The 72,089-nt window shown below is 39.9% G+C and overlaps 2 protein-coding genes across 2 annotated transcripts; both read right to left on the reverse strand.

Annotated features, from left to right (window-relative positions):
* Nucleotides 1–6,970: 6,970 nt before the first annotated feature.
* fgf4 (fibroblast growth factor 4) lies at nucleotides 6,971–19,664 on the reverse strand. Its single transcript, XM_042489961.2, has 3 exons — nucleotides 19,183–19,664; nucleotides 15,944–16,047; nucleotides 6,971–12,619 (listed from the first exon to the last, which is right to left on the reverse strand). The coding sequence occupies exons 1-3, from the start codon at nucleotides 19,577–19,579 to the stop codon at nucleotides 12,443–12,445; spliced, it is 678 nt and encodes a 225-aa protein (XP_042345895.1). The 5' UTR covers nucleotides 19,580–19,664; the 3' UTR covers nucleotides 6,971–12,442.
* A 10,063-nt stretch (nucleotides 19,665–29,727) lies between these two features.
* On the reverse strand, nucleotides 29,728–34,608 carry fgf3 (fibroblast growth factor 3). Its single transcript, XM_042483790.2, has 3 exons — nucleotides 34,074–34,608; nucleotides 33,126–33,229; nucleotides 29,728–32,171 (listed from the first exon to the last, which is right to left on the reverse strand). Exons 1-3 carry the CDS (start codon nucleotides 34,315–34,317, stop codon nucleotides 31,788–31,790), a joined length of 732 nt encoding a protein of 243 aa, XP_042339724.2. The 5' UTR covers nucleotides 34,318–34,608; the 3' UTR covers nucleotides 29,728–31,787.
* Between the last annotated feature and the right edge of the window lie 37,481 nt (nucleotides 34,609–72,089).

Genomic DNA, 72,089 nt, shown 5'->3' on the forward strand with positions numbered 1-72,089 from the left:
TAAAATCCTGGAAATGTAATTTTATGTAAAAAGTGGCAGTGAAGGATCCCTCACACCCACCAACAGAGGTCACAGCTATGACATTAATGTCCTAAAATCCAAGAAATATCTCAAAAATCCCACAAACCTGCTAAAATAATTGTGCTAAAATCCTATGAATTTCCTACAATCCTTGAAGCATCCTAAAATCCTTTAGTTTTTTTTTTTAAAGCTAGGGGAAAAAGATTATGAAGATTATATATTATTCTTATATATTACACTTATATATATTAGACTTATATTTTATTGTAATTACATATTTAAAATTAAGTTATGGAATTATTTTAATTTTTAAGCATTTTTTCAAGTCTTGTTATACTTTTTCATTAATTAATACATTTTTTAGAATTAATTTTCATGTATTTTTTGTACTTTTTACTAATTCCCTACTCATTTTGTGAGTCTTTTTTTCTTTCTTTTCTTTGCTCATTGCCCTCTTACCCAAAAAATCAAGCTAGTTTGCTCAGGTTTCAAAGGGTTAATAGGTGATTACGGCCCTGAACTTCATCTTATCCTCTGTCATAACAATCAGCGCCCTGGCAGACGGGCTTTTGGCTGCACACTGATATCTTCTTGAGCATGTGAGAGAGCGGGAGCGCGGCGGACTCTGTGAAATGTTGGCGAGCTGTTTGTGAAGATGTGTTTACTTGGTTACAGAGCAGGCGGCTGCAGCGGGGCCCGGCCGCGGGCCCGGCCGGGGGCCCGGCCCGCTGACATTTGAGAAGCACGGCTGGCCCGCTGTAATGTTGATGATGCTGTTTCGGTCGGAGCCGGCTGACATGTTTGTTGGCTGAAAGAAACTTTAGGACTTAGCAAGATGATGTCAGGCCACCGAACGTCTGAGTGCAGCGGCGAGCGACCGGAGCATCAGTGAAGGTCAGCACACGTGATAATAAAGCGCCAAACTGTCTCACCTCCCGCACAGGCGTGAATAAAAATACAGCAATAAAAAACATCAATTACAGAAACGCAGCTTTGAATTAAACTGTAATACAACAAAACCACCATAACCAACATTACAGAGACTTCTACTTAACCCTTAAACAGTCACGATAAGAAATACTTATACTGCAAAAAAGTATACATTATAGAGTGTAGAATATGTTAACATATTGCATCATGCATCAATTTATTTAGAAAAAACATTTATGCCCCCCCACTTTCACCACACTAGTGTTTTAATCTCTCCCCCCTTTTTCTTTTCTCATTTTTCTCTTTTATTGTATTGTAGTACTTAATTTTATTAGTTAAATTTTCATATAAATTGTTACATTCAGATTTATTTTACTGTGTGTTCATTTATTTTTCAAATATTTGTATTGTAAGTGGATGTTTTTGTACTGTCAATTTGTGACTGACCAAAATGAAATATTTGAAAGCAAAAAAACATTTTCTCTTGTAATGCTTTGTAAAAAGTACAAAATAGTACAATGTAATATAATAAAAATCTGAAAATAAAAGTAACTTCATAAAATAAACAAAATGAATTCAAAAAATATAAAAATAAAAATAAATACAAATAATAATGAATCTAGTAACAAAATCTGTTTAAAATGTTAAAAAATAAAATAAAATTGAACATAATTACAGTAAAATTAAAATACTAAAATGTTTCTGTGTAAAATAAAAATTGGGTTTTGCCAAGTTTTTAGAAAAGCAATTTTATTGCAAAAAACAAATGTCAAGCACGGAGCCACAATGGCTGTTAAAGGGCTAAACTTAAACTGATATTTTGTGATGTGTTATGGTCAGTGTAATCTGCTCAAAATAATCTCTGACTGCAGATGAGTAAATCTCCAGTTCGGTAGAAGCACTTTGTTCAACAGAGGGCGGCGATGACGCTGGACAGACGATGATGCACCGCACAGAGACGGGACTGAAACTGTGCTGCTGGGGTTTCCAAAAAACTTCCTTCATAAAATGAATTAAGGAAACACAAATCGACGATGAAAAATAGAAAAAGTTTGCTTTTTTGTGTTGTTAGGACCTCTGGTGGTCGATAAAAGTGACTGCTTATGTTTGTTGTAATTGACCTTTTGTTAATGGTGCGTTCATGTGAAGTCGAAAGGTCGTAGTTTCCGAGTTGGGAAGTCGTTCAGACTTTGTTGTGTTCATGAGTTTCGAGGTCCTAAAAAACAAATGTGGAAGCTACAAAGAAGATGGGCTGCATTTTAATGCTAAGAGCATTTAAATAAGAGGTTGACAGCTGTTTCTAGTTAAAAAATAAAATAATATGATGATATGATTTTTATTTACTATTTTATTTTATTTTCTATATTATATATTCCTTTATATATTATTTATTTATTTTTAAAAATATATATTTAATCTAGGTGACTTTACATGACAGCAGTTAACATTAATACCATTTTACACTTCAAAAACTGATATTTACTACATGAATTAATAAAAAAGCTTCCAACTATTGACCAAACATTGACTTTTGACCAACATATTTATGCATCTATGACGTCAAGTCTGCAGCTCCTGTTATAAAATAACGCTGTTATCAATGTTATTATCCTCGCTTGGCATGCTTTATTGTTAAAAGTTTGCTTGCTGCAGCTAATAGATGCAGATACTAAAATGTGAAACTATCAAAAGTAAATAACTGCGAGGAACAAAATAACAAAATATTAATGCAAATGTGTCACTCTGCACACAAACTGTGCTTATTAAAATAAAGCTTAAATAAATATTATAAATTAATATTATTTTCTACTTTTATTGTGTTAATTTTTTAACCAACATCAGTCCTAATCATAAATATCAAATATTCATTAAGTTTCAGAATTTTAACCCTTTAAATGCCAGATTTTTGTCATGACACCACTAAACACTAAAAACAAAACAAAACAGAAAATGAATAATTTTCAGTATACTACGTGCTAATTAGATTTTTTTTTTATGATTATCCCAGTCTGGGATATGTCAGTGTGTGAGTGTAGCTGCTGACAGTCTGGGATATGTCAGTGTGTGAGTGTAGCTGCTGACAGTCTGGGATATGTCAGTGTGTGAGTGTAGCTGCTGACAGTCTGGGATATGTCAGTGTGTGAGTGTAGCTGCTGACAGTCTGGGATATGTCAGTGTGTGAGTGTAGCTGCTGACAGTCTGGGATATGTCAGTGTGTGAGTGTAGCTGCTGACAGTCTGGGATATGTCAGTGTGTGAGTGTAGCTGCTGACAGTCTGGGATATGTCAGTGTGTGAGTGTAGCTGCTGACAGTCTGGGATATGTCAGTGATCAGCAGCTACATTGACTGTGACAGGTCACCTAGTGGAAATAGCATGTATTTCCTCCATATGCCAAATATGGTCAAAATGACCTCATCAGGTGGAAAATAGTCAAAATGACAAATTCAGAGTCAAAAGCCCAGAATGACACCCAGAAATAATACCAGTCCTGTTTTTCTGCTCTGATGGCTGTGGGATCAAAAATGTCAGTTTGAATGGGTTTCAATGGAGCATTTTTGGACCTGAACAGTCTGAATGTAACTATTTAGTTTCCACAGTGTATTTTAGACTTAATGTAGGAGCTGAGCTGCAAATTCACTGATTACACTCAAATACACAATCTGGACTACATTTAGGACACATGCATCAACACAGACAAAAAGCGCGTAAAACGCACCTCACTGCCCTAAATGTCCTTTTATAACGTGCTTCTTTTGCACTTTGTCTCGATGCCTTTGATGTTTTGTGTTAAACATGCTGAACTGCCTTTTTGCCGAAATGTGCCGTATAACTAAACTCGCCTAATAAACAGTGACCGTGAGCCGGCTGAAGAAAAGAGTCCACGTCATTTCCTAAAGTCACACATATACACGACAGGCGAGCACACAGGAAATAAAAGTGAGAAACGGCCGGGGGGGTCGGGGGTCTTTAGAAGTACCTCCACTTTACAGCTGCACATCTGGAGCATCTCAGACTGATGACAAATACCCTGAACACACACACACACACACACACACACACACACACACACACACACACACACACACACACACACACACACACACACACAGAGTTCTCTCTGGGAGAAAAGAAATGTCCACTGAGACGTTTTGGGACATTGTCCACATGAGTTGATTTGGCTGAGTCAGCTGTTTTAAGGAATTTAAGAGATTAAGTCATCAGAAAAATGACCATTTATATTTCAACAACTTGATTTTCTGAAGAAAACTTTGCTTTTGTCGCATGACTCGATGATGATTGTGAACTTTTTTGATTAATTAAAGTGAGTGGTGACCATGTTTAACCCTTAGAGCCCACTCTAACATTATTTAATATTACACACACTTGTATTGCGCTCTCCAAAATCAAGCTTTAAAAAAAATTAAACGTTAATACTATTTTATTTTCATTTAATTCTTTTTAAACAACATCAGTGTTAATCAAAAATATAAAATATTCATTAATTTTCAGAATTTTAACCCATTGAATGCTAGGTTTTTGTCATGATGTCACAATGTTTTTAGATGAAAAACAAAGAATTATTTTCTAAACATTATATTTTAAGTAGATGATAGATGATTTTTTATTATAACATCCTAGGAAATATCAGTGATTGCAGCAACACTGACTTTTTTAATACATTATTAAACTTTTTTCAGGTCATATCCTTTTTGTGTTGTTTTTATTCTTTGAATACTTCTTTGTTTTTTGTTTGTTTGTTTCTTTGGGTTGTTTTTTGTGTTGTTGTTCTGTGTGTGTGTGTGTGTGTGTGTGTGTGTGTGTGTGTGGTGTGTGTGTGTGTGTGTGTGTGTATGTGTTGTTTTTTTGTTGCTAATTTTCCACTCATTTTCCTGCACATATTTCTTTTTTTTTCATTTCTGGGTTTTTCTTTTTAAATTGTTCATTGCCTTCTTCCCATGTTTTTGGCAGAAATGAAACTAATTTGCAGAGATTTCAAAGGGTTAACAACAAGCATAAACTAAACACAATTTATTAATGTTGACTGTGCACTATTAAGGCAGTTTACAGATGAAAATAACTAACGATAATGTAATGTTGTGAACGAAGCAGAGAAAGAGGCAGAATAATAGACGCTGAGCCAAACGAGACGACGTCAGCTAATTTACCTTTTAAAAACAGAGACAGGACGACACACAGGACCAGGACCAGCGTCACGGCCTGTTTCTGTGTGTGTGTGTGTGTGTGTGTGTGTGTGTGTGTGTGTGTATGTGTGATTGACAGCTGTGCAGCAGCAGGTGTGTGTCCCACAGATGGTGAGGACATTTGAATGCTCCCATTAAGCACCTGATTTGCCTCTGGAACATCAACAAAAAAAACTGCTCTTTCAACACCAGTTTGACCTTGTTTGCTTTTCTGATTGATGAATTAATAATGCCGTCAGCCGGCAGACGAGATGCGACTGGAGCTCGTTGTTAAAAAAATAACAAAATAAAATGCAGAATTTTACAGCTTTAAGTCCAGATCCACAAATCTGTCGGCTGAGAGGAGAATTCAAACAATTTGAAAGATTTTAAATGAAATCAAATGGGCCAGACGCACGCACGCACGCACGCATGCATGCACGCACGCAGTAAAAAAGACTGCACACTTATTTGTTCGAGTGCTAATAAAACCACATTTTTCTTCGTTTGTGATTTATACACTGTAATATCCTAAAATCCTTCAAATACCCTCAAATCTATTGTGTCCAAAAATCCTAGAAACGTCCTACAATCCTACAAATGGCCTTAAATCCTAAAGCATCCTAAAATCCTCGATACAATCTTACATTTCCAGAAACATGAATGGGGCTGCTGCGACTGGCCCCTGGCCTGCTGGCATTTTACAGAAGTGGCCCCCAAGCAGCAGGTTGAGTGTCCCTGCTGTGGGAGCTGACAAGTGTGTGTTTATGTTCTTGTGTGTGTTTATGTATGTTTATGTGTGTGTGTGTGTGTGTGTGTGTGTGTGTGGGGGGGGGGTGGTGTTTGACCTGAAGTCTCCTCACCTCTGTGTGTGTGTGTGTGCTCAGACATCAGTAAGTAGCTGTCGAATCACTTCTCTCTGTTACTCAGACGCTGTTAACGTTCACACACGCTCAACTTAAAAGGTGTTTCTTCCCACAGGTGTGTGTTTGCTGCACAGTGTGTGTGTGTGTGTGTGTGCGTGTGTGTGTGTGTGCAGACAATAGGAGAGAGGAAGCAGCAGGCCGGCTCTATCTATAGTGCGGTTTACGGTCTCTAACCGGGCCGGCCTTGGTTTGGGCGAGCAGAAAGCTGTCATTCTGTCATTCTTTGAGGCTGTGACGAGGCCGGTTTTAGCCCGGCCTGCAGCTGAATGGAGGTACAGAAATACATGTGGAGAAGCTATGTGGACACCTGTCCTGCTCTGAGCAAGGACACACTGCAACGGATACACCATCAAAGAGCCACGCAGACACAGACACCGCAGGGAAACATGGGAAAGCAAAGCGTTTGTGCAAACATAAAAAACTGAGCTGTGATTATTATCATGATTTTGAATCTGTTTTGTTTCTGATTTGATTTTGTACGACCTAAACCAAGTGACAACACAACGGGTTATCACACAGAATATCATTTTTAATATCTGATTTATTAAAAGTGGTCTTGAGACCGCTTTTAGAGGGTCTTGGTTTTGACTTGGTCTTGTCTCAGTCTTGGACTCTGGATTTTTAATCCAGACCACAATGGATTTATTTGTCAACATAATTACCGTGATTGGATATTAAACTTTCTTCTTCAAATCCAGCCAATCACATAAGTCATTTATAGTTTGCCTTTTTTGTCACCGATAATGGCTGCAACCCTTCATAGAAATCAGAGGAAAATTGTTGTTTACACACACACACACACACACACACACACACACACATGTGCATGTATTTATATATATTATGTTTCTGTGTTATTTGGAATTCCCAAAACAGGCAACAATTTGCATAAATCATGAAAACACTCAGCGTCACTTATACATAGTTTTTAATTGTAAAAGTACTGCATGATAAAAGACAATCTTATTACAAAAATACAGATAACAACACATTTACAGGATCATAATTTTATTGTCAACTTAAGTTAGACTTCAGCCATGTGCACAGCACATACAGTGTGACATTTTTATCAGGCCCTGCATAAAACTACACGGCTGCTGATAAAAGAAGTTGATACAAAATAGTCGTAAGGCCACAGGACTCAGAATCATCAAACAGTTTCATGTCATCACATCATGTAAGAAAATCAAAATAACAAAATAAAAAAAGACATTTTAATAACTTCACAGCAACATCTAGAGACAGCACTGGATAATCTTCACAACGTCCAGTTAATGTTCAGAGGGACTATTTTCTTCGGGGAAGGTAGTTCCAGTCAAAGCAGATTTTTCTGTGGATTATCCAGAGCAACAGAGACGCTGTTTATTACTGTTTCAAGAAGGAGGTGTGGGCATGTAAAAACAAAACTATCTGTGTGACTAGATACATCCAGATACGGGAGAAATGAATGGGGTTTTTTGTAATTTGAGTGAACTGACCCTAATTTGAGGTGCTATGTTATAAAATAAAACTGATCAGTGAACAGCAGGCTCTCTGTGAGTCCACATGGTCAGCAGTCACTATCAACCTGCACGTCAATATAAACCGTTTGGACTGTCCGAGTACAAAGTTTGCCACACCGGACGCAGACTGCTGACTTTAGAAAATTCAACCGAATCACCGGAAAAAGTGTTGAAAACATCATACATTTCTGCAAACCAACAACACCCTCGCATGAAAAACACTGACTGGTTGCTACAAACCAGCCACATTTGGAGCCTGAAAAGGTGGTAAAACAAAGGTGGGTTGCTAGCAATAACCTGTGCTCGAAACTTTAAAGTTGTTAGAAAAACACAGACAGGTTGCTACAAAACACCTATGTTTGGGGACTAAAAGGCAAATGGAAATACAGTGACAGGTTGCTACAAAATATCCACATTGGAGCCTAAAAAGCCACTGGAAACAAACAGATGTGTTGCTACAATCACCCATGATTAGAGCTTGAAAAAAACACAGAAAACACAGACAGGTTGCTACAAAACACAAGCAGTTAGAAAAGCACTGATGTATTACTGCGAAGCACCATTTGTAAGCCTGAAAAGCCGATTGAAAAACACAGACAGATTGCTACAAATATGTTTGTTTGGGGCTTACAAAGCTGTTGAAAAAGCACTGGCAGATCTCTACAAAACACTCCCGTTTGGAGCCTAAAAAGCTACTGGAGACACAGTGACAAAACCAAATATGCTACAAAACTGGAGCCTAGAAATCTGCTAGAAACACAGAAAGGTTGCAACAACACCCCTGTTTGAAACCTAAAAAGCAGCTGTAAACACATTGATGGGTTGCTACAAAACACCCATGTTTGGAGCCTGCAAAACAGAGAAACAGTAATAGGAGGATGTTAAAAAACACCAATGTTGGAACCTTAAAAGTGATGCGAACACAGCAACAGGATGCTACAAAACACCCAAATTTGGAGCCTAAAAAGTCACTTGAAAACCACTGACACGTTGCTACAGAACATCCATGTTTGGAGCCTAAAAACAGATGGAAACACAGCTATAGAGTGCTTAAAAAAACCCCACCCAAGTCTGGAACCTAAAAAGTCACTAGAAAAACACTGACATTGATATGATACATAAAAAAGGTGCAAATGTACTGTATTTATGGTTTGCAGAAACATATAATTGTCACCATTTTCTTGGGATGACCGGGCTGAGGAACTACACTGAACTCTGCCTGAATAACCAAATGAGCAGTCGGGGTAGAGGACTGGCCCCGGGTCAGTGACGGAGGGTAGAAAGGTGTTCTCCTGTAAACAAAGTGCCCGCCATGCAAAACAGTGATACTGGAGAGCACAGCTGTGAGCACAGGACCAGTCACACCAGTACACCTGCATGCATCACTGCTGAAATGTTGCAGAGGAGATCTAAACAGCCAAACTGTAACTAGAGATTACAGGACAAGCAGGCATGATTTTTACACTTATTCTGATAATGCGTCTCCCAGCAGTGAGCCTGCTTAGCTCGGATCATCCTCCACACCCGCGCCGGTTCACAAGAATCACAGCCTAAAGCCTCGACAGCGACAGTTTGCATGATATTTGCTTGAGCTATTTGCAACTTAATACCTATAGCGTGTGCGTTCAGTGTGGCCGGCCTCTGAGCTAATGCGTCACCGCTTCTACTGACGGCACTCGACAGAAAAAAGACAAAAAAACCAGTACAAACCCAAACAGGGCTGGTTACGATATGTGCTCGTGGAATGTAGAAACTGAGATTTCAAACCTCTTTCTTTAAAAGACTGAAGAGCGTAGCAAAGAAAGAAAACAGATTAAAGGTCAACAGTTCATTCGTCTGATATTAATTGTTGATTATTGGTGGATTTATTCATCAATCTCACCACGGCGAGCCAATCAAACACACCTCACGCCTTCAGGAAGCAACTTTCTGAAGGCCCAGCTCTGTTGGTTTAAAACTGTCCTCCCCCCCGAAAGGAATACCAGCACCTTCAGTTACTTAGAGGTTATATTTACAAAATATATAAAGAAAAATATAGGGTTACTGGCCCTAGCATATAGTACAGTCCAACAGCTGTCTGTAAATATTTCTCCCATGATTATCCTTTCTAAAAGTAAATCACGGGGTAAAGATAGCCGGAACGTGACAAGGCGCAACTAGGACAACATGGCCACCAGAGCTGGGCTGCAGTAACTGAGAGACTCACAGAGAGAGAGACAGAGAGACAGGGAGGACACCAGCACAAGACACAGGGAGTCTGGGAAATATGTCCAATAAACCGAGCTGGTGCATGCGGGGGAATAAAATGTAAAGCTGAAAATGGTTTTGGTTTGTGTACACAAAAGAAAACTGGAAACTGCCGGAACTGCGCTAAAGTTTGTCCCCAACAAAATGTGTTTGCGAGCTTATTTTATCCTGAGTGTGTTGTTGTTGTTCTCTGCACGAGGAAATGACCGAAGGGGAAATGCACTTAGTGAATGACACTGACGAATCGCCTGAGAGAAACTGTCGGAAGATTGTGCTTCATTTTGAGAAATATGCTTATTTACTTTCTTGATTTTTACTTCCTGAAAAACTCAACGAAACAAAGACGACAACAGGACGAGACTCGCTTTAGTCTTTTGTCCAGATTAAACAAATGAGATAAAACATATATACGTGATATAGAGAAGATAACTATGAGAATAAGAAAGAAAATTAGATTTATATATATTGAAGAAATTGATTTTTATATATGTAATAAATATGTATTATATATATTATATATATATAATATCTGTCAGCTGCTGACTCAAAATAATGTCCAATGTGGATAAGCAACATTAAGTTATCCTGTGACATTGAATTACTCATCGACCTATGAATTTTTAATGATTTGTGAACTTGGAATAATATATGAACTCTCCTGAATGGTTTATTATTATGCATATTTATTTATTTTTATTTTTTTCTTTGTATATATGTGTGTGTGTGTGTGTGTGTGTGTGTGTGTGTAGTCTTTGTTAAACATTTTCTGTATTTTATTGGTTTGAATATATTTGTTTATCTAAATTTAAATATTAAAAAAAGAAGAGCAAAATAACATATAAACAACTCCATAGGCCGTTTAAACAAGCAGCCTTTTGCGACTAATATTTACGTTTATCATTAGACGACAGCCTCTAGTGGGCGTAGTAATTATGCAATGTATAGTCACACAACAGTTTGTATATTTTATGATTTGCAAAAACTATTAATATCTGATCTGGAGAGCTGTTAGTTTGTTTCCAGGTTACGGAGAATAAATCATTAGGTTTACTACTTTTTTTAAAAATTTTATTTTAAAAGTACTGTATTCAACTTTATTATATGACAGCAGCTGCTTTATTTAACTTTACTGTTAATACAGTTAATTCACTAATATTGTATTTTGGTAGTTGACATTAATTTAAAGGAAATTTTAACAATACTGAAATATATATTGTGTATCACGATATGGCCTTAAAGTATCGTGATAATACTTTAAAGTCGTATCGCCTATTTACTGTACAGACCTAAATGTAACAAACTGTTCGCAAGAAAGTCAATGTTCATATTCTCCAAACAGCTCGTTTTTTTAAAAAGTTTTTGAAGTTTGAAGTTTTTCTGTGTAACTTTAGTGCAACAAACAGCAGCAAAAAGGAAATAATAGCAGAAAAGTTAAAAATGTATTGGACTGATTTAGGAGTGTTTCATTGCTAATTACTTAAACTGTGAGACTGTGTTTTATCTTCATTCACAGAATCACTATTATTATTTAATATTACTTATTATGATTATTATTAGAATTTATCATAATAATTAATAATACTTTGAATTTACACTTGTTGAAGTTGCCAGAGATGATATTCTTGTTGTTTGTAGTATAAAAATTTCTTTTAAATAATTGTAAGTCTATTTTATATGTTAAATCAACAGCTGAAAAATAAAGTTATATAATAAAAAAGATTATGAGGGGAATTACATCTTCTAGGGGGACAAATTTTGGCACAACAATGGCAAATTTCTGTTCTATTGACCCAAAGCTCATCTGTCCCGAGTGATGCTGTCAAAGAATCTGTGCTGTCCCGACTTATGTCCTCCCGTCCAGCAGCTACCCGACAATCAGCCGAAACTCGACATGAAGAATCGTTGCGCTCCTCGGCCGAGGCTACAGTTTCCCCGCTGCACTTCAGCACTTTGACCTTGCCTTTAAACCCCCAAATTCTCCACTTATATAATGTCAAAGAGGATGCCGCTCTCTATCTGCGGTCTTATAGGTCTCACTGAGATTGACAGCAGAAAAGTTCAGAGTTCACCCCCCATGGCAGGGCTATAAACAGACCAGCGGAGGTTGTGGGGGTTCTTGGACTCCTCCTCTCCTCCTCCCCACCTCCCTCCCTCTCTCTCTCTGCAGCGGAAAGATGATACTGTTTCAATTAGGCTCCAGTGCCACACAAAGGAGCCGGAGCATTTTGGCAATCAGTGACACTGCGCCTCATTTCTCTTTTTTTTTTTAAAGCTAAGACTCAAAAACGTCCCGCTTTGCTGAAATAAAAAAATAAACGTCTCCTGTGCACGGGTGCGTTTGGCACATCGGCGCAAAGAAAACCAACAACATCCGAAGACAATTTCATTCAGTAGCAGCAAATACGAGATAAATTAGAAAATGAAAACATAAATAACGTGTTCAGCATCTTTAACCCCCACAGTGAAAAGACAACCCTCCTAAAAAAATACAAAATTAAACATAAATAAAAAAATGAATATATACAAAGATCAAATGTGATACACTTGCATAAAGCTTGGAGTAAAAGTGCATCATGGGTAAGAGCCCCCCCCCCGTCTGTCTCCATATTGAGGTGAAGTCTATTTATGAGGCCACTAGATTCTTGGCAAGAAATGTGTCACCGTCATGGCGGGTGACACTCGGTTTCCTCTTTTTGTTTTGCCGTTCTTACTCAGGCCGATGTACATCCTCGGGTACGCCACCGACTCGTAGGCGTTGTAGTTGTTGGCGAGGAGCTTCTCTCTGAACTTACACTCGTTGTTGTAGTGTAACTGAAAGAGAAAAGATGGAGACGTGAGGGTCATTTTAGATATGACAGTAATTTTAAAATGCTGTTTCAATGGTGCCATTAGGCCTATATACAAACATACATAAATACATATATAAATAAATGAAAAATTAAATAACAACAAAATAAAAATTGAATTAAAAATATATATACATAATAAAAAAAATAGATAATTTATTAATTATTAATTAATTTATGTATTAGAGGAGGGGAGTGGCTGGATTTTTGACCCTCCCAAAAGCTACTTTTTTTTTCTTTAACCTGCTGAGGACTCTCTCGCGTTCGGCCCACATGTTGTTTTAAAGGGCTTTGGGAAATCTGAAAAGATCATTTCTATTTTTACAGTTTCTGGTTTTGAAAAATGGTGTAATTTTTTTTGAGATTGAAAATATTGGATGGCCCACAGGTTTGGAAGATTTTTTTTCTTTAAAAATTACCAAATCAAAATAAATAAATAAATAAATACATTTTTCAGAAAAGAAAAAAAATCACAAAAAATAACCGCGAGTTTGGAAGGAAAACCTCCCCCTTTTTGCACCACCCCCTCCTCTTTTATAAATAATGAACAGTCCCTAATGATGACAAAAAGCCCCAGATCTAATAATTTGTCATTCTGTCCACATTCATACCTGACTAAATGTACTGAGAGGTTAGATTACGCCACTTTACACAAAAGTACAGGCTATTTTTTCGGCTCTAGTCAATATTTTTTAAAGACAGCAGCTGTATTCTGTTTCTAATCAGCACTAATTACTAACAACTACGAATACTTTTAACTTCACGATTCATAAATGAAGTTAAAAAACAAGTTTTCAAGGAAATTAAGATGCCAAAGTACATAAAAAAAGCATCAAAATAGAGCTTATTCATCAAAAAGGAGGATCCCCTTCTGAGGTCCGGGCTAACACCCAAATGTCCTTAAACCCTAGAAACGCCCCGTGCTGATTGTTTGAAGGCAGAGACAAAACAAAGACATCCAGACGTTTTCTTTCCCCAAACTCTGTATTGTGTGTCGTGATTATTATCAAACAATTGCTTTATTTCTGACTGCAGGGCTATTGTACAGTCGCTGTTTCAGTCAGAGAATTACACAGAAAATGGGATTGTGGAGCGATGAATGATGTGAGCGAGGCTGGACGCAGGACACCAGGCTCTGATTGTGCCGTTTTCTCTCAATGAGCTGGCAATCAGAAGACTCTTTACGACTGAATTTAGTCTGTTAATACCAAAAAAACCCCCCCAAAAAACGGACAGATTTAAATATTTAGGAACAACTTCTCTCTTTGTAGAACTCATCTGTGGTGTCATCATCATCTAATTTAATTATTTATGAATTTAATGATGTACAAATCACTTTAGCCTTTAACTCGCTCTAACTTAGCTGCTGTGCACACTGCTGCACATCTTTAATATGTTGTATTTTCCTTGATTTTATACACTTTATATACTATTTTTATGCTTATTTTATTAATAATGTCAGTGGGTTATAGTTTATTTATTTTATTTTCCAATTCATGTTATGCATTCTATTTATGTTATGCAATTTTTATCCTTATTTTTACTCATTTTTACTAGTATTAAGCGGATTTTATCCATTTGAAGATGCATTCTGTTCTGTTTTATTTTATTTTAACACGCAGGTTTTATTATGTCTTTTTGTCTTTTATGTGTTTCGATGTGAAGCACTTGCTGCATTTAATTTCTTTCTTGTAAAGCACGTTGGGCTGCACTTCTTGTATGAAAGGTGCTACACAAATAAAGTTTATAATTATTATTATTATTACTTATGGGATAAAAGGCGAAGATTAAGAAGAGGTGGTGCAACCTCGCTGTGAAACGACAGTGTCCACAGTGAAATGGAGCTACGGCCAAAGCTCGATTAGGACATTTAAGTGGACTTCTGTCCTTGTCCCAGTATACAAGCAACGGGTAGAATCCATTTATTGATGAAAGTGTCTCCGACACCGCCATGGTAGGTGGCGATTTGTCCCCTTTGAGCCTCACTATATGGACAAAAGTATTTGGCCACCTACATATTACACCTACAGGAGCTTTCATGACGTCCCATTTCACATCTGTAGGCATTAATATGGAGCTGGTCCCCTCTTTGGTTGAGGCTTCTACAAGATTTTGTGTCTGTGGGAATTTTTGCCCATTCATCCAGATTTTACACACCTGTGGCGATGGGACCGAATGAAACACCCGAATTCAATGATTCAGAGGTGTGGCCAAATACTTTTGTCCATACAGTGTAGTTGTTATGGGACCTTGGACCCTAAATTTTGTTGAAAAAATGACTAATAAATCTACCTTCTACTTTCTAGTTGACGTATTACATCACATACCAAACAAGTTAGTGAGCTGCCAACGGGTTTCATACCGACTGGTGACAACATGGATGACTTTTTGGCGCTGTACATTTTGTATGTACTCTACCTTTTTACCATATTTTTTTACCATTATCCTGCTGTGTTTACTTCCCTTCTACTCGTTCTTTTGTTTTCCTGGCTTTAATCTACAAATTGATGCTGTTCGACTTTCGGGTTAAACTCCGGTGCAGAGACTACAGAGCAGAACACTGAGTGAGGCGCGAACATGAAAGAGTAAATCGACTTCCAGTCGCATTATCTAAGTGTGTTAGTCCGGCTTTGAGAAATTTGACTTAATATGATTTTAGTCCGACTAACATGTTTACACGTGTTTTAAAAGTCCAGTATTAGTCTGATGAGCACAATAATTCAACTTTTTGTACTGTACTGAGTAATTTTTTCGGCTGCCGTAAAATTTTGAGTAAATTGGTCTCAGCCCTTTGAAACCTGGATGGACGTTACTTTTTTTGTCCTGCATTCAAACTTCTTTCAGAAGTATTAAAGCCTCTGAGGCTGGAGAAAACTGGTTTGATATCTTCTGAAAACATAAAAAGGCAATGAGCAACTTTGCAAGAAATGTTCTGCAAAAAGCAAGAAATTGGCCGCATGATAACAGACAGCATCTGTTGTCTGAAAAGTGATGCATGAAGTGCGGCCGTGACGTCACTGTTCTCATCAGACCCGTGCATTGCCAGTTTACGCAGAAAGAGTAAAAAATTACACTCTGAGCCTGGTTTCAAAACGTCGCGTTTTCAGGCCTCCAAAACGCCACTGTTGTGTAAACGAAAGGTCAAACCACAACAAAAGTTTAACATTTCATGCAAGAACCATTGACGTGTAAATGGCCTCAGAGGCGATTATTTTATACACCAGTTTTTAACGAATTTTAAACTTAATGACAGCAAACAAACAGTCGGTCACAGAGTTCGTACACTCACAGATCCGTACAGCTTTCCTCGCCGGTTCATGGCCACAAAGAGTCTGCTGCGAACCCCCAGCAGAGTCACCACGCCCCTCTCCACCGGAGAGATCTGCAGGAGACCTGCAGGGAAAAACAAACCACACACACACTGAGACACACTGAGACACACTGAGACACACTGAGACACACTGATGGAGACAATCAAACCTGCTGCGACACACAGAGACTCTGACAGTACTGAATGTGTCCTAGAAGACGAGCTGGATCTGTTTCTAGATTTCAGCACTACAGACCTCACAGGTGATGCAGTGCGTTAACCATCTGATGCTCAATAACAAAAGAAGGTTGATTTTTAGTGGAGCCCTTCTGGGATTTGATGAGGCGTAACAGTGTGTAAGTCTGCAATCCATTTGCCAGAAGTTTTGTTTTTGGTATTTTATATTTCTGCAAACCATATATATGTTATATTTGTAGCTATTTGTGGTTAGTTTTAGATGCAAAATCACTTGGTTATTGTTGGAGAAAGATCATGTTTTGGCCAAAAAAAAAAAAAGCATCCCCAGCGTCCCCTCAACTGTCCCCCACAGCGTCCCCCCCAGCGTCCCCTCAACTGTCCCCTCCACCGTCCCCTCCAGCATCCCCTCAACTGTCCCCTCCAGCGTCCCCTCCACCTCCTGATGACAGCGTCAGCTCAGATATTACATCACTTTAGAGACGTTGCTGTTTTATGTAAGTAATGTAGCGTATCGTTGTTTGCAGAAACGTACAACGCAAACATTTTCTTCTGGCGAATGGGCTGATCTCAGCCTGATCTCACTGAACATTACATAAATTTAGTTTCTTTGGTCAGTAAAACGGACCGTGTGACAAAATTACAAAAATACAAATTAGATAACATAAAAATAATATAAAATCGATATAAACTGTATGACTGAAACTCAAATTTATAAGTACAAGTGAAACACTGATCAAAATTAGGACCAAGGATGAAATGTAGATTGATTTTGGCATATTTATATTGATGCTTAAAGCTGATGTGTTGGTTAATGCCTACTGTCCTAATTCAATAAACTCAATAATATAAAATAAAATTAAAAAAATAAATTCTAAAGTATTTTGACCTAATCCCCAAAATGAGCTGAAACTTTACAAAATAAATCAAAATATTTGATAAAAGCACAGCTAAGACAGCTGTTATGTGACAGTTTGGGCTTTAGAAGCCAAAATAAGACCAATATTTCCTCTGAGGTTTATTCGCCAACATACAACAACTAAAAAAACGACATTATCTCGTCAGTCAAAGTCATTTTTGTATTTTTGTGTAAATCTGTAGAGTTAAATGTCATTAAAAGCAGAGATATTTGAAGCTTTCCTGGTGCAGTTACAGCTCTGAGCGTGTCTTTTGTTCCTGCTATTATTTCAAAAATACTTGACGCTGTCTCGAATTCTTCACAGAAATTCTCTGTAATGTATCTCCCTGAATTTTTATGCCTTGTCCCAAAATAGTCTGGAGGCTGCACAAAAACCCCAACATGCTTCAAGTTCTCCGGCAGCCCGTCAAGTCCTCCGCTCGCCTTCTTGTCACTCCGACAGCACAAACACGGATGACGGGGATTACATCCGACATGAGAGTAAATAAATATTTGTTATTCTTCGTGTCTGCAAATGTGAAGCAGTGCAGGACTTTGTCTGGGGTTAATCTGTCTCAGCAGACGGCTCTGTGGCCGCGTCCTAACTTTAGGTGCCTGCTGGCCGCCGGCCGGGATCACTGCGAGCTCCGGTTACAGCGGGCGGAAAGCACCGGCACATTACACGGGCTCAACGGCACTACGGCAGGACTGCAGGTGCGTGATCGATACGTGTGAGACGCTCAGTGACTGACAGCACGAGCGCTGTCTCATTCACAGAGCTGTCAGGTGACAAAGTAATTATACTTTGTTACAGTACTAAAGTGTTTTTTTTTGGAGAAGTATCTATTTTACTTGAGTTTTTAATATGTTTAATATGTTAAAATATGTGTTAATGTTCTATTTTACTCCACTGCATTTCCTGAGTAAAATGTATAAAATGTGTACTTTTACTACACTACATTTCCTAAGTAAAATGTGTACTTTTACTCAACTACATCTCAAAATGTGTACTTTTACTCAATTACATTTCCTTAGTAAAATGTGTACTTTCACTACACTATATTTCAAAATGTGTACTTTAACTCAAGTACTTTTTCTAAATAAAATGTGTACTTTTACTACACTATATTTCAAAATGTGTACTTTAACTCAAGTACTTTTTCTAAATAAAATGTGTACTTTTACTCCATTACATTTTAAAATGTGTACTTTCATTCCACTAAATTTCAAAATGTGTACTTTTACTCCACTACATTTCCTAAGTGAAATGTGTACTTTTACTCAACTACATTTCAAAATTGTACTTTTACTCCACTACATTCCCTAAGTGAAATGTGTACTTTTACTCAACTACATTTCAAAATGTGTACTTTTACTCCACTACATTTCAAAATGTGTACTTTTACTCCACTACATTTCCTACGTGAAATGTGTACTTTTACTCAACTACATTTAAAAAATTGTACTTTTACTTCATTACATTTCCAAAGTAAAATGTGTACTTTTACTTCACTACATTTTCTCACAGCATTTTAGTTACGTATTACAGAATAGGAAAGAAGTGAGGAAAAGACAGAATAAATCATTAATAAAGTATAGTGAGGGAAGATTTACTGCACTTTGTTCCTTAAATCCTTCAAGTTGCTAAAAAGACCCAATTTTCTTGAAGTATGCTCCATCTGTAAAGAGTGTACATGTTACAGAGAAATACACTTTATTATCCTTTTATATTCCCAGCACTTATATTTTTAATACTTAAGTACATTCATTATCATAAGATTACTTCTGGTAGTTAAATACAGTAAATATCAGATACTTTAAGGCTTTTACTTAAGTGAAATTCTATAGGTGACTTTAACTTAAGTCATTTTCTGGTAAAATTACTCAAGTGTGGCTCTCAGGTACTTCATCAGGCAGTGAGTGTTTGGATCAGGTGGCAACAGGTGAAACACTCTGTTAGTGACAGAAAGCATGCAAATAAATATGACTTTTTCAAATTGTTTAGTTCATTTCTTCATTCAACACGAAAACGCTTTTGTTGTTAGTGCTGTTTAAAGATAATAAATGAGCGCGTAAAAAGCGAGAAACTAAATAATTATTTTTAAAAAAAATTGGTATAACTTACTGTGACGGTTTTCGTTGTGCACTCCCGTTATTCTTCCGTCCGGTAACACCTGAATATGAAAGCCGATCCCAACGTTGCAATAGAGGCGCCGCAACCTTTTAATCCCCAGCAGGTAGTCGCTGTCCCGGTTGATCTCCTCCCGCTTCTCCCCGGGGATCCGCGCCAGGGACCGGGAGTACAGAGCCTCCCAGCGGTCCGCCGTGCCGTTCAAGCCGGGGGCGCATCCCGCGAGCCCGGTCACCAAGCCCAGGACCAGCACAGTCCGCAGGGCCGCCAGAGAGCCCATCCCGGGTCTGGCTCTGAAAGCAGCCTCCCGGCGTTTGCCTTTCCAAAGAAGCGAGAACAGGACGAAGCAGCGGCGGCGCGGCGGAGAGGAGCGAGTGGACGTTGCGCTCATTCCCAGACCGACAGGCGCACTGGCTTCAGCGCCGGAGCGACATGGATCTGCATGGACGCGCTGCAGCCATGCCTCTATATTTATACCTGCGGACACATTACATCACAGCTCCACACTTGGAAGAAATCTCCAAACACACCGAGCGGAGCTGGAGGCTTCATAGAAATCAAATAATAGCTGCGTTATCGGGGAAAACTTTGTGGAAAATACGCGAATAAAAGCGTTATTATGATAAAAAAAAAACCTCTTTGTGTGCTGCTTTCATTATCAGCAGCAGAATATCATAATTTATGTATGGGAGGATGTAAAATAGGAAACGGCCAAGTTAACAGACCGTGGTGTCGAGACAGGAGACAGTTCTATAAATGAACAATAACAGGAAAAAACACCGGTCCAATTCAACCAAATGAAAAAAGCGCTAACTTAAGACGCGCAGGGGGGAAATCATGTCCCGGGCCCTTATAGAAAACAATGGTAAGACTAAATAGAGAGTTTGCAGCATGATAAGTAGGCTGTCATTGTTGGCAAAAACTTCACATCTGACGTTGCAGCTGAAGCTACAGAGCTGTTGAAATAAAAGAAATAAAACTTTTATGACATAAAAATATTAGAAAATCTCAAAAAGTCTTAGAAATTTTTAAAATCATTTTATACTTTTATCACACTCCTGATTATTTGTCTATTTTTTTTAAAGTCAGATAGGGTTGAAAAGTTTAGTATCCAGGCTGATTTTTTTTAAGTTGATTGAATTTGTGAAGAGGAGTAGAATAATCATTTTGTTTTGGTAATTTTGTTTTGATTTAACTTGTCTTTTTAAATTCAGTCAACTCAAAAATTTAAGAAAGCCTGAAGACTAACATTTAAAAAAAAAAAAAAAAAAGCACAAATCAATATAGTTTGCTGAATCCCAACATTCAGTTTGGCTTTCCAGCTCCATGTTTGTTTGTTTTGGTGCCGTGCGTTAGACGCCATCTCAGCCATGCAGATGGATGCAAAGCGTTATCAGATATAGCACGATATAGCATAATATGAAACGATAGTACTTTTTCTTAATCATCTGATGACATATTTCGTCATATGGCACAGCCCCCACAGTACCACACAGTGATTCCAATAAGGCAAAATAAGAGTACAATAAAGAGTCTATGATTGATGATCCACAGTGTTTCTTGTTTTTCCCTGAACTGCAGTGCCTCTAAACAGCTTTGCTCACACTTACTGTATATGGAGTTTCCAGCAGATTTTATGGTCTAATATTTAACAAACAAACAACATGGCTGTCCCATTGTACCCGAATATGTTATTGGAGTGAAGTACGGTTTCTCAGTGTTTCTGATGGTCAAAAGTTGCTTAACCCTTAGTGATTGTTTGGTGCATTTTACATGCTTTTCATTCTTCTTTTTGTTTTATATAACGTTGGGTGTGTTAATGCATATGGCATACATTTTGGCAAGATTGTGTATTTTTGTTCAATCTGTGAATTTCCAGCTCAGCTCCTACAATAAGTCTAAAATACACTGTGGAAACTAAATTGTTACAGTCAGTTAAATGAACCCCCCCCCCAAAAAACGAGCGTAATTAAAACCCAGGCGCGCTGTTGGAGATCCACGCTGCCAGCCGCCATGTTGGAGATGCGCGCTGTTGGAGATCCACGCTGCCAGCTTCTGTATTGAAGATCCGTGCCATCGGAGATCCGCGCTGCCATGTCAAGGTCCACGCTGTCGGAGATGCATGCTGCCAGCCTTCATGTCGTAGATATGCGCTGTCGGCAATCCGCGCTGCCAACCGCTGTGTCAGAGATCTGTGTTCTCGGAGATCCGCATTGCCAGCTGCCCTGTCGATGATCTGCGCTACCAGCTACCTTGTCGGAGATCCACGCTGCAAGCTTCTGTTTCAGAGATCCGCGCTATCACAGATCCGCGCTATCAGAGATCCGCGCTGCCGGCCGCCCTATCGGACATCCATGCTATCGGACATCTGCGCTGCCAGCCGCCATGTTGGAGATCTGCGCTACCGGCTGCTGTGTCGGAGATCCGCGCTATTGGAGATCCACGCTGCCATCGCTGTGATGGAGATCCTTGCTGCCAGCTTTTGTTGGAGATCCTTGCTGTCGGAGATCTGCGCTGCCAGCCACCAACATCATGTTTTGCCATATCTGGCATATGGAGAAAATACATGCTGTTTCCACTCTGTGTAATTTCACAATCAATGCTTCTGCAAATTATTGACATATCTCATGCTGTGATAATAAAAAAATCCCCAAACAAACAAACAAAAAATCTACTTTGCATGTCGTATACTCAAAATAATGAATTTTTGTGTGTGTTTTTTTATCCCAAAACATAGTGGTATCAAGACAAAAAACTGGCATTTAAAGGATTGAAATTCTAAAAATTAATGAATATTTGATATCTATGATTAGGACTGATGTTGTTTAAATAACTAACTCAATTAAAGTAGAAAATAATATTAAAGTATAATTTTTTTTAAGCTCGATTTTGAAAAGTGAATGTTGTGTGCAAAGCAAGTGTATAATATTAAAGCGAGCCCCGAAGGATAATTATTTTAATTGATAACATATTTATGTATATATATAAACATAGTAGAGAACCATAACAAGTTCTAAAATGAACATTCAAAGTAGTCTTCAGAGTTTAGGTGGTTTTCTTGGTAATCTACCAAAAAAATTTCCCAAATTCTTGACATCACCCGACTAAGAGGCTGCCCTTTCTGTTATATATTCAGTAATTTTGTGACATTTTACTTGTATTTGACTATTGATGGCCTAAATCGAAGTAAGTAGTATCAATTAGTTGCAATCTATTTATTTTAAAGACAGCCAAACTCTCTAAAATAACACATTGTTGTTTAAATTATCTTGTTTGAATGAAACTGACCAGCTGGTGTCATGGCAGCATGTCTTTGATGTGTCATCCCTGACAGTCATTCAGATGCACCGGTGCGTTGCTTTTGATGTCCGCTGAAATAAACTAAATGCCTCCCTTTATTTCACCGTCATCACCCTGCTAAAAATATGTCGCGCACTAACATTTACCCTCTCTGCTGAGTGTCCTATTATTTATCTCTGTGTCAGAGCAGTGAGGGTCGTCCCTCTCTGTCAGCGCGGGGACGCAGCTCTTTGATCTCTGGGGTGGCTCGGTCCTGCTCCTCATTGACCACGCATGAAACGTTTTCTCACGTTCACATTCGGCTGATCCTCAATGTACAACAACATTGTTTCTTTGTGTGCTGCTAAACGGCTCCGTGAATGCAGGCAGATCTTAGAGACGATCCTGCGGTGAGGAGGCGCCACGCTGGTGACGAGCGAGCCCGAAAAAATGGATGACATACCAGCCGACCAACAAAATCCAGTATGGGGCACCAAAAGACCCTCAGGATGCACAGACCAAAAGAATGTCCATCAGACCTCCAACTGATGGACCCATCGACCTTCAGGACAACTTACTGACCAACGTACCATCAAAACAACTTGCTGACCAATGGACCTTCAGAGCAACTTATTGACCCTAAGAACAACTTATTGACCAATGGACCTTCAGAGCAACTTATTGACCTTCAGAGCAACCTAGTGACCTTCAGAACAACTTATTGACCTATGGACCTTCAGAGCAACTTATTGACCTTCAGAACATCTTATTGACCAATGGTTCCTCATAGAAACTTATTGACCCTCAGAACAACTTATTAACATTCTGGGCAATTTACTGACCAATAGACCTTCAGCACAACTTATTGACATCAGAACAACTTATTAACCAATGGCCCTTCATAATAACCTATTGAGCTCCAAAACAAGTTACTGACTAATGACTTTCAGGACAACTTATTGACTACCCAACCTTCCAAAACTTCTTGACCAATGGACCTCAAGAACATTTTATTGACCAATGGACTTCCAGGACATATTACTGTTGAATGGACCTCCAGAACAACCTATTAACCAATTGACACCCAGAACTTATTGACTGATGGACCTTCAGGATAACTTATTGACCTCAAAAACCAGTTATTGATTAATTGACCTCCAGAACAACTTGTTGACCACTATTGGAAATATCATGTATTTTCTCCATATGCAAAATATGGTAAAAAAAAAAAAAAGTCATCAAGTGGAAAATAGTAAAAACTCCCAAGTTATAAACCCAGAATGACACCCAGAAATAATACATTGCATTTTTATGCTTTGATGGATTTGGGTTAAAAAATTGTGGTTTCAATGGTGCATTTTTTGCACTTAGCAGTATGAATGTAACATTTTTTTGCATGAACGCAACCAAAATTATCCAAAGAAAAAAGAAAAAAAGAAGAATAAAAAGCGCTTAAAATGCACCGAACAATCGCTAAGGGTTCAGCAGACTCGCACCTTGGTGAGATTCCAGGAAGGTATGAAGGTATGAAAAATTAAATTTCGGCCCAATACTCAACAGGAGTAGAGATTAAAATACTGGTGATTGATTTTCTCATCTGGATGAATAACTTATATATGCAACCACTGTCCAAAGCCACCACAAAAAGCACCACCAAGACTTGAAATAAAAGCCTAAATTTAGCATGACATAGGCGTCTGTGCCATTGAACCTTCAGGAAAACTAATGGATGGATGAAACCCATCAAAGGTCGATCCTGAATCTATGAGGCAGAGGACCACTGAAACTTCTGGCGACCTATATACTTGTAGGAGCCAGGTGGACTGGATCCCCACTGGATCTCCAGGATGACCATTAAAAAACTGGTCCTCTAGAATCTGATCTGGCAGGTTCAGAGGGTTCCTGGAACTGAAGACCTGAAGACGTCTGTGAGCCGAGCGGAGCAGCAGGTCCTGGTCTGTTCGCTGTCCATGGTTCTGTAATCTCCCTATTATCACTTTAAAATAAAATTAGGTTGAGATGTTTCTTTCCAGTCACGCCGGGATTTGTAAGTTATGTACGGCTTTATTTTTTGTTTATGTTGTACTGAAGTCATTGTGGTTTAAGGTTGCATGCGCGCAATGAATTATGCTCGGGGAAAGAGGTTTTGGATTTCACTGGGTGACAGCTGCAATTCAGAGCTTAAAATGTCTCAACATTCAGCTCAAGCATTCGTCCACTCGCTCGTTTATTCAACATTTGCAAAGCTATACACTGAATCTGCTTAGAATTAGACGACATTGGAAATTACTTTATTAAAAAAGCATTATCAGTGATTTTAACTTCAGTAAACATGCTTTTATTGACTGATCTGTGCAGATATCAGCCTGGATTCATGTCACACATGTCTGCGAGGTCTAAAAAGGTGTCCTACCTGTTGGTGAACATGTATATCCAGTGTCATGTTAAATCTAAACAGAGGAGGAGCGGCATTTCCTCTGATATTGTTGGCTCAGTGCAGTTGGATGCTGGCCAGCCAGACAGCTGTCACTGAACTGCTGCCAGACTGGATTCACTAAGTGACTTGTACCAATGAATTTGTCCACATTACGTAATTCCCTGCTGAAAAAATAGCTAAAGTTGCTTCTGCTTAGCTTTTACTGCCATATAATAGAAGAATTTGTCATTCAGATTTATGTGTTTCAGGTGAATTCAAAAATATTAAAACTCTGGCAACGTGGTTTGTAATTCCACTGTAGTTCAAGGTTTTAACCCTTTCTTGTGCTGCGTTCAAATGCCTTTTAACAGGTGTGTAAAACTCAGACACCTGAGGAAATTGGTTTAAAATATTTTTTTTTAAAAATTGGATAAAAAGGCAATGAGCATCTTGAAAAGAAATGTTCTGCACATTGCAAAGAAAAAAAAACAGTAATAGGTGATAAGAAAATCATCTGAAAATTAGCTGGAGGGGAATATATTATATCAAAAAACTGGGAAAAATGTCTAGAAATTTTCATTTATAAATCTAATCATTATATATTTAGAGTTATTCTAAATAAACTTTTTTCTTATATATATTTTTTCTTTTATTTTAGCAATTTTAAGGTCTTTTTTTTAAACTTTTCTTTTTTGTTGGTTATTTCAGGTAATTTTCTTGTAACTATAAGTAAATTTCTTGCTATTTTTTTGGGCTGTTTTTTGCTAAGTTGCTCTTTGCCTTCTTCCTCTCACATTTGAAAGAAATCAAGCCAATTTGCTCAAGTTTTAAAGGGTTAATTCAAATCTGTAGTTGATAGCTTAAACTTAAAGTCATTGGATTGTTTTAACAGCTTTACCATGTATTTAATTTTGTTGGTAAAAAGAACATTTTGATGCGCTGAAATGTAACTTTGGCCATAAAGAATAACATTTAATGTCCTTTGAATCAGAAAATAAAAATAATTTATCGCCAAGAAGGTTTTCACTTACAAGGAATTTGCTTTGGTTTTTGGTGCAAAAATTCTAGATACAATAAATATATAAAGAGGAATAGAAATAAGTTGCTTTCTCGTTGCTCCTAACAGTGTGAAATGACTGGATGTTTCCTGTGTTCGGTGGCTGTGTGCTGCCTGCAGAGGGCATTACGCAGCTCAAACACGCTGAGAGCGGTCAGATCAGAGATGCACATTCACACGAGGCAGCCGGTCGGTCTGGAGGAGAGACGGCTGTCTGCCTCTGGAGGTCACTATTTACAAGTGAACTCTCCTGTGCTGCAGTTATGGAGCTGAGGAATCACGTTTACATGTAATTCTAATGATAAGTAAATAAACGAGCTGTCCTCGGGTCGTGTCACATGTTTGAGAGTCAGATAAAAACTCTCATTCTGACACATTTATAATATTCAGTAATGAGTCCAAACTTTATTCTCTCTTGGAGCATTTACTCTGTTTTCATACACATGAAACATGGTGCTGATGGTAGAAGAACAAACAAGGTGTTTGCACATGTAAGAAACGACCAGGAAAAACTCCACTTTGTAATAAGGCACTCTTTGAAACCTGCATATCTGCCTGATTTAGGAAAAAACCAATAAGCAATTTAAGAAAAAAATGTGCAAGAAATTAGCAAAAAGTTATTCAACCTTTAAAACTGCTTAAAGATTCAGTGAAAATAATTTTAAATATATAATTATAATAATTTTAAACATAGTTCTCTGAAGAAAAATCAAAGAAATTACTTGAAAAACTACTTAAAATTCCAGAATTACTTTAAAATGTATAATTCTGATAATTTTAAACATAGTTCTCAAAATAAAAAAAATCTGCAGCTTTAAAAAAAATCTATATCTTTTTCATTTCATGCAAAGTTGATTATTGTCTTTCTCCTTGTGTTTTTGAAAGAAATCAAACCAGTTTGCTCAGAGCTCAAATGTTTAAAAGGTTGTGAAAAGCATCTTAATGCAGCACAAGTGAACTGATCCAGGTTTCAAAGGGTTAAATGGTTTCAACATTGTAAATAACAGCTTAATTTCTGGTTTATAACTTGTGCTTTTCAGTTATAAACCTTTTATAAGAACATGATTTTAGCTTCAAGGGATTTTGAATGCTTAGATTTTTTCTTTTTTAGCATTTTTAGTTGTTAGCCCTAAATTGTGGAATAATTTAAAATTAGATATAAATATAAATATTTTAAATATAAATCAGTTTGCCTCAGATAATTATTTCTTTGCACTCCATTAATACCTTTAAAACCCGTCTGAAGACCTCTTTTCCTTTGCCTTTAAATGATCATTTTAACAGCATGCCTGTTCTTGCTTGTGCGTTTCTGTTTTTGTTAAGATTTTATCAAGTTTCTATGCTTTTATTAGGTAACTGATATTCTTTTATTTAAGACTCAGTTGAAAGCCTTTAATAAAAACATCTTTTTAGCTTCAAAGATTGTGAATCCTTTGAATTTTAACTCATTAATGATTAAATTGTGATCCTCTGTAGTGACCAGACACAAAGTGCAGTAAGTCTAAAGGATTTCACACAACAGACTGTGTCTTAATGCTTTATAACAGATCTTTAAAGCATTAATAAACCATTTATTTATTTGTTTTTTATAAAGCCATTAATTACAACTAGTAAACCTTCATAAAGGGAGCCTAATAAGAGACGCTCTGAGAGAGCAGTGATACTCAATTTATGGCCCGTGGACCTAATCTGGCCCTTGATAAGGTGCCGGGTCACCCATCAACCCCCTAACCCACTAACCCTAACCCTAGACCTCTGCTCTCTGAAACTCTGTTTTTTACCAAAATGTAAAAACTTACTAACCAAAATTACTTTGTTTTTTTTAATCTTTCGCGACCTTTAATTTTCCTACTTTTCCCTACATATTTTATATTGCATCTTTTTATTTTTTTATTTAAACACCTGTTATTTTATAGTGGATTTTAATAGTTTTTTAATCATATAAAACCTTTTAGAGGAAATTTTAACCAAAACAAACAGTGAATCCACTTTGTGGCCGCACCACTCGAGTATTCAGAAGAACGCTGCGTCGTAACCTGAACCCGAGCCAGAGCCTTCTGTTTAAGTATGAACTACTTATTATTTATTTATTCATTATTTATTATTCAAATACATATTTTTATTGATTGTCATATTAAAGCCCACCACAGGTGTCTTTTTTAACAGCCAGGTGAGAGACTGTGGGAGCTTTTACAATTTTAATTAAAACTGCAACTCCTGCTGCCCCACCTGGATCCCTGCCCCACTCAAACCTCCGTTTTTATCTAATTTAAAAACATTAAGTTTTTTTTATGGTTTTACAATGGCCTTCTAATTACCTGATCTGGATTTTACGAAGGAACTTTTTAACGTTTTTAACACTCACAGTCCCCCTGTGCCCGTGCGCCTCATAGCACTCATTTGGAGCCCTACCTTTTAACCCAACCATGAAAATAAGCTGAAAACAGCATCGAAATAGAGCTTGTTTATTTCTAAAAAGTACCTTTGGAGGATCCCCCACACCCCCGACAGAGGTCCCAGTTAAGCCCTTTGTCCTATAATTCTTTAAATGTCCTGAAGTCCTAAAAACATCCTAAATCCTAGAAACGTCCCACAATCCAAGAAATGTTCAAAAATACAAGAAATGTCCTAAAATCCTAGAAACGTCCTGAAGTCCTACTAATGTCCCAAATTCTAGAAATGTCCTAAAATCCTTGAAATGGATTGTTAATTTAAAAGGAGAAGGACGGGACCCCCTGACTGATGTCTGGGCTTATTATTTATATATTAATTATTAACGATTGTTCATCAGCTGGCTTCTGGCCTCTTGTTATTTTGCAAAATAAGCCCCAAGCAAGTTTGCTATCCCTGAGTTTTGACTTTTCTATGGAACACCTCGAGGGACAAAAATGTGTCTAATTCATCCCCAGTTTGCTGACAGTTTGAGTAAAGGACCCTCTCTCTGAATGACAGGCTCAGAATGATTTTGGGAACTCACAAAAAGCTTTCTTTCTTATACGAAACTGTTGTTTACAGCAGAGAAAACAATAAAAAGAGTTTTTTCCTATCAATACTGCAGATGATGTCGTTTCTATCGCCCGGCTGATAAATCGTAGTGGGACGTATCCGTTAGCGGATGTCCCGGATAGAAAGAGCACGTAGAGATTCAGAAGATAAATGTTGCTCAATGAAACAGATGGGCAGGGAGAGGGGCCACAAAGGGCCCTAACCTCTCTGAAGTCCTGCATTCCTGTTGAGTAATCTTAGAGTTGGGCATTCATAACGAGCCATAGCAAGGTGTTATACTCGGTATGACACAGTTTCTGCTTTCAGGAGGGCCTGCCTTGTTTATCGACTCTGCGGCTTTTGGTCGGCGTTTCAAAAAAAAGCCCAAAAGTCTCAGGCGGCATCGCTTCCCAGGCCCCCCTTGGGAGGAGCTATTGTCCGGGCCAGGAAGCCTCCCCAGCCCGCAGGTATAGAATGACAAGGCTTTATATGCTGCTACCTATAGATGGGAGCCAGGCAGGGCAAAACCGGAACGTCCAAAAAGAGTCCGAACGTGCTCCGGATGATTTTTGACGGTTGTGATTTGTTTCTGTTCGGCAGAGACAGGTGCAGCGATTTAACAAACGAGAGACGGATAATGTCAAATATAGAGACAGAAAGAGAGAGAGGGGGAATAACTCTGAATAAACCGATAACCACAGCAGTCTGCAAACACAGCAGGGAACATCGAAACCGTTCCCACAAGTCATTTTTAGACTCTACATGTGTTTTAATAGTAAGAAACAATAAAAGAACTCATAGATTTGACTAAATTCTTTATCATTTCAGTATAAAAGCTGCATTTTACAGTTAATTCAGTTTAAATCTGGTCTATTCATTTGAAACAGATGAATTAACTCTTTGAAACCTGCATTGACATCACTTTTTTGTTGCATTCAGACACCTTTTACAAGTATTAAACCTTTGAAAAAATTGATTTGATTTCTTTTAAAAACATGGGAAAAAAGACAAAGAGCAACCCGACAACAACAGGCAAACTGCCAGAAATGAGTAGATTCAGGATTTTTTTTTTTTTAAAGCTAGGGTAACATTTCCAGAGGACTATATTTCTAATCAGTGTGATTATTTATTCATTTTTAATAATAGTTATAATTTTTAAGATATTTTTCAGGTCATTTTTTTCAATTTTCCCTTTTTTGTTTTTTTCCTTTTTTAAATTTTCATGTAGTTTTTTTTGAAAGTTTTCCCAGGTTTCAAAAGTTAATAAAAAACAACAAATAACTGCATGCGATTAAAGAAAAGAAGTACGTCTGTGTTAAAGTTGTGCTGTTTTGCACTTTTTGTTAAAAAGAAAAAAGAAAAGTGCCATTGTGTGTTTGAGGCGGCGCTGCCTTCAAAGAGCTGCGACAGAAAGAAGAAACAAAAACTGAAACTGAGACTTCATCGAAAAGAAAATCTGTACATTCAACTTTAAAAACCAAAAACAGACCTTTGAATTTTTAAAGGATAGTGCTTACTGAATGAAATAGTAAAAGTGCAGTTTGTTTGTTCTGATTCAAGCTCTCTGAAGACAAACTTGTCTGAATAAATCAAAGAAAAGTCTGAACAAATGAGCCAGAACAAGAACAAATTTTTGACTTTTTGGTGCATAATGTTTCTCGAGATGCTCACACTTTAAAAAACTGTAAACTTGCCTTTTGTTTATGATTTGAGGACTGCAAACTGCTAAAAACAAACAAGAGTTGGAACAAATGAGCCAGAGCGAGAATGGATGTTTGACTTTTTGATGCCTGATGTCTCTTCAGATGCTGACACTTTTAAATGTGTAAAATTGTGGTTTTATTTGTTCTGATTCGAAGCTCTCCGAGACAAACTTGTCCGAACAAATCAAAGAAAAGTCTGAACAAATGAGCTGGAAAAAGAACAGATTTTTGGCTTTTTGATGCATTATGCTTCTTGAGATGCTGGCACTTTCTAAATTTGTAAAATTGCGGTTTTGTTTTTTTTACGATTCGAAGCTCTCCGAGACAAAATTGTCCAAACAAATCAAAGAAAAGTAAAAAACAAAGGAGTCGGCTGCGTCCTCGGGTCAGTACCATCGTGTTTTATGAACCAGCTGGTGAGTGAGAACTATGAGACAAACAGCAACATTTTGGTAAAATGCAGAAATAGTATTATCAATAACTTACAACACAGGCACCAAATAAATATTCATATCATTAGTAAAAAATATACAAAGTCCATCTTTGAGCTTACAGACAGTAGACTATCACATTGGAACAAAAATACACAGCGAGCTCATCTCTTCATGTGGATCTGACAAAAAGTGCTTTGCTGATTAAAGTCCTCTCTTCACTCGCCGTCATGTTTGGTAGCACTTCAGTAAGCAGAATATGATGAATATACTGTTTGTTTGTGACAAAAGAAAAGTCTCTGTACATGCATAGTGCAGACTGTATTTACAACATCAGCTGCTGTGAATGATTTTTTGCTTTTTACAAGTGAAGATGGGAGTTTTCAGCGATATTAACACGTCGGTTTACACGACAGTAGCGTTTTAAAGAAAGAGAAGCTTGTGTGTGTGTGTGTGTGTGTGTGTGTGTGTGTGTGTGTGTGAGAGAGAGAGAGTCAAAGTCTCCTGAAAGTGTAGATTTGATGAACATGTCACTCGCGGTGACGCTCTGTCTTTACTTCCTCTGTAGATTTTGTTTTCTGTGCATCAACCAAAAAAACTCATCCAGAGCAGCGCAGCATCCGGACTCATCCTCCGCTACGATCGAGCCACGTACGTGTCGAGATCAGGGGTCCGTGTTTGGTTGAGTCAAAGGGCCGCAGGGTCAGATATCGCCTCGAAAGGTCCACTCAATCATCTGCCCGCTGGCGCCGGCCTTTCCTTGCACGATGCCGGCGTCTGCGGCGGTCCCCTCGGCCGCCGTGGTGGTGCGTATGATGGTGCGAGCTCTGACTGTCTCTCAGCCGCCTCACCATCTCATGGTCCTTGTTGCCAAGCACCCGAGGCAGGAAGAGCGAGGCTTTGTCCGTACTGCGGGTTTTGAAGCCTCGCCGCGGCCGGCCTTTGCCGTTAATGGAAACGTACCACTGCCGCTTGGCGCTGGCTCGCCGCTTGCTGCTGCTGCCGCCGCCTGGTGGCAGCGGCTGCTCGGTAGAGTGGTGGCGGGACGCGTACGTGTTGTACCCCAACTCGTGGATCCGCTCCACAAACTCACACTCTTTGTTGAACACTTCCTGGGGAGAGGAAGAAGGAAGCGGTGAGGCACATTTGTTTCGCAGCTTGCCGTATGGTTCTGATTTACAGCACGAACTCTCAGAGACGCCGAGAGTTTCCGGTCTGCTGTCAGACTCCGAATCAGCCAGAAAATAATGAAATACATGTCAGATGAACACAGCAGGTAAACATTACAGCACGTCCAAAACCGTTTCTGCTGGTCAGACGTGACCCTTTAACCCGGAGACCTGCTTCACCTGAGGGCCACTTCTGCAGAACCACAGGAGGCCAGGGGCCAGTCCCAGCGGCCACATACGTGTTTCCGCGATTAGTTTCCAGGGATTGAGGACATTTCTCCAATTTTAGGACGTTTTAGGATGTTAGGGCATTTCTCGGATTTTAGGGCATTTCCTGGATTTGAATACGTTTCTACGATTCCAGGACCTTTCTAGGATTTTAGGACGCTTCCACAATTTTAGGACGTTTCTTGGACTCTAGGACGTTACTCTGACTTTAGGATGTTTCCAGGATGTTAGGACATTTCAAGGACTTCAGGACTTTTAAAGGATCTTAGGCTGTTTCTAGAATTTTAGGACATCCCTGGGATTTCAGGACATTTCGAGATATTAAGGTCATTTCTAGGATTTTATGACATATCAAGGATTCCAGGATGTTTCTAAGATTTCAGGATGTTTATCTGATTTTAGGGGCTTTTCTCTAATTTAGGACACTTTAGGACTGGCATGGTTTTGATAAACAATCTCTATTTTGATGCTGTTTATGCACTCTGGCGCCAAATCAATTTATTTTTATTGTGAATTAGAAGAAGGTTGGGGGGCCACTCAGCACCCAATCGAGGGCCAAATTTGGCCCGTGGTCCGTAAGTTGACTTTTGCTGCTTTAACCTGCTCAGAGTCAAACATGCTGCATGTGTTAAAGAGCACACGTGATGATGAGATGACATCTTTACTCACCGAGGCGTACAGCCGGCCTTTATCGTTCATGGCCAAATATCTGCCCGAGAAAAGCCCTTTAATGGCCACAACTCCCACATCCACCGCCGTGATCTCCATGATGCCTGCAACCCAAAAACATAACAGTTAATCACACAGCATCTAAATGATGTTTGACTTTCATCATGATTCAAAATCCTTCAACAGATCTTTCTATTCTCCGGTAAATGTTGTAAAATGGAAATCAATTAAAAAACAAGAGGAGCAAATTTACACTAAACAAACAAACACACAAACCTTTGTCACATTCACAATAAAGGACTTAATTTCCGGTTTTGTTTGCCCCATTCAGTGTGTTTATTGGCTGTTTTAATCAGTGCTTGATTAGTCAATGGCCCATTGAGCTGCCGCAGAGAGGCTCTAATGGCCGCTGATTAGATAAATACATCCGTTAGGACAGCGCCTTTGTCCCGCCGGGATGTTAATACTTTGGCTGATACTTATGGACTAATAGAGATTAACCTGCATGTCGGCAGCTTCGCTGTGACACACACACACACACACACACACACACACACACACACACACACACACACACACACACAGCGCGTGCACACACACGCACGCTTCGTTGAGTAAGTGACAGTGAAACTCTGATAGATTAATCATATCGAAAATTACTAAAATTGATCAAAATAAACAAATAACTAACTAACTAATATAATAGGCCTATAAAGACGGCCTATTTTAAATGTTTTCAAACGTACTTGATTGACTTGAATATGACGTGTTTCACTTCATTCACAAATCTGCATTTTGATAAAAACAATCTGACCCAACATTTAAAAGTCAAACTAAAAAAACTGGATTGTGCCAAACTGACGCACAAGTTATTATAATAATAGTTTAGTTAGTAGTTAATAGTTTTTCCAACAGTTTTCTGTGCGTAAAATGTGATGAAATACTTACTATATGGGTTGTTTTCCTCCAGCGATCCGTCTATTTTCCCATTCGGATGAATTTGTAAATGATATTTAGTCGCGCAGTAGAGTTTCCTGCGTCGCGGCGCTCCTCCGAGGTGCTCGTACACTCCTCCGCGGCCCCCGGCGTCCCTCCGCTGCCGGGGGTCGCAAGCCTGTCCCGGGGCGCAGCGAGCCCGGGGACAAACGGGATCCAACAGGCTCAGCAACACCAGCAGAGGAATCACCAGCATTGTGGCATGGCCGTGGAGCGCGAACTGTGGCGAGAAAAAGGAGAAGTCCTGCGCGGCTCTCGGGGTCCCATTAAAGTGTCGGGGCCCCAACGCTCGAGAGCTCCAGCCTCGCGCACATCCGTGAGACACAGCAGCGGAGGTGCAGGCAGGGTCCCGCTCCGCGCCTCTGACTGCTGCTGGAAATCCCTCCTGCGGATCAGACTGAGAGGCTGCGCGCAGACGGAGCGCACATATAAAAGAAGCTTGTGGCGACAATAGGCTGAACTCCGACCAATTGATACAAAGGAAAGGGGGAGGCAAAAGGTATCAGCCCTGTGTGAAGTGAGAGACGTGGATAAAATTACACAGTGGCTGAGTGCGGAACAGCTCTGCTCTGAACTCCTCTGCTGAAATATCCTGAAAGAGCAATTAGACATCCCAAATTATACAGGCGGGCTGAGCCTGCCGCGAGCTCTGCAACAGGTGAGGACTGTTGCTGGATGTTTGAGAAATCCTTAAGCGCCTTAACCTTTAAAACACCTTCGGCATGATTTTTTCTGTTGAATTCAGGCATTTAAGCCACACAAACTAAGGCCTTTACTCTCATTTCTCTCACACTTGAGAATTTAATTCACCCAAAATCTGGGACATTTTAAGAGGTTAAGAATTTTGACTTTCAGGTGGTCCACTCCCTAAAGCAGTGAAACTCAACTTACAGCCAGATGGCCCCCCAACCATTTTCTCACAATACAAATGTGCAATATGGTGCATAAAACAGTGTCAAAATAGAGCTTGTTTATCAAAAAAATTGTCTTTGGAGGATCCCCCACAACCCCCGAAAGAGGTCCTAGCTAAGACCCTCATGTCCTAAAATCCTAGAAACGTCCCTCAATCCTAGAAATGTAGTAAAATCCGAGAAATGTCCTAAAATCCAAGGAATGTCATAAATCTTGAACTCTCCTTAAATCCTAGAAATGTCTTATAATCCTAAAAACGTCCTAAAAACCTTTGAACATCCTAATATCCTAAATCTGAAAGCTGTCCAGAAATCCTAGAAATGTCTTAAAAACCTAGAAAGGTCCTTAAATTGTAGAAACATTAAAAAATCCAACAAATGTCCTAAAATCTGAGAAATGCCCTAAAATGCTGTCTTAAAAACCTAGAAACATCCTAAAATCCTAGAAATGTTCTGTAATCCTAGAAATGCCCTAAAATCCTAGAATCATTCTAAAATCTTAAAAATGTCCTAAAATCCTAGAAACACCCTATAATCCTAGATATGTATGGACATTCTAAAAATGTCCTAAAATCCTAGAAATGTCCTAAAATCTTAAATACGTCTTAAATTAACAAGTTCACAAAAGTTCGCACATCCAGATGACAAAAACTAGCTCCTAGATGAGCGATAATACAGGAGAAGAAAAAACAAAGACTTTGCTCCCGACAATATTTAATTCAATTACCACCGAGGTGACGTTTTGAGCTACTTGCTCGTCATCAGAAAACTGTGCAACGCCCTCCGCTGATGACTCATCCCTGATCGCACTGGTTCCACTCAAAACTGGTGGAAACGTGGGCTGGTTTTCTAGATAGCACCACGGTTCCACGAGTCCTGAACGGAAACGGCTCAAGAACTAATTCGGTGGAAAAAGGTGTAAGAGTTGATCCAGAGGTGGTGACGAACCGTCACTGCGAGTCGGTCAAACCTCGTTTCTAAAAAAAAGTTCCTTCTTTGTTCTCAAAAGTATTTAGATGCTGCTTCCTCCGCCTGACCTGTAAGCACTGCCCGCTAATGCTAAGGGTCATTTAAGTTAAATTAAGAAAAAAAGACAAATGAACGGTCTGTCACCGCTCTCCATGTGCTCCTTAATTCTTTATCCTCCACCCGAGCAATACATCGCCCCAGACTTTTCCCATCCTAATGCCCCGGCTCTGGCTAGGCAGCAGCCGGTGGGCGGAAGAGCAGCAGGCTAAATGACTACTGCCTAAATTGCTTCCATCTTGGTCGCATTATGGTTTGCATTCTGGTAATTAGCACCATCATCTACAAATCTCTCTGCCCTTTGGCGCTGCTCCACCGCTGCTACGAAGGCCTCTGCTGAGAATCCCCCAGAGAGTCGACGGTTAATTTGTCTTCCCCTCCCATACATCACCCGACGAGCGGCCTCTGTCATTTTATTTACCCCGATGATCAGAGAAAAGGCAGCTCTCTTTTAATTACAAAATGTGTGCACGTTAAGCCTCCGAGACCCCTCGCGAGTCAGACAACACACCGAAAACATGAGCCGGACCGTGTGTATCAGCGGTTGTTCTGGTGGCCATTTCTAAGTGAGACGCTCTTGATGTGGTTAAATGCTGGAAGAGGGTGGAACCTCAGATGTGGTATGCTGTTTCTCTCAGAAACTATTTTAATTACGCTCCCCTCCACGCCGCCCACAAAGCATCCCAGCAATAAGCAGAGCAAGCGCTCTCAATTTGTGATGCACACACGCTCGCACACACACTCTTCACATCAGGATAAATCTGTTGTTGTTTTTAATTTTGGAGGTTAAAATGAGCTGAAACCGAGCTTCAGGTTTTATACTCAGATGCATTTGGCTGCAGGGTTAGGGTTAACCCCATGTGCGACCTCCGTACGTAACACGGGACTCTCTACGTTTCCACACAAACCTTAGTGGAAAAGTCCAATCTGTGTATTTTCAGCAGTGGGTTTCATCTTCAGAGGTATTTTCTTGCTCTCACAGATGTCTTCTTAATGCGGGACATATTAAAATGTTTGAGACCAGCGTTTAATCCAACATCGCCACAGCAGCCATATATTATGTTTAATAATGTTTAAATAACACAGAAACGAATTCCAAAATAATTGTTTTTTATGCCTCAAAAGCTAATTTATAAAAATAATTGAAAGTTCCATTTCCACCTCCTGAAGCAGGACATAAGCACATAAAATATCCTGTAGCCAATTTAATATCTGTGAATAAAATTCCTAATAGTAATAGTAATAATAATAATAACAACAGCAACAACCATTAAAATAAAAATAAAAATAAAAATAATAATAATAATAGTAATCATGACTTTGTTTATACAGTACATAAAAATTGCTTTACAACTGAAAAAAGGTTATAATCTACAAAATATGTCCAAGGAACAAAATATTAGAACCTTCTTAAAGTCCTAGAAATGTCCGATAATTCTAAAATGTCCTAAAATCCAACAAATGTCTCAAAAACCTACAAACGCCCTGATATCCGAGAAACATCCTAAAATCCTAGAAATGTTCTGAAATCCTAGAATAGTCCTAAAATTGTAGAAATGTCCTAAAATCTGAGAAATATCCTAAAATCTAAGAAATGTCCTAAAATCTGAGAAATGGCATGAAATCCTATAAACCTCCAAAAATCCTAGAAATATCCTAAAATCTAAGAAATGTCCTAAAATCTGAGAAATGGCATGAAATCCTATAAACCTCCAAAAATCCTAGAAATCTCCCTAAAATCCCCCAAAACATTGTCAATTCCTAGAAATTCCTAGAAGTGTCCTAAAATCTGAGAATCGTTGTGAAATCTGAGAAATGTCCAAAAATTCAAAAATGTCCTAAAATCCTAGAAATGTATTCAAATCGTAGAAATATCCTAAAATCCAAATTACGTCTTAAAACCCTAGAAATGTCCTACAATACTATAAACGTGTATGGGCTGCTGCTTTAAAGCTGAAACGATAGAGGTCCACACACCGAGGAGATCCTATTAAAGGATTTTATTCTGTGAAATAAGTAATGTATGAAATGTCACTTATTTCGCAGAATTAAATCCTTTAAGGGGAGCTCCCCGGTGTGCGGACCTCTATCGTTTCACATCTTGGTTTATCTTGGATCCAGCACCCACTACGAGATGCGCGTGTCTTATTTTTGAATCTTCCTGCTGCTTTAAAGGGACATACACTTGCGTATCATCTGCATAACAATGAAAGTTGATATTGTGAATAGGGGACCCAGATAAGACCCCAGGGGGACCCCAGCCAGCTGCCAGAAGACAATGTTGACATTGTGCATTTCTACAAACAACAAATAAGTTACATTTGCAGGTTTCACACGCAACATTTCTAAGGCGACTTACTATGAGCCGACTTCGTCATCAGGAGGAGGAGATGGTGAATGATATGATACCTTCATGAAAGACCTGCCAAGCTGCAGACCACTTTTGAAGACCTAAAAACAAACAAAAAGAGAAAATTATTAGAATTTAGTAATCTCCAAACGAGAAGCTGTTTTATTTCTAATGAGACAAAGAAAAGACGATTGTTCTCCAGGTGACTGTGATAAGCAAGGAGTTCACACACAAAAAAAACAAACAGTTACAGCAAGCATAATTTATCGATCAACTCGTTACGAAAGTGTATGTCATTCAAGAGAGACAATAAAAACAAGTGGTCAATATTGTCATTAGGGCTGAGCGATAAGGAATAAAGTCTTATCACAATACTTTTTTCATATCAGTTGATATTGATATATATCACAATATACATCAAATCACTATTTCTGTCAAGCTTAAAGGTTCCTTTGACTCCTAAGTGAGATATGAAGATATCATAAGGTTAATTTTGGTTTAAATATTTATTTTCTGTCAGACATTGAACATGACAAATATACTGTAGAACAGGCGTCACCAGCTGGAGGACCTATTCTACTAAAATTCAAAGAGGTCCAGTTACTAAAATTTCCTCCCCGCAAAGGTCCGAGCCTCATACATAAAATCAATATCACCATTAACTGAACATTTTTGCTCTTTTTTTGTGGTTTGTTTTTTGCCCTCACAGTTCACTGACACAGTTTCATGTGACCATGGTGTGTTGGAGTGTAATAAACATATGATTTATTATTATTTATTAAACTTTCCAGCATTATATAAAAATGAAAAGCTCCATCTTAAACAAACTTCAGGTAAATTTAAGCACATTGTGCTGATAAAAGGCCAACCTCTCCTGACTGCAGGACTCTGACTTCAACTTCTGTCAAACTTCTGTGCTATTTATCATTTTCCTCAGGAATTAAAAACTTTTGAGTCGGCCTACTTCTCCTATAGCTGCCAACAGCCTGCCAACATTCCCAGTTAGAGAAAGGCTGAAAATAAGCTCATGTGCTTGTGGCCCCGGGCCCCCAAAACATTACATCTGCCCCTGGTGATAATAATGAGAGCTCAGCGCGAGCGGCTGGATGAGACACGGAGCGATGCGTCCTGGTGTTTCTAAATAATTCATCCAAAGTCTGATTAAAGCTGAAACTAACACAAAGTTGTCTGTAGAAGTCTAGAGAAGTCACTTTCACCTCTGCAAATGTGTCTGTTTCAGAAAACAGGGGTGACAAAAACAGGGGTGACAAAAAATGGGGACAGTAAGGAACAGTTATATAGCTACCAATCACAACTTTATAAGATTGAAATGCAAAAGAAATGAACCGAACTGAACTGAATCAGACTGCTGGCTGAAATGGTTTCATGCTGCCTTCATCTGCTTCTCAGAAATATTGTATTTACGGGTTACGAGCACATGATCGACCCTCCAGAGTCGCAATTTCGAGTGGGAAATTGGGAAATTTCGATGATACGTGAGTAACTGCGAAACGGTCTCACGCCGAAGTCGTCATATGGTGACGGTCGGTCAGTGACCTTCCACGTCAATCTATAACGTTTTGAGTTCGGAGTGAGAACGGGTTGGGTAACCAGGTAAAATAAGGAGCAAGGATGCACTTGATGAGTTGGCGCGTGGGGAGGTGAATGACTAACATTAACAACTGATGTTGGTGCAGCAGTCTGGAATCCACTTCCTGCGTGTGTTTTCTACACCTTACCATGTGCCTCTTTTGCCTAAACCTAACGATCTGTGACTTTTGTGCCTGATCCCGACCACCGTGACAGTTGTTTACATGACGGTGACGGTCTGCATCATCCCATGACATGCATCCTGGAACGTCATAGGTCGACGTGGCAAGGATAACTAAAATGTTGTAGGTTGATGTGGAAGGTCGCAGCCGACTGACCGAGTTCGGAGTGACGTGTAACGTGTTGGTTGCTGAGTTGAGGTTTGCGTGACGTTTCAGGGCAGCAGAAAAATCAGAAAGCATCTAAACAGTGCCAACCATTGACGGTAAAAAAATGATAGATTTTCTTATGTTTTTTTCCTAGCAGTTCTCATTTACTTTAAGTAGTTGCACATTTTAGTATATGCATCTATCAGCTGTAGCAAGCAGGCAAACTCTTCACTATAAAGCCTGACAGGCGAGCTCATAAATGAATTAAACATCAGCTACAAACCAGATGTGCATTTTAAGTTTTGGTAAAACATCAGCCCCAGCAAAACAACGTTTTCCTTCTAGTGTTAATGTTTGATGCTTTTTTCTGACCAGAGCTTTTGAATGCACCTGAAGGCAGCATTAATGTACAGAGTGCTAACGTCACAAATGAGGCCGGGTCAGGGTTCGGGCATCAGAGGACATCTCAAATGCATCTTGAGAGATCACTTGTATTGAATTTCGCGTCCCTGCTCACTTCTGAATGTGGGGAAACTTCAGCCTGGGCCAAACAGAAGAAATGCACGTTTGTGCTCGGCCGCGGAGTGGCTGCAGCAGCTGTTTGATGCCTCGGCTCGGGTACAGACTTCTTGTCCGAGTTTTTTGGCAGAGGCAAATCAACTGTGTTTGGGGTGCTTTGTTCTGCTATCTACACAATACAAAGTTGACTAATTGGTCCTTCAGTGTGGCTGGGGAGCCATTCGAGTTCACATTACACTGCACACTTGCATTCCTGACCACCTCCCGATGCGGCCGCAGTTATCAGGTCCCAGCGAGTCCTCGTTTTGGACGCATTCACACCTGAGTTTTCGAGAAAAGCTCGGCCAATTCCTGATTATTTACCCAACTGAAATATTTTAAACCATTCCTTTTGCCATCATCCACTTGACAAATGAATCCAAACCGAGCCACATGGAGTGCTCCGAGACAAAACCCAAAAGCATACATTTTAACTTTCCTTTTTTTCTCTCCTCCAGCCATGAATGAAAGCAAGAATTTCAGGGCTCCTTTTTTAATTGACCTCCCAAAAATTCTCCCCGCCCTCCCCGCCACCACCCCAAAAAACCCCTCTTGGCACAAAAGGGTTTCTTTTCTGCAATAATACAAAGGTTATTAGCCAGGTCCTTTTCTTGGCCCCCCCTTTTAGCAGAGGAAAAAGGAGGTACCAGTAATCCAGAGCAAATCAAAATGACCTTTGAACCCTTTCTGCTGTACTTTTTCTCATGGGCAGATTTCTTTGGTGAGGCGGTGATCAGAGGGCTGAACCCAGCCGCTGCCTCTCGTCTCCTGACAAATCGCTGCTGAGCCTCTTTTGTCCCCCTGACTTTGATCTCACCTGCTTGTCAGGCGCTTCAGAAAGAAGTCTCGTACAGTTCCAGCACACAGCAAACAAATTGGCAACTATTTTATTCTGCCTCTCTCTCTCTTTTCTCTCTGCGCAGCCAAGTTCAGACTCCAATATCGGCATGTTGGTTTAGTTAATGGTGCTTCCAAAGCTTGTAAATACAACTAAAAGTCACAGTTTTGAATAATTCAGCCGGACAGTATCATTAAAAACCTCATTGTGACATCTGGTGAGAAAGACGCTCAGGAGCAGATAACAAAAAGGACACAGCAAAGACAAAAAAAAGTAGAAATTCATCTGATTTAAAGATTTCAGCTTTTCTCAGATAAACAAAATGAGTTTGTCTGTGTTGCTTGCATCACTTTGTTGACCCTTTGAAACCTGAGAAAATTAGCTTGGTTTCTTTAAAAAAATGAGAAGGCAATGTGCAATGCAAGAAAAAATTAACAAAAAAAAATCTAAAAAATTGTAAAAAGTACAAGAAAATTACCTAAAAATTAGAAAAAATCAAACAAAAAGCAAAGCAAAAGAAAACAAATAAGTAACATTTTAAATATGTAATCTTAACAATTATAAATCTAGCTTTTTTGTTATAGTTTTTTCCCTTATTTTCCCAGTTAAAAAAAAAACAATTTTCTAAATCTGCTAATTTCATGTGTGTCAGATTTCTCACTGAGCTGCTCACTGTCTTTCTGCTCAAAGGTTTAAATACTTGCGTATCACTGTATCATACTGAATGTTTGTCCTGTAAAATCTGTTCCTTTACAGCAAAAAAAAATTAAAAATCATAAATTAATTAGAAACTACCTTTGTAATTCCAGTACAACAGAGCACAGCATTTTGTGTACAGATCATTTTTAGCATTAAATCTGCACGTCAGTAGCTGCTGGCTAATGTTGTCTTTTCAATTCTTGCTTAAATCTCATTAAAAAAATAAACATAAATAAAACCAACAAAATTTTTTTTAAAAAATCAAAAAAATTATTTTTATATTGAGTATTATTTTTACCGTCAGTGTATTTCATATATTTTCTTACAACATCCTAAAAGTAACCAAGGCTTGATTAATGTTTGTATGCTAAGGCACCGTACAGCACTTGGTCAGAGGTTTGGGAAATAAAGCCGTAAACTTTTTAGATTTAGTGGAGTAATGGCGCGCTGAGCAGGCGGCGAGCTCGCTCTGTGTGTGCTGCAATCTGAGCTTCTCTGTGGTTTCTTGTGGTGAGCCGGTCTGACCACACGCGCATGTTCGTGCGTGTGTGTATCCCTCTGGCTAACTCACCGCTCTTACTTTGCACTGCGCTCATACGGCTGTTACCGCCGACATCAGGATGGCGCACTGCAGAAGTGAAGCGCCCTTTAAATGACCTGCATCTAACACGAGACGCAAGGCTTGAACCCGAGTCCTGAACCCGAATATCTCTCGAATAATACTAAGAATATGAGAGGAGCTCATATGAGCGCCCACCTGTTGTGGAATTCACAATCTCGTAAGCGGAAACTGTTCTGGGAGTGCTCGATGTTGGATTTTTCACTGATATCTGATAAGCAACAACTCATTTGTCAAATTACCGATGTATCGATTTTAACCTGACTTAACTGATCTTTAAGTCTCTTCTGTAATTAAAATCATTTCATGCAAACTCTTACAATGATGGCGCACCAGCAGATGGAGACATGAATTTCAATGCTTTTCAATGTAATAGTCATTCATTGTGCAAAATAAGGAAAATACTTCCTCTTAGGGTTGATGTTTTATGCATTTATACTTTGTCAATTTAAAAACAAGTTATGATGGAGTGGCATTTCCATTTCAGGTTTTTATTTTATTAGTTCAAATGAATAAAAATGATAAATGACTTCAGTCTATCGATTTACCATTTACTTTTGGTTTCCTGTCAGAGGAATTATTATTATTATTATTTTGACCACATTACAACATGTGATATTCACATAACAACATTAGATTATTGTGCATTTGTATTTAAACATGACAGGAAGAAGTGCTCTCCATAATCTAATTCTGCCCACTCTGTTTCTGGACATACTGAGTAACTTTGGTGAGGGGGTGACCCTGTTAAAAACCCCCAAAACAAAACATGTAGGAAACTCTACAAGGTGTGGGTCACATGATTCACGGGGTCACATGAAGGCTACCTTTCTAAAGTCCTACAAACTACAGTGTGCTAACATTATACTGTAATCCTGTTACACTGTTCTCATACAGCACTGTATTCAACAAAAACACAATTAAAACATCCTACACGTCTATTTCATTCATAACTGAGTTATTTATCATTTATCTGTATAATTGTTAAGATGGATATGTTTTCAACTAAAAAACTGCCACGAATCTTCAATCTATTCCGTGTTTAACTGGATTTTTTTTAATAGCGATCTGTATAATTATCAAGATGAGCGTGTTTTTGACTGAAGCACGGCAAAACTTCTTTGATCAACTTTGTTCCTGGCTGGACAGTAAAGGCTGCAGCACATCTAAGTGGATAAAAATATCGATTAACAGGATTTAAATGGACAGAAAATGAGGGCTTTTATGTATCCTACAGTACAATCACAAAAATCAAGGGAAAATTACCACAAAATTAATTATGCTTGTATGTTTAATAAATATGTGTATGTGCATGTGTCTGTTACTTGTATGTGAATACTATTTTTTCTAGTGTGTGTGTGTGTGTGTGTATCAAATACTTGCATGTTTGTGTGTGCAGGTTTCTAGGTATATTCACATTTGTATTTTCTATGCATGTTAGTGTGTGTGTAAATGGTGTTTATGCGCGTATGTTTAATGAATGTGTGTATATGCATTACTGTGTGCGTGTTGCCTGTATGTGAAAAGTATTTGTGTGTGTGTGTGTGTGTGTGTGTGTGTGTGTGTGTGTGTGTGTGTGTGTGTGTGTGTGTGTGTGTGTGTGTGTGTGTGTGTCTATCACAGCCATTGATGGCCTCTAGAGTTTCATCCCTCCACAATCATTTGCCTGTTGGAAGGTGCAGCCGCTCTGCAGGCATCTGAAACCTGCAGCTAACAATCAAAGAGCTGTAGGAGTATAGGACAGACCTATCTGGTTACAGAGGGAGAGCGAGTGAATGAGAGACAAAGAGTGACAGTGCGAGAACGAGAGAGAGAGTAGCGAGAAAGAGAAAGCGTGTAAGAAAGAGAAAGGGACAAAAACATTACAGAGGTTGTTATTTTCGTCCGTCTTCTGCGGCTCTTTTAGCATTCGTCTTCTCACTCATGTTTCCTCTTTTCTGCATGAGAATCAGTTTAAACCAAGATGAATTCACGGCAAACCTGTTTGTCTTTTTCCTCACAAAAAGACTCCTTTGACTTTGATGTGCCAAGTGCACGTGACAGAAAAATCAACACACAGGGCACCTTTTAGTGTCTCTCTGTGATGCTGAGCTCAAACACACTGTGGTTACTGTTGTCAAACAGTTACACTGTAAGCAACTGCTGCTCATTTACAGCCAATCTCCGTCAGTTAAGTAGTGTATTTGTACTGTAGTTAGCAAAGCATTGTGGATTACACTTGAACCAACAGCACTGCTGTGTTAGACGACAGGACGCTACAGTGTTTTTTGGAAACAGGGTGTTGCATGGAGAATTTGGAGCTCGGTCAGAAGTTAGTCTTGTAATTCTAACATCAGGCTTTTTGTTTCAAAGTCGATTTCCTTTGAGAAAAACAGACAGAAATGGGGCGCTCTGTAGCTCATTTGGTAGAGCAGGCACTGGATGTACAAAGGCTACGTCCTCGCTGCAGCGGTCGCAGGTTCACGTCTGACCCAGGCCCTTTGCTGCGTGTTGTCCCTTCTCTCGACCCCTTTCGCACTGAAGCCTGTTCTACCCAATAAAGCTGCAAATGGACTCTGCAATAGTCACGGGTATTTATCGCCTCTAGCTCCGATTGGGATTGATGGGAACTCAACACCCGGGTGAACACGGTAATTTCAGCTCCGTAACTGGTGAGATGCAGTGACGTGCTGTTCCTTAATTACCCTCCGTCTCCCCCTAAGCTGCGCACAAACATTATTCCAAGTTAGTCTGCACCGAGTTTGAAAGAGAGACTGAATTAGAAAGATATAAAAAAGGAGAACAAACCCCTGAAAAGTTTTTAAAGAACTCTGTTCCTGCTGTTTACCTGTTCTCCTGCCTGTCTGTGATGTCGCACGGACACACCAACAAAACAACCCAAACACACACACAAAAGCTGACAGAAAGAAGGCAGCCTCATGTGCTGCAATGGTGTGTTCACTGGCAGTGGGAATACAACCCATCGCCTAAAATTTGGAAGGTTTACCCGTGTTTGAAAAACCTGCACGCAGGCGCTAATTTTAGGTAAGGGGTATGAGCAGAAGACAGATGAAGTGGTTTTAACCACATTTCACTTCACAGTGATTCAAACTACCATCCACGGTGAGCGTAAAAGAATTAGATGCAGCAGGTTGTGAACGTTGGAGACCGGCGGGCTTGAATCAGCAGAGGAGTGACCAGTAGAGCCAGTGTGTGTTTTCCTTCAGGTTTTCTCGCCACTTGAGGTTTCTTGCAGCCTGTCAGAGCGAGGCTGCGATCACTCAGTGAGCTAGTTCTCCTGATGACAGACGTCTGTCTTGAAGGCACTCGAGGGAGCGATGTGTTTGCTTTTGTCTTTCAGCTGACATGCTGCAGCTATGTTAATGCCTCTCTGCGCTCTCTCTGTTGGCCAAAGCTTCTTTCTCACCTGCATGCATGCAGGGGTGAGTCGCACCAACAGGGGTGGGTGGTAACTTGCTACAAATAAAAGTAAAGTCTTTTTTCTAAGGAACAAGTATTTTTAATGTTCCTTTTTTAAAAATAAACTGAGCTGAGCAAGTAGATTTTTAAGCCAGCAATTTAGTTTGTACCTCACAGCATTTGCAACTTCTACATTTTTTCCAACTCGTCTACTGGTTTCCAGCTTCCTGGAGGAACCACTCCTCTTCTGACCACAATGTGATGATGATGGAGCAAAACCCAGAACAAGAGGCAGCTTCCAGCGACAATCTCAGACCACACGTGTCAACGCTTTTTATACCAAAATCTGTAAAAGACAGCAGTTACATGATGAAGTGCTTGCTTTGCCTACCAAGAAACACAGTACTCATGTTTTCGACAGCAGTGTGGTAACAGTGTAGTTAGGTTCAACCACAAAAACCACGTGGTGATGGTGAGGAAAAAAAGTCATGTTTTGGCTTAAAACAACCATGTTTGGTGGCACAAAAGCGTCTTGAAAAACAGGGACAAGCCAGAGAAAAAAATAGGTTTGGTGGCTTAAACACTGCACAGTTTGTTGTCACAACAGCCAAGTTTGGTACCACAAATGTGAAAGTGGAAACGTCATAAAGGTTTGCCAAAACACAACCAGTTTTGTTGTTTGCTGGTCTTAAAAAGTGGTTTGCATTTGTTGCACAGTCCTGGCAGGAAAAAACATCAATGTTGCTGTGAAAAAAATGCTTTTTCTGCCACTATACCCACTAAAAAAGATGGGTCAGAGAAAACACATGCTTGGTGTCTAAAAAGCTGATGGAAACACAGCAGTGACTTGCTAAAACACAACAGGTGTTACGTTTTTTGGTCTCTGGCAGTGCTCTGCCGCTTGGCAGCCGCTCTCCTCGGTGTCACACCGGCCCCTCCCCCTCCTGATGACAAAGTCAGTCCATATGCTACGTCACTTTAAAAATGCTCATACATTACATGAAAAACCTACACACATATCCATGGTTTGCAGAAATGCAGAAAGAAAATACTTTCTTCTAAAGACTGGGCTAAATTTATATTTTAAAAAACTACTTTTATCATCTTTTAACTACTTGTTCAAATGTCAACTGAACCTTTGAATTAAATATAAGAAGGGTGTCAGGCGTCATTGCAGATTTCTAGTTGTTGTTCTGTGGCTGTGATCACTGACTGATGATCACTATTTATGATATTTAAGAGCCAGTATTAGGGGCCGTTTACATGTTAACAGTTCTTGCCTATAGTTGCCAGAGAGGCCACTGAACTAAAAACGTATCTCTTCACTTTAGCCTTTAACTGGCGCCGACTGAACTGCTTTGCATTCTGCTTCGCAGATACGCACTGCTGCACTTCTTTAAATGTTGTATTTTCCTTAATTGTTTTCTGCATTTCTACACTATTTTCAGCCTTATTTTTATTAATAATGTCAGTGGGTTCACATTTTATTTTTATTTTCCATCTCATTCTGTGCATTCAATTTTTATCCTTGTTTTATCTCACTTTTACTGGTATTATCAAGTGGATTTTATCCATGTTAAGATGCATTCTGTGCTTTCTATTCTGATTTTACTTTACATGCGTGTTTTATTATGTCTTTTTATGTGAAGCACTCGGTGCATGTCTTTTTTAAAGCACGTTGGGCTTCACTTCTGTCATGAAAGGTGCTATACAAATAAAGTTTATTATTATCATTATTACAAAGAAACACCACCAACTACTGGCCTGGCATGCACACCACAGTGTTTGTGGTTGTTTTTGCAGATCCATGTAAATGAGGATAATTTTCACAATGTTATCATATGAAAGTGGATTTAAAAAAAAAAAAGCAACACAAAAACTACTCCATTTTTAGCAGGGCAGTTCTTGTGTAAACCTGACCTTAGTCCAACACCGTATCCACCTGTATGCTGTAGTTTTGCCCTTAAAAGACTTCTAACTTCACTTTGTGATTTCTGGGATGGGAGGGGTGGTTGGGGGAGTTCTGGTAAGGGAGAACAGGTTGAGGAGGAGGTGCGTCAGGGAGTTTGAGGCCAGTGATGGTGAGGCTGAGGGGGATTCAGAGGAGCTGGGCGGAGAGGGAGGAACAATGAGTGTGCAGAGAGGAGGGAGGCAGCGTGGGAGAAAACCTGCGTCTGAATACAGAGAGAACTAATCGCATCGAGAGTCCGAGCAGTTTGGGTTTATATGCCTGCTGATAGCTTCACGATGCTTTTTAAACTGCACCATTAAGGTCAATCAGACAACTTTTTCTTCTTAGAAATACACGTTACCTGTGAAACAAGGAACAGTCATAGTTTTCATTTCATGTTTTGCAAATTGTTTGTTATAAAGTTCAGAAAAGGTCACTTACAGTTTCTTCACCCTTAACTCTCAAACTTACGTGTCCCTTTTCCAGAACTGTCCCTTAACTGAGGACAGCAAAAGGGGTTGATATTTTTAAGAGCAAACTCAAGAACTACCTTTTTTATTTGGTTTTTAATTGAATTTTACCTATTTATTTATTGACTTTTGGGCAGATAGCAGGACGTCATATTAAAGGCCAGAAAGCAAAACACAAGCAGAGCAGATCCCTCTGCGAATATCTCATTCTGAGAGATGTGTTAAGAGCAAATATTGTCACCCAAAATTGTGAAGCACCAAACTGCAGCTCCGAGATCCAACAGTCCACTAATATACAAACGTCATCCAAAGTAATGTCACGTACAACTTTTATACACAACCAGTCACAACTTGGATGCTCACACTAAACATAAACACAACCAACTGGTTTGTCCAGTGACAGTTTCAATAACGTTTCATTCAAAACAAGATAATTAATATTCAAAAATCAAAACCAGGAAGGCAGAGTTAAGAGTTTAACGCAATAACAACGTCACCTTCTATGATGGCTGCAACGCATGTAGATGCAGCTGCCAGTAGCTCTTTAAATCCTTGCTACTTTTTTGCTATAATTTTATATTTCACCTTCTGCTGACGAACGACTTTTCTACGATAGAGCAGCACTTGGGAAAAGTGTGGGGTTTGGACTGAATGCAGCATCCAGAATGGAGCGTCCAGTCAGACCAGAGGGGAGAAACGAAACAGAAAGCTGAAGAGAGGGAGGAGAGCTGGCATCAGGGCGAGACTGACCCGACTTGGACCGAGAGTTGTTCGTCTACCATGCCTTCTTCTGGCTGTCTGGTCACAGGAGAAAAAAGTGGATGAGATGTGATTGAGACTCACTCACCAACGGGAAATCAGAGACTGCTCTGCACACATCGTCACAGAGACATGGTTAACCCCTAACATCCCAGATAAAGCTGTTGCACTGGGTGGGTGGACCTTGTTCAGAGCTGACAGGATGCAACACTCTGATGCTAATTCAAAAAATGCACTGTGGGAATTGAATGATGCCATCAGCAGCAACATGCCTGAGCAACTGGATGGAAGTTTCATAGTAGCTGCAGATTTTAATCAACTCCTCCTTCAACTCCAAAAATGTAGCAGGATCAAGGACAAATTGTAATATCAGTTTTTAAACTATGTTAAAAAATGACTAATAAATCCACCTTGTACCTTGAATGTTGGCACTGGTCGTAAATTGTGCGTTACAGATACGTCAAACATGAACCTTTAGGGATACTGCTCTGCAAAAATACTACCAAAATTATAGTCCTCGTAGCACTATATAAAAAATGAGCTTTTTTTTCAACTGTATGGACTTCATTGCCAAAAGCAAATTCCAGTGAAGAGACTTTGCTTCACCTTTAACTGATCAGAGCGAACAAAATTAAAAAAACCACTAACAAAAACCAAGTGATCCAAATTGGAAAGGCAGATGTCTGAAAACCACTGCTTTTGTTCTGACTCTGTGTGTGTGTGTGTAAGTGTGAGAGATTTTCTTCCACACACACTAAGGTGAAGGACTTGACAATGTGTGTGTGTGTTTTTGGGTGAATATGGTCCGAGATGATCACAGAGATTTGTTAGCAGACAGAAGCCACAGTCATGTTAACAAGGTCTACACGAACCGTGCAGCATGGTGGGCCATCTAATGAAAAGCAGACCTGTGTGTGTGTGTGTGTGTGTGTGTGTGGATGTGTGTGTGTGTGTGTGTGTGTGTGTGCTCGGTGAGCTACATACCTAAGTGAGAAGGTGTGACACTATAATGCTTATTATTCCCCAATAAACAGGAGGCACTTCCTGTTTACAGACTTCGTAGCAACAGCAGACTTTGAGGAGGAGCTGCTGTCATGTCACGAGTTACAATGATGATATTAAAGCTTTGGAGTACTCGAGTACTTGATTTGGAGTATCAGTATTCATTCAGCATATAGAGTAATTGCTGCCCAAACTCCCACATGTGAACAGGACTTTTGAATGTTTGTCTTTTTTACTATTAAAATGGGTAAAATCTTATTTCAGTTGGTGGAAGTCCGTCTCAGACACACACACACACACACACACACACACACACACACACACACACACACACACACACACACACACACACACACACACACACACACACACACACACACACACTAGACGGGTTTCCATTGAAGATTTATGCAAAAATTTACCGATATTTTTGAAATGTCAATAAAACACAGTTGCAAGATGACTGCGTTTCCACTGAGTGATGCAGATTTCCCCGATAATTGCTTTCTTTAGACTGTTAAGCACTATCACCACACTCCAACGCTCCTTTACATGATCTGCATTTTGTTTCCCATATCGACACTTTGACATTTCTTATAAGCCATCCAAAGCTACAAAGCTAACGTGTCCCTTAAGTCGAGAGGCTGAGCCCAGAGCAGGATTTTAAAATGTACAAAGTGCCATTTCCTCACTCAATCTAACAGCTTTTGAAAACAAACATTACTTTTTAAAGTCAGAAATAACACACTCTTTGTCTTACAAATGAAATGTTGGATTCAAAAGCTATAAAACAAGCTTTTTCAGTGTCCGCGTGTCCACATCCCCACGGATGGTCAGGATTAGGGGAACATGGTTCATGGTTCATGGTGTTTTTTACTGACCCGTCTCTGTTACTCCAGCCGGGATGGTCCACAGAAAGCGTCTGTTTATTATTGTTTAGCCAAACGTTATCTTTTCCTAACCATAACCAGGTAGTTTTGGTCTGAACCAAAGCACATATTTACCACAACTTTGTTGAAACATACATTTTCAACATATTTACTACATAAAATTGTCCAAATGTAATGCATCCGTGGACTGCAGAAATGTACAATGCCAACATTTTTTGGTGCAATTGGGTTTGGATTCACCAAGTAGAGTATATTTATGCACTGTGCTAACACGTATGACTATTACAGCCGGTGCATCACCCAAAAACTGCAGTTCTACAAAGGTTTCTGCAGCATTATGTTCAGGGAGGACTCCACAGAGACAAACTAAAAGGTCTGAACCGGGTAACAAGATGCAAAAGAGTGCAGCTCAAACTGTGCAGTGATTTCTCCTGTTTACTGGCAGAAACAGGAGGAAGGGGAGTACACGAGTGTCCCTCAGCAGGTAACCTTACCTGTCCCTGAGGAGGCAGCTCTCCTCCTCCCCTGCCCATGCACCACACACTACCTTCTCCATTAGCTGCAGCAATAGTCCTCCAGCACCGCTCCTGCCATTTGTTGGCCCTTTTGTTGTGATACCTACTTAAAATATCAAAGCGGACGGAGCCTTCAATGAGACATCTGAAAACTGAGAAACCCTGGTTTTATGTGTCAATGCAGCACAACACCCCCCGTTCAGCATGTCATTCATACTCTCTCCATCTCTCTCTCTCTCTCTCTCTCTCTCTCCGGCCCCGGCTCGCTCGCTCCGAGCAGGTAAAGGGAGAGAGTAAAGCAGGCGTAGGGTGGGACATGAATGGTTGACATGGTTGGGACCAGAACAATAAGTGGAGTCAGGAAATCAAAGGCTCTAAATACAGGGAACCAGGTCAAAGGCACGGCCATGCTACCGGTGCTACACTCTGTGTGTGTGTGTGTGTGTGTGTGTGTGTGTGTGTGTGTGTGTGTGTGTGTGTGTGTGTGTGTGTGTGTGCAGGCCAATCACTGCTTTCACAGGGCAGCTATGTGCACCAGATCTTCCTGACTACTTCCTCTGAGTGATTAGACTGACCAGACACAAACTGCCCGTGTGCATGTGTGTGTGCATGTGTGTGCGCTCATTTGTGTGTGTGATTAGGGGGAAGACTGTTTTAAGGCCCGAGGCGATTCACAGTGCCACGCCGCGCTGACACCAGTTTCAAAGTGCAACGTGTGCATGTGTGTGTGTTTGTGTGTGTGTGTGCATGTGTGTGTGTGTTCCCTCATCTCAGCCTCCCCGTTCAGTCCTTCTCTTCCTCTGCTCTGTGTGAAACTCTTCCTCTGCTTTTCCTCTGGGCCACACAACAAAAGCATCAACACACACACTCACGTCTCAGACTTATTCATCTGTAGTTGTGTTATGGGCCTGGCCAACTATCGGCATTTTATCATAATGATCGCCAAAAAAAAATAAATAAATAAATAAAAAAATTGAAAAATGCAAATAAAGTGTCAGCATGGGAGAAACTTTTACTTCTTAAAATCTCAGGGGGCTATTTTTGTTTATTCAGTCTTTATTTCAATTTTCTCTTGACTTTATAAAAAGGTTGCAGGGAAATTGCTGTATTTGATGTTGAAAGTTTCAGTTTTGATTAAAGGTTTGCTAAAGGCATTTAAACAAAGTATTGTGTTGGAGTTTGTTTTACTCCAAATTCTAAATATTGACAGAAAGATTTTTTATCATAAATGCATATCGGCTCCAAATATCAGTTGTCGATCTCATTAACTGTTAATAATCTGTGTCAGCCCGGAAAAGGCTGAATTCATGGAGAAAAGATTGTGGGGGAGTACATCTGTCGGTGGTCTAGGAACGTGCGAATTTCAAAACTGATTTCCTATTTTTATCAGATTATTTATCCGACAAGTACAACTATTATTCCAGGGTTTCACTCACATCTATTTTTTTGAGGCAACCCGCTAGAATTAAACAATCTGCTGCCAAGTGATTGACATGTAAACTTCACGTAGACTATCTGACAAATAACGTAATTAAGAAGTTGAAGTCAGCTAAATAAGCCTGTGAGAACCAACTTAATTTTAAATTATTTTTTTTAATCTTTGCACCTCTTGTCTGCACTTTTTTTTTATTTTGGTGATTTTTATTTTTACAATTTTTAAAAATCATTTAGTAATTAATTTTACCTTTCATATAATATCTCTTTACTCTTTTATTGTTCATCTGTATACTTGAAGTTTTTTAAAATATTTTTTTGCTCTGTAAAGCACTCTGAATTGCCTTGTTGAATGAAATGTGCTACACAAATTAAGCTGCCTTGCTTTGCCTATTTATCACTCATTACACAGCAATATATTCAGCTCAGCTAACTAACCGCAGCCAGATTTCATATTCAATATTACGTCGCTGGCTCTTTGGCTCCACCAAGATGATTTCTGCTTTTAAGAAATGTTGATGGAACTGCAAATCCAACCTGCCCTTGAAATACCGAGTCTTTCATTTAGTGTTTAACAAAGCTTTAGTGAAGTGTGTGAATAAAGCTTTAATGACAGCTCGGGGAGTTAACATGAATCTATAGATCTCCATTTGATCTCCAGTTGATCTAAGTTGATGAGGAACCGGCATGGAGGCATTCACTCAGCTTGTTCCCTGCTAATCCCTCTGTGTTATCCCGGCTTTGTGTGTGTGTGTGTGTGTGTGTGTGTGTGTGTGTGTGTGTGTGTGTGTGTGTGTGTGTGTGTGAGATGTGGTCGCTCCTTCTCTATTAGAACGTGTTTCTGATGTCTGCAACATGACCGTCCGCCTCATCTCTGATACTGACGACGAAAGATTTGAGAGAACACTAAAGAAACTGTGTCCTCTTGATTTAATTCGGTTCATATTAAAAAGGGTTTTATTCTGTGGGAAACTACGTTGCCAAAGCACGTCTGAGAAAAATGTACGTAGAAAAGTAAAGATGTAATAGCATAAAGAAATGTTTTGTTTTTATTTCTTTTCTTGCACTTTATTGAGTTTTGGCAACCTCAGGGGCTTCTGAACAACATCAGTGAGACCGATAACCGATATTTGGATCCGATATGCAAATCGTGACAAGACTAAAGCACACAAGCAGGTTTGTCAGAGTTTAATAAGAATTGAACGCACAAATCCCGATTATGCACAAGGTCAAGTAACGACCATTTTGGACTATCAAGCTGCAACAGGACACATCGCCATCTGGACATTAGGCTCATGTCTTTTTGTTAAAGTCAACACAAAGAAATAATTTTATAAATAATTTTACAGATATTGCTCTTCTGTAGGCGTGACTGGAGAACATAGAACTATTTAGGGTGTCAAAAACTGAGACAAAGTTTGGGGAAAATTTGGGTTGTTGAAGAAGGACATTTTGGTAGCATCACTTTTGGTTTACTGGACTTAACTGGTCAACGTCTAAAATCTGTCTAAACGTGCTTGAGCTGCTGCTGCTGCTCTTTCCACTGGTGTTTCAGCATTTCCGCGTCATTGCAAGTGAAATCTTATTCTATGTAAAACTATTATCGGACAAAGAGCCAGGTAAGGATCAGGAGTGTGTGTGTGAAAGAGCCCAGATGAATGGAAAATGAGAGGCTGTGTGCACTGAAGGGTTTGGCTGAGGTCTGATGCCGGAGGTCTGCTCTCACCACCAAGCGCTCAGTGGGACGGTTCAGACTGCAGTCAGGGTGGTTTGCAGGGTTTCAATTAGTGAAGCAGCAGGGAAGGCCTGTAACTTACATGACACTGTATCACCATCAAACACTTCTCATCTCGTGCCGCTCACATTCAACCTTTCTTCCTGCCTTTACTTTTTTTCCCGTCCATTTCCTAATGTAGCCAGTGCCAGGGCAGAGATTCACACATCAAATGGTTCTGTATTTTGATGGCTGTTAAAAAAAAAATCTGTCCAAATTATAGAAAAAGTTGCGAGCAGACTCCCAACCTGGACTCTGTTTCCCATATTTAATGACTATTGGAGACAGTTTTTAAAAGTGGTCCAGTATTGACTGCAGCTGTGAAACAGGCTGCAACGTCAACGTACATCAAAAGCTCATTTTTGCCTCTGATAGGCTCAGATTTTTGTTCCAAGTGTCTGACAACATTACAGAAAGGATCCCACGGAGATAAATCTTTAGGTTAGAGACTAAGATCCTTTTTGTTTTACCAGAAACGTCCCAGAAATTGCCATCGCCGAACCCACCAGACTCCATTGATATAAACAATCATTTTATCAACCTGAAATGCAATTCATTCAAGGTCAACAGAAACAAAATAAAGCTCGCAGAAACCATATTGGTTTGTCTTTCCACGTTTCCAACAATCACCACGTCTGGTCTGGCTGAAATAAACCCTTAAATCACCCAGTCATATGTGAAGATATGCTGGATCTATACACGCTAAAATGAGTGATTATTTAAATGGAGTCTGGTGAGTTTGGCGATAGCAATGTTGTGGTTAAACAAAAAGGATCTTACTTATTAATGAAAAAGGTCTGTCAAAGTGGGGTATGATGGTATTAATATATTGTAAACTTTTATTCAAAGTTTTGCAACTTTGTTAAAGTTACATCTGTTTTATTTTATCCAAAAACTATGACCCTAATACGCCTTTGTACATCCCCTGCAAAAGGAAAAGTTAAAAAAGAAACCAAAAAAAGCCCTGTGACTATAAGTATTTACCAAGTGACAACCTCACAGTGACGCGCCAAAAACTACAGTTCCTCTATCGTCCACTTGAGGCCGGCTCCAAGAGCAAGGCAATCCCCAAACACCTCCACGCTAACATGTCCGACTTTACAGCACAAATAAACATGTTTACAACCTCATACGTAAAACAACCAGAAAGCCACCTATCCTTCAAGATGAGAAGAACGAGGAAAACAACTTAGGCAGGTTTCCATTAACCCTCAAATTGTGCAAATTGAAACTGAGAATATAAAATATGCTTAATATAATGGAAACACATCGATTTTGAAAAAAAAAAACCCTTCCATTTATTGCAAAACAGTTTCTATGCTCATATAAGGTGGTATTTTAGGCGATTTGAAAAAGCCATATTTCACAAAACTGCAATGGAAACACTTTTTAGTCTTTTTTAGGTCACATGATGTTATGTCAGTAGGAACTGGCTCCCTCATGATGCAGCAGGAGCTACAAGAGCTGTTACTGCATCACATAACTCTGAGAAAGGTGAGCAGATCATCCGGAAGTTTTGAATCCACAATTCCTCTGTGAAATTGTGAAATCTCAGCTCCCAGAAATCCCTCATACATGGTTGCTCCCACGTATAAGGGGCTCGCCTTTCCATCATGGCTCCATAACACGCCTACGTGGCCTTGGATTGGAAATAATGACGGCTAGTTTGGTGGCTGCAATAAAAATAAAGCTGCTAATGTTGTGAACACCCATCGCCATGGTTACTGGGATGTTATCACCGGATAAGAAGTCACAGAACTTCACTCAGTGGAAACGCGTGTTTTATCCACATTTTGAAAATATTGCTTAAGTTTTGTGCAACTCTGTCTCGGTAATCTGCCGAGTTTTAGGGTCATCTGCACTCTCATTCAAATTTGAACACTTCTGGCAACAAAAATCCAAAATGTCAACATACAAAATATCAAACTGAAAAAAAGTCCATAAACCAATGAGTGACATCAAGTCAGCGACGTACATTATTTTATACAGTCTATGATATTTGATAGTCAGAAGTTAGATGTTGGAATATTAGACGGATTATTCCTTTAGTGTCACTGTTTGTTGTTCCAGAATCCCTCACAGGCTGCTCCGGCTGATTTCTCTGCTCAGTTACTGTGTGTGTGTGTGTGTGTGTGTGTGTGTGTGTGTGTGTGTGTGTGTGTGTGTGTGTTTTAGTGGGTGTGGTGTCTCGTTTGAAGTTTCTGCTTGTTGCGTCTGCGTGTGGTGAGACAGATTGACAAGAAAGACAGACAGGGACGGACGGATAGACGGCGACAGGCCAAACAACAGGTGTGTCTTTTGAACGTACCCCGCCGCCATACGAAAGCCCTCTTTACCTTTAGCCCTGCTGATTCTTGTTTTCACCGGCAAAAGAAAAGACTTCTCCTCCTCCTCGCTGACTGTCTTTCATCTGTGGGAGAGACAGACAACCCCTCTCTCTGTCCCTTTATGTCTCCACTGTCTCTCGTCATTGATGCTCTCATTTCTTTGCTCAGTTATGACTGCGCCTGGACTGTACATCGCTCTGCCTTGTTACTAAACATCAGGTGTCGGCCAATCGCAGCCCTCCGTCTCTGCTGTGTTACAGTTTGAGTTCAAACCTGCCTCCAGGGCATCGCCATGTTTTCATCATGTTCTATACAGCGGTGAACCAAGAGCTTATATCTTTGTTAGTGGTAAAAGTCCTGCATTCAAAATATACATTCAAAGGTTTTTTTCCAACGACACACTAACTCTGAGACTGGAGACGCAGTGACCACAGCGCGTCCATGTACCCCTGGACCTCATCTGCTAAAATACAAGCACATTTCCTATTTTCCTCAGATTACAGTTCCAGACAACACTGCACACACATTCCTACATTCAGCTCCATCTTCATCAATAAAACCTCGGCTCTACCAAAGGCGAAAAGTCTTTTCTTTGCGGTTTAAAAAAAAAATCTGTGTAACATTGTGAAAATGATCCTTGTGCACATGGATCCACAAAAACAACCGAAAATCCTGAAGTATGCATGCCAGGCCAGTAGTTGGTGGTGTAACTTTGTAATGACAATGACAATTGTAATGGCGCTTTCAAGAAATTACACTCTTGAACCTGGTTTCAAAAGTTTGCTCCCAAAATGCTGATAAAAATGGATGCAAATTATCTGCACTGAAGCTTTGTTTAATCCCTGTAACTCTATACAGCACACTGTGTTTCACACACATATGCTGTGGATTTATACACCTCAAAATAATACATTCATGCTCAAAATATAAGATTTCATTTGAAATTACACATCAATTACAATCACACAAATTTGACTTCAACTTCTATCAAGCTTCTGTGCTGTAAATCATTTTACACAAGAATTAAAACCTTTTGAGTCGGCCTACTTCTCCTATAGCTGCCAACAGCCTGCCAACATTCACAGTTAGAGAAAGGCTGAAAATAAGCTCATGTGCTTGTGGCCCCGGGCCCCCAAAACATTATATCTGCCCCTGGTAATAATAATGAGAGCTCAGCGCGAGCGGCTGGATGAGACACGGAGCGATGCGTCCTGGTGTTTCTAAATAATTCATCCAAAGTCTGATTAAAGCTGAAACTAACACAAAGTCGTCTGTAGAAGTCTAAAGAAGTTACTTTCACCTCTGCAGATGTGTCTGTTTCAACGCTGTGGCTGTCAAACACTATCATTGGCTGTTCGTGTTGTCTGTCAAAACATGGCTGGAATGCGTTCTATCGACATTCTATCGACTACGTCTCGTATTTCAATGGAGGAAAAGTTATTTTGGGATTGATATTGTTATTTTTTTATGCCACCTCGAGCTCCTCAAAGTGCTGCTGCTCCTCAGGCCACACACAGTTTACAGTTGAGTCAGTGTGTTTCCACTGGAGCTGCTGTTTCTGCCTGCTGAGTGCATCTCACCGTCTCCGTGTTTAATTACGTTTCTCTGGGTGGGATTCTTGCAGACTGACAGCAGACGGAGCACGCTGACATAACAAGACCCAGGTGGGGGCGGGCTTCAACTATTTACCTGCATTTGGGATGCTTCTTAGAAAAAACGATATATTACTAATGACTTAAATCACCCAGCACACTACTTTTCACTGTCTTTCCAGTGCCCAGTCTGCCCAGTCCATGGGCAGACAGAAGTCTTTTCATTTTGCAATTAATTACTGGGGCAACAGAGAGCTCCAGATATGAGTCCTAAAACTCAGAGATGAGTTTGCATTTTAGCACTCCTGGTTCGTCTCAGAGTTTTTTTGAATGAGTTTTGTTTAAATGACTGAAATAGGGTCTGTGGTCTGTGAGGAGTGTTGCTGACTTTCCTTTGTCCCCCTCACCTGCGTGTACCTGTGTACCATTCTGTCCTCTCTCCTCCTCCATCCTCTCTCTTGGAGGTTTTTGTAGGACTGTGAATACAGACAGAGCTCTTTATTATTTTCCCTCATAATTTTTGAAATTTTGCATCTTGCGGTGGATAATTGATCAGTATATCCAGTCAGAGCTGATCAGATCGATTAAATGTTGTTGTGTGAAAAAAAAGCCACACCGCAACAAAATTTTAACATTTTATGCAAGAACCATTGCTGTGTAAACGGCCCCACAAAGATCCACTATTTAACACAAGGGAGTCGCTCCAAACAGAATTTAGACGACTGACAGAAATGCAGCCTATTCATGAGGTGGGGGTGAAAAACGTACATTTCAAACAGGATTAAAATCACTGATCAGAGCAGGTGATGTTAAAATCAACCCACCTCTCCTACAGTGCCAGCGCATGAGTTCATGTCAGGGAGGGAATATATGAATGAATGTAGCAAATGACTGTTGTCTGGAGTTACTGCCAGGCCAGGATGGTATTATTTTCATTGTGTGTGTGTGTGTGTGTGTGTGTGTGTGTGTAGAGGGGGTGGGGGTGGGGTTGAGGTAGTCTTCAGTGTTCTTTCAAAAAGTGGTTTTCTGACGTGTGTGTGAACATATCGTAGCCTGTGTGAAGGTTCAAAGATGTTTCCACCTGCAGCAAAGTTCAAAGCGCTTCCACCTGCCGTTGATCCCACTGTGAGGAAGTTGGAAGGCCGGGACCGATGCCAAACCACAGGCGGGCGTGGAGCGCTGCAGCAGATGGATGTGTGTGTTTGGAGCTGAAGGGGCTTTGATAATGAATCTTCTATACTGTGGACACACACACACAAACACACTTGGCATGGTCTGTTTTCTAGGTGAAGTAATCTGGGTAACTACAAAATGTAAGCTCTGACAACAAGTGCTACACTGATTTAGATCAGGACGTAACGTAAAGCACTGTAACGTCACCAATGTGCAAAATTTCTATAAATATCAGTATTCTAAAATCCAAGAAATGTCCTCAAATCCTAGAAAAAATTCTAGAAATATGCTAGAAATATTTTGAAATCCTAGAAATGTCCCAAAATCCTAGAAAGGTCAGAAAGTCCCAGAAATGTCCTGAAATCCTAGAAATGTCCCAAAATCCTAGAAATGTCCAAATATCCTTGAAAGGGTCCCAACATCCTATAATTCTCCTAAAATCCTAGAAACGTCCTTAAAGGCTAGAAACTGTCTGGGGCTGCTGTGATTGGCCCCGGGCCTCCTGACATTTTGCAGAAGTGGCCTTCAAACAAAGCAAGTTAGCATCCGTGCATCAGACTAAGCAGTGCTAACAAACTATTAGCAAAAACCGTACTCCGCCACTGCTACTTTAAGACTTTGCGCCACATAAACAGACATGCACCATTTGAGAAGACTTTGTCATCCTTTCTTAAATGCTCCGTTTTACATGTCCACACGGATAAAGTCAGTAACCGCAGTTTTGGTGAATCTTCACCTCAGAGCGAGTTTTAAAAATCCATTTTAGGAACCTAAAACTCTGTTTGCATGTGGACAAGAGGCTCCGATGTAGAGCGAAATACCAGTTTACAAAGATACCTGTTAAAGTGTGGACAGGGCCTCAGTGTATCTGTGCTGTAAATCATCTTTTAAATCCAGTCTACAGGTCTGTTTCTGGAGAGCAGGAAACTGCCAGAGCCAAATTTTGTGCCCAGTCCGACCTTTCAGCTGATGGAGTAACAGTAAAGGTACATTTAATTCATAATAAGATACATATTTTTGGAAATTTGGTGACGATATTAAATACTGTCAAAATAATGTAAAAACAACAAACAGTGAGCTGTCAGTCAGCTGATCTAAGATCAATACTTAATAATACTTCATACTATAATGGGATTGGCTCTGAAAAATATCAACACTGAGATCACATGTGTTTACCACACATGCATGCGTGTGTGTATATGTGTGTGTGTGTGTGTGTGTGTGTGTGTGTGTGTGTGTGTGTGTGTGTGTGTGTGTGTTTGTGTGGCCCCGGAGCATTCAGTCAGTGGCTCTCTTGTTCTCCCCTAATTGATCAGCCGATGGCATTGACAAATGATGAATAGGTTGGACATGGTACACCCCTCTCACTCTAAACACACACACACACACACACACACACACACACACACACACACACACACACACACACACACACACACACACACACACACACACACACACACACACACACACAGCGGCGCCCCTCTTGGTGTCATCACTCTTGTCCTACAAGACTCCTAACACCCCAGTGGCATGGGAGAGTGAGCGCATCAAACCACAGAAGAAGAGCCCTCCTCGCTTCATTGAGACAGAGAGACGACACAAAGGCATGAGAGAGAGAGAGCGAGCGAGGAAGAGGAGATTCCTTACATAGCTTCCCATTTGTATGCACGGCTGCCGTCAGAGAAATGAAGGTATCCCCAGATATCCCATCCCTCCCTGTCCTTTCATGTGGCATTCAAAGGCAGCTCTTTCCTCTTTGGGCCTATTGAGATGCCACCACCTGTAACTGGATGCAAAGTTTTCTCTCTTTTGTCCTCTCTCTCTCTCTCTCTCTCTCTCTCTCTCTCACACACACACACACACACACACACACACACACACACACACACACACAGTGGGATAACGTGAGTAAATGAAAGAGGGAGTCAGTGAGTGAAAAGGTTCACATCTGCCTCTGACACACTACACTACGCAGGAAAACTGAAGAGACTGAATTCATTTTTGTCATCAAATCAAACCGCAGTGATTCTCTGTGGGAACGTTTCTCACTGTGGCAGCACGTTCTCCCGAAAAACTCCTCGAATACAGCAGTCTGTGCTTCAGACTAGCTTCGGTCTTCACAGGAAATGTAGATTTTGCCACCAAAACTACTTGAAAAGGTTGAGAAGGTTTAGTAGTCACACTGCAGGTATTCAGCTTTTTACAGCCACCCCTTTGACGTGTTATTGAGGATCCAGCTGCAATCTATGACTGTTTGGTACTTACTCAAGTTGATGCACTGAAGTTGGCAGTTCAGATTAGGACAAAGAGGTCATGGTTAGGGCTACTCCTCGCCTATCTCGTTTTTTGGGGCTGTTTACATGACAACAGTTCTTGCATTAAACATTAAACTTTTGTTGCTGTTTGGCCTTTTGCTCACATGACTAAAACTCCAGAAATACTTTATAGTCAACTGCCATTTTTTTCAGACGGACATCATTATTTAGCTCGAAAGTCGTGCAAAAATCGTAGAAACTCGAGAAATTCTAGAAATATTTTGATAGCCTAGAAATGTCAGAAAATCCTAGAAATGTCCTGAAATCCTAGAAACATGCAAACATTCTAGAAATATTCTGAAATCCGAGAAATGTCCTAAAATACTTGAATTCTCCTCAAATCCTAGAAAGGTCAGAAAATACTTGAAATATCCAAAAATCCTAGAAATGTCCTGAAATCATATAAATGCTGATGCAAGTTGATGCACTGAAGTTGGCAGCAGTTCAGATTAGGACAAAGAGGTCATGGTTAGGGCTAGTCCTCGCCTATCTTGGTTTTTTGGTTCGTGTATTTAACATTAAACTTTTGTTGCGGTTTGGCCTTTTGCTCACATGACTAAAACTCCAGAAATACTTTATAGTCAACTTCCATTTTTTTCAGACGGACATCATTATTTAACTCGAAAGTCTTGCAAAAATTCTAGAAATATACAAAAATCCTAGAAACATGCAAAAATTTTAGAAATGTTTTGAAATCCTAGAAATGTCCCAAAATCCTAAAAATCTCAGTTTTCTGGTTCTTGCTTTCAACATTAAATTTTTGTTGCAGTTTGGCCTTTTGCTCACATGACTAAAACTCCAGAAATACTACATAGTCAACTGCAATTTCTTCAGACGGACATCATTATTCAAATCGAAAGTCATCGGAAAGTCATTTTCTGTTGTTGTAGAACTACTTTAATATAGAGGACAGTGCGTTATCGAGCAGCGGTGCCATGGAATTGTGTTATAATGTTAATAATGTTAATAATAATTGTTGTAATGTGTTAAGTCAAAATGTGAGTATGAATGTTCGTCTTCGTCTTCTTGTTTGTTTATACTCACTGTAGAAGAACGCCTTTTTTGTGCAGATACGTGTTGTTCTTCTACAGTGTGTCATTACAAAGTTACACTGCCATCTACTGGCCTGCATTCACACTACAGCATTGGTTGGTTTTGTGGACCCACGTACACGAAAATCACTTTCACGATGTAATCATATGAACACAGATTTTTTTTTTTTGAATGCAAATGAAAGACTTTTCAGTCTTTAGTAGGGCTGTTATTGTCTAAGTGTGGCCTTAGAGTCATAAAAGCTTAAGTGACGCTTAAGTGACGCTTATATTAACCCCTGACCAGCGTACATTTCGTCACTTCTGCGCTCCTACTGGTGGTGAAAATGCAAACAGAAAAAAGCCCTTAACGGTAAGTTATCCTGAATTCTGTCAAAAATGAGCCCTGAAGGGCCGAGGATTGTCACCTTTAATCTGTCCCCCTCGGTCCGTTTTAGTTTTGGAGTTAACGTCTTCACCTCCGCCTGCTGCTCTCGCTGCTGACCACCTAGGGTCTCTCTCACAGTCCCTGTGGGCTGGCTGTTAGTAATGAGGTGGCAAATTACTGTCTTAAAGTTTGATGGAGAGGTCCCCTGCTGACATCCTGACACACACACACACACACACACACACACACACACACACACACACACACACACACACACACACACACACACACACACAGAGCGTCCCCCTCAGGGCTGTCCTCGACCCCCTGCCAACTGTAAAACAACAATGCTCAAACTCTTTATTGATGAGACAGCAGCGGTTTTCATTGACTTGCCATTTCCCTCCAGCCGTTTGAAGAATTGTTCTTCTCCGTTTTCACAGGGACGGCTGATTGACATTTCTCCAGGACCACAAACCCTTTTTAACCCGTTTTCACCACAGAAGAAGAAAGGGCGGACATCAGGAGGAGGTTTGAAAGGCATTAATCGATGAGATGGGATGAGTGGAAAAGAGGTTCACAGCCTTGCTGGCCCAACAGAGGAAGTTATAGCGTCCTGCTTTTTAAAGAAAGGCATCTTGAAGGTCTCTGGATGTTGTCAAAAGGATCATATTGACTCTATTCCCAGTTTGCATTAACGTGCAGTCTATAGGTGGGTTTACATTAACCCTCAGAAATCTATGATTTTAGGACATTTGTAGAATTTGAAGACGTTTCTAGTATTTTAGGATGTTTGTAGGATTTTAAAACACATCTACAGAAACATAAAATCCAATAGGATTTATTACTTTTTGAAATTTCATTTGTTATTACTCTCACTGAGCTCGAGTCAGGTACAGCCCTACTATAGCACACGTGTTATAGATCTCATGCCATTTTTATGTTTTGTTAAGTCTTTTAACATCTTCTGGAGCTGGTACAAGCTGCCTCCACTGAAAAAGAGTTGGCAACAAGAGCTGTTATTGCATCACATCACTCTGAGAAAGTCGAGTGGATCATCCAAACGTTTTTGAATCCACAATTCTTCTGGGAATTTGTGGACTATCAGCTCCCAGAAATCCCTCATACCGCTCCCACATATAAAAGGCTCGCCTTTCCATAATTGCTCCATAACAGTAAATAATGACGGTTAGTGCGGTGGCTACAATAAAAATAAAGCTGCTAATGTTTTGAACATCCATCACCATGCTTCCTGGAAAGTTTTTAGGAGAAGAGTGGTTGCAAAACGTCACTCAGTGGAAACGCAGTCATCTCGCAATTGTGTTTTATCAACATTTCAAAGAATATCACTTAAGTTTTTGTGCAAATCTGTAATGGAAACCAGCTTTACATTTGGATTTATTTAGGTAGAAGTGCATATTAAACAAGTGTGAAATCACCTGAGATGTGATCTGATCTACATCTGGAGGTGTTTTGTCCATCACTGTGTTTGCACCTCAGCCATGTGTGACACATCTGAAGAATAAAAATAAAATCTAAGCGACATATTAGAGGTTACCGTGAACACATTACATGTGTGCGCTTTATATGCATCATATCAACGTTAAGGTGACGTAGTATTTGAGGTGGCTTTGTCAGTGGGAAGTGGAGGGGATGGTGGATGGATGGACGGCGTGTTGACAGGGTGAGACGCCTGCCAAGTACAGATCACTGACCACTTCAACAAACTTTTTTTTTCTACTTTTAAATGCGTGTGTCCCTTTGTATCATTCTGTGTTTCCTCTCTTCTTCAAAGGTTTTTGCGGGTCTGTGAATGGAGAACTATGGGCCTCGCCAATAGTTATTTTTTCCTCAGCAGCAGTTTGTGACTCGCGGGGTGGATACTTGATCCAACGATCCAATCACAGCTGATCAGATCCGATCGATGAATGAGAGCTGCTTCAAAGGTAATGAAAGAAAACTTTAAGACCCAGCTCAATGGGTTACGGTTAAGTTTCATTTTCAATGTGGCTTAAATTCTTCTCCAAAAAATAGAAATTGTACATGTGGCAGACCGCCACAAAAAATGACTTTATGGGGAAGCCCTGGATAATTTTTTCTGTGAGCTGTGAGCAAATATGACAAGAAAACACACTAATAATCTATTATGTCTTTATAAAGAGTTATATTTTGTATAGAAATTATATGACAAGCCAAAGCTCACTTATTTCACATAACTATCAGTTGCATCTAAACAGAGAGTGAGAATGACGAGCAGACACACACACAGACACACAAGCAGACAGACACAGAGCCCAACGTGCGATCAGAAAAGCGCAGAGGAGCAGAACCACTCATGAAATGCTCGGTCACTGCTCTCCTGACAATAAATATATTGGGGCACAACTGCACCCTGTGTGAATATGGTGTGACGCTACTGAACAGTGGCTTCACAGGTGACATTAATTGTCTCCATGTGCATCATTAGTATATTAATAATGTGTACTATTACAGATGGCATGCTAATATCAGTTCAAAAAGTATTGGGTACATAAAAGACGATTGGTCTCCCTATAATGATGCTATCAATTTAAAAAAAATAAATAACAGCATATATTCTATATCGCAAACATGATGACAGGCTGCTGCAGTGGAGTGTGACAGTGCAAAGCTTCTTAAATAGTTTTTAGGGCACCTGGATCTACTAATGTATCATGACATCAAAATGATTTGTTTTTATAAATGCTGTGAAACATTACAGACAAAAACAGCATTTATATTTTACAAAACAAATTCCCTAAAGATCGAGTTGCCCCCCCAGTGAGCATTCTCATGGGAAAACTAACACCTCACTCTTTTCTTTCCTCCCCCTCTTCCTTCTTCTCCAATAAAGAAGAGAGAGCTGAGGGGCCATAACGGTGGCAAGGCAGGTCTGTTTGATCCCCATGCCGTGCTATCTTCAGTTTTCTCCATTCAGCCCGTATGGACGGGGATCAGTGGAGTGGACCGCCCGTCTGCCCAAAGGGACAAAAGTCCCCCTGCTAATTGCTGCCACATCAAATAAAGAGGGACATCCCAAATAGGAGCCCTCAGATTGATGGAGAGGGGGAGAGGGAAGAAAAAAGGACAGCGAGTTATTCTTAAAGCTGCTCACTGGTTTTACTCTCATTACTCCTCAGAGCACCAGCTGACGAAGTCTGGATGTTTGTTAAAGCAGCGGTGATTACTCTGGATTTTTAGTATAAATAAGCATTTTCTATCTTTAATTTGTATCATGCTTATCATTTAATATTTCTGTTAAGACCGAGCTTGTATATAATAGCAGTAATCCTACATAAATCAAACTCACGGCAGTGGAAGTTGTATTTTGGCACATCCTCGGCCAGCTACACACTTGATTTGTCCGGGGGCCACTTTTACTTTGACAGGAGGCCAGGGGCCAGTCCCAGCAGCCCTACACATGTTTCTAGGGATTGAGGACTTTTCTAGGATTTTAGGACGTTTGTACACTTTGAGTAAGTTTCTTGGATTTTAGGACATTTCTACAATTTTACAACATTTCTAGAATATTAAGACGTTTCTACGATTTTCATAAGATTTTAGGACATTTCTAGGATTGTAGGGAAATTTGTAGGATCTTAGGACATTTCTCGGATATTAGGACAATTCTAGGACATTCGGACATTTCTACATTATTAGGACATTTCTACGATTTTAGGACGTTTCTAGGATTTTAGGACGTTTCTAGGATTTTAGGACATTTCTATTAAAAAAATCCTAGAAATGTCCTGAGATAAAATCCTGTAGGATTTATTTATCACTTTTATTTGTTTGTTATTAAGCTGAGCCGGAGTCGGGTATAGCCCTTGAGACTTTATGGAGACTAAGGAACTTTTGGAGCTGGTACGAGCTGCCTCCATTGGAAAAGAGTTCTGTGAAATCGTGGACTATCAGCTCCCAGAAATACGTGTCCACTCCCACGTATAAGGGGCTCGCCTTTCCATCATGGCTCCATAACACGCCTACGTGGCCTTGGATTGAAAATAAAGACAGCTAGTGCGGTGGCTGCAATAGAAATAAAGCTGCTAATGTTTTGAACATCCATCGCTATGGTTACTGGAGTGTTATCACCAGAGAAGAAGTCGCAGAACATCACTCAGTGGAAACAGTCATCTAGGAATTGTGTTTTTATCAACATTTCGAAAATATCGCTTAAGTTTTGCACAAATCTGTTATGGAAACCTGCCTACTGGTGCATACTCTGATTAACGTGCCCAGCATGTCGTTTTTCATGTCAAAACATGTTTTGGAACCGCTGGAGCTGCTTGTGCCTTTAGGTAAGAGCTAAAATATGTATCTTTAAATTGGGATAAAGTGCCACTCAATATCAGGCTACTTTTACTTTGCAACTTAACTACAATTTACTGCTAATAACTGTTTCCTTTGGGTGAAATCCAGAGGTTGGTGGGTAGTTTAATGTTTTAATGAAGTCCCAATAATAACTCTAACGTCATTATGTGAATAGGATTTTAGTGTGGGGTCCATGTTTTTCTTTTGTTTTATGTTTTTTTGGAAAAGGGCTGCAGAGACATTCCCAGATTAGTTCTGCCCGTGCGACTGCCTGCTATGTTATTGGGGAGCAGACAGTAGCTGACTGACTGCCTGTTTGACTGGCTGCCCCCTTATTGTCCTCCAGCAACGAAGAAGATCAGTGGACCAGGACCCGGCAACAAAAGGCCCTGGAGCCACCGCTCTGTGTGTGTTTGTGTGCTCGTGTATGTGTGTCGCTGTCACGGCCCAGTGATATAAGTGTCTCTGGGCCCCGGTTGAGTCCCCCGCACCACACAGGGGACAGAAAAAGAGAAAAAGCTGTCACTTCAGAGGGCCTTTTCAAAACCTGCATCACTTTAGAGCAAATCAAAGTCACAGTCCATATAGTCCTCCGAGCAGTCAAATGCTCAGCTTCTGCATCAAATGCTTTCCCAAACTTCCCCCCTCTCTCCCACCCGGCCCTTCCTTTTCTCAACTCATGCATTCCTGTTTTCCAATTGTGTTGTCTTTGTGTCACAGCGAGTCTTTGTTGGGTGGCTGCTGAGGCCGGCGGTGCGGTTTCAAAGTGTTTATTGATGTGCACTCTCCACATGATGTTGGATCTTGTTGTCAGAGGTCACAACCTGTTGGTGTTCCGGTGTGGTCGAAGTAAGGCTCACATCTTGATCCGTGCCGGCAGGTCACGCTCGGCCTTTGAAAGCAACAAGGCAAACAGATCTTCGGGGACGTCGGCTCATCCATCAAGCACACCTTAAGACTGTATCAGCCAAGCATGCAACGCTGTCACTCACAAGTAAGTAAGCTGTTGGCGGCAGGAAGCCAGGTCACAGGAGGACCTGCTGTAAATCACTAAAGTAAAGCAGAAGTTCCCAAAGTTCCCAAACTGGGGGCCAGGACCCCTACAAGTGGTGTCAAAACGGTGTGCCATTACAAAGTTACACTGCCAACTACTGACCTGCGTGCAATCTACAGCATTTATGGTTGTTTTCGTGGATCGATTTCACAATGTTATCATACTGTATGAACGCAGATTTTTTTCAAAAATGCGACAACTTTTCCATTTTTCGTCTAAATTAGGCATTAGAGGCACCAGCAACAATGTCAACTGTCTGGTGGACCGCAGCCCGATGGCGCTGTACTGTATACAAACTGAAGGTGTTGTCTACATTAGATAACTGCTACCAGGATGTAATTAAGTAAATAAATTGTGTGACAGCACATGGAGTCAAAATAGGGACAAAATTGTCCACACTTAAGCACACACTTGCCTCTATCATCCATCCCATTTCATCTTCACTGCAAGTTTATTCTTAATTCACATGTTTGCCATATAACATATTCACTGACAGTGAGAAATTTTATTTAGGTGCGTGTAATCACAATTTTAATCTGTGCGACTACAAACAAGTCAAGCTGGACTTTCCCATCATCCCCGAGTAGACAACGCTGACTCACATCCTGTAACACAGACTATTTCTCAGCTTTGTTCCCTCTCGAAGCTTCAATCTTCACTTGTTGTACTCCCTCTAAACTTCCCCCCTAAAACTGTCTCATTCACCTTCTATAATTTATCCACTTTGATCAGCCTCCCCTTATTTTCCCATGGCTCTTTTCTGCACTCCTTCACACCCTGCCCTGCTCCTGGAAAATTAGAAACCATCATGTCCAGACATCAATATTGGGCAATTATGCAATAGAGAGCGCACTACTTCCTGTGCTGGCACTGACCGATCTGTAAATCACAAGGGGAGGAATCATCCAGAGGGAATATAATGTGAGACTGTCGTCTAAAGGTGCGCCACATCATATCATTCATGAGAACACAGGTAAGGATTTTAATAAGAACAATTCATGCTGCAAAAAATATTCAGACATAATGACGTCACACTGTTGTGCATGACAACAACAAGCATGGGTGTTTCCAGAAGAATTCAGGAGAAATGGCAGCGTGTGCAGGTCCAGGTGGAAAAAAGAGAAAAGCAAATCACCTATTGATCTATTTTATATATTTGTATTTGAATTTTATTTTGTTGTACTATTTTATATTTTATACAGAATCTGAATGTCACTGAGTTCCTGCTGTTGTTTATAAAGAACTGAGAGATAATTTTTGTTTAGTTTTAAATTAAAGTTTAAATGCAAACTATAATGTTTTTTGTTGTCATACGCAGTGATAATAATAATAATTATTATTATTATTAATAATAATAATAATAACAATAAACTTCATTTGTATAGCACCTTTCATACAAGAAATGCAGCCCAAGGTGCTTTACAAGAAAGAAATTAAATGCAACAAGTGCTTCACATCAAAACACAAAAAGACTAAAAGATTTAATAAAACCTGTATGCAAAAATAAAATAAAAATAAAAATAAATGTAATAAAAAATTAACAAAGGCAAACTGAAATATGTAAAGGGCTTCTAGTCAGTTTGTATGTTGCACAGTTTTACAGTTGAAACAGTAGAATATTGAAAATGAGCAATTCTGAAATTAACTGTCGTTCAACATTAGTCTCGTGTTAACAGCTAAAGTTATCGGTTGTGTTGAAATGACTGGACCATCGGTCCGCTGTAGAGGAGTCTGACGACATCCCCTCAGCTCATAGCTGTGGTGGATAGTTTTTAGGCGCCGTATCTTGAGCGTTACGCGGCGACTGCATCAGTAACAGCTTTGCAGCGGGTCACTTCCCTGTCATACGGGACACAACGGGAAAATGATTCCACTAAGCAGCGGAGGATGTTAAAGAGAAAATTTTGATTTTGAAAATTCGCATTAATCGATAAAATCAATTTATCGCCAAGATCTAATATGCACCTTATGTAATCAAACCAAAACAATCACTTCCTGTGAAGTACTTCCAAATACTTGCAGAGATGGTTTTTATAATCACTCTGCAGAATGCGAAGTCTTCCTCTCTTCCTGCCTGTTTGTGCTGCTCGTTACACCTGACCGTCCTCATCAGCTCTCATTGTCGTCTCATCAGGAGTTCGATCTAATGAGGGTCAGGCTCTCATTACCGCCCATGTCGCCTCACCACAATCTGACCTCTGACCTCTACCTCCTACGGCCAATCAAGTTTTTTGTTGTTTTTTTTTCTTTTTAGCCTTGTGGTCAAACAAAACACAAAACTTTAAAACAATGGTGACAGACTGCGTGAGAATAAAGACAGACAGAGACACGCGGTGCGGCGGAATAGAATTAGATTAAATTTTAAAATTTCTGACAACATCAAATGTATGAAACCTCTGCTGGTGCTAAGATTTGGCTAAAAAGCATTGAAATGTGCATTTTCAAAATAATAAAATTCCAACAAAACGTCCAGTTTCATCACAGGAGATGCAAACAAAACCCTCTAGTGTGACTTTGGTAGTGAAAGATACATATTTCTGCTGGTGAGGGAGGGGGGCCGGGGGTGGAGGCTGGCAGCGGGGGTCACAGGAAGGGTGGAGGTGAAGATTAGGGGGCAACAATGAGTTAAATGTTCCCCCGCC

The sequence above is a fragment of the Plectropomus leopardus genome, chromosome 1 (assembly GCF_026936395.1).
Source record: "Plectropomus leopardus strain MGB_pleo_1.0 chromosome 1, ASM2693639v1, whole genome shotgun sequence".
In the NCBI taxonomy this organism is placed as follows: domain Eukaryota; kingdom Metazoa; phylum Chordata; class Actinopteri; order Perciformes; family Serranidae; genus Plectropomus; species Plectropomus leopardus.

What these genes read in the sequence shown, in the direction of transcription:
- fgf4 (XM_042489961.2), bottom strand. Translation starts at nt 19,579, where the DNA reads ATGAGCGCAACGTCCACTCGCTCCTCTCCGCCGCGCCGCCGCTGCTTC. An exon ending in GCACAACGAAAACCGTCACA is followed by an intron (nt 16,048 to 19,182) that starts GTAAGTTATACC and finishes TTTTCCCTGCAG; the next exon opens with GTCTCCTGCAGATCTCTCCG. An exon ending in GAGGAAAGCTGTACGGATCT is followed by an intron (nt 12,620 to 15,943) that starts GTGAGTGTACGA and finishes TTTCTCTTTCAG; the next exon opens with TTACACTACAACAACGAGTG.
- fgf3 (XM_042483790.2), bottom strand. Translation starts at nt 34,317, where the DNA reads ATGCTGGTGATTCCTCTGCTGGTGTTGCTGAGCCTGTTGGATCCCGTT. An exon ending in GGAGGAAAACAACCCATATA is followed by an intron (nt 33,230 to 34,073) that starts GTAAGTATTTCA and finishes TTTGGGTTGCAG; the next exon opens with GCATCATGGAGATCACGGCG. An exon ending in AAGGCCGGCTGTACGCCTCG is followed by an intron (nt 32,172 to 33,125) that starts GTGAGTAAAGAT and finishes TCCTCTCCCCAG; the next exon opens with GAAGTGTTCAACAAAGAGTG.